General features: G+C 42.1%; 1 protein-coding gene and 2 long non-coding RNA genes across 5 annotated transcripts in view; 2 read left to right on the top strand and 1 right to left on the bottom strand.

Moving 5' to 3' along the window:
- The window catches only part of OLA1 (Obg like ATPase 1), a 173707-nt gene extending 162357 nt beyond the window's left edge, over positions 1–11350 (top strand). Inside the window, exons 8-11 of the mRNA XM_040475418.1 lie at positions 4430–4570; positions 5257–5353; positions 7408–7530; positions 10842–11350. Coding sequence (XP_040331352.1) covers positions 4430–4570; positions 5257–5353; positions 7408–7530; positions 10842–10943 — 463 coding nt within the window. The 3' untranslated portion in view covers positions 10944–11350. The remainder of the gene's footprint in view (positions 1–4429; positions 4571–5256; positions 5354–7407; positions 7531–10841) is intronic.
- A 22039-nt stretch (positions 11351–33389) lies between these two features.
- LOC121030717 (uncharacterized) lies at positions 33390–68925 on the top strand. 2 transcript variants are annotated; one of them, XR_005790377.1, is made up of 4 exons: positions 33390–34240; positions 48934–49034; positions 51513–51655; positions 68711–68925. It is a non-coding gene; the product is annotated as an uncharacterized LOC121030717 (long non-coding RNA). The 2 variants fall into 2 exon arrangements; XR_005790378.1 differs by lacking the exon at positions 51513–51655.
- LOC121030715 (uncharacterized) lies at positions 59755–68717 on the bottom strand. Of its 2 annotated transcripts, none has more exons than XR_005790375.1 (2): positions 68353–68717; positions 59755–61547 (listed from the first exon to the last, which is right to left on the bottom strand). It is a non-coding gene; the product is annotated as an uncharacterized LOC121030715 (long non-coding RNA). The 2 variants fall into 2 exon arrangements; XR_005790376.1 differs by having other exon boundaries at positions 59755–61501.
- Positions 68926–70470: the final 1545 nt, after the last annotated feature.

Raw genomic sequence — 70470 nt, 5'->3', positions numbered from 1 at the left:
ACCCAGCTAATATATGGCCTAGAAGCCTTGGTGGCCATAGGAATAAGAGTCCAGGCATGGGCCCTGGACTGCAGGTACCAGAATGAGGCTCATTCATAAAAGCTTAGAAAAAGCTATCCTTTCCATAATCAGGTGCTAGAAAAATGCCTTCCATTCCCACCCCTTCCAGACAAAGGAGGAAACTGTACTATCAGGAATTAGAGACTAGGACAGAACTATATGAGGTAGGAGGCCTTAATTTGCATGACCAATAGCCTAATGCAGAAATAACTAAGCCTTAAAATGATCCAGAGCCCATGACCCTACATAGCTCTTTCCTGGAAGAATAAGCGCAAAACTACTCCATAGATAGATCTCTAAACATGGGGAAGCAGACACCCTTGGAACTTGACTGCTGCTGCCAAATGACCACACACAAATGACCCAAACGGCACAGCACATACAAAGGAACCAACTGTTTGAGAGGCTGCTTGCAGGTGACAAACGATGGGGGGGCAGAGTTTTACCCAAGAAACCAGAAGTAATTAGAGCAGTCCAAAAAGAACTTTTAATCTGCTTAAAATAGGGAAAGGGACTAAGAACTCATTAAATAAGAGTAAAATATTCTTAAAAAGAGCAGGTAGATTTGAAAGAGAAACAAATAGAATTTTTAGAAATAAAATTAGTATCTGGGAAAAGAAATACAAGCAATGTAAATAAACCCTAGGAAAATCAAATTATGGAATCTGGAATTTTAAGACTTGCTGAGAAGGTCAGATTATAAGAGCAAAGATACATTTGAGACATGATCTTTTGGAAATCGAATACTAATTTAATATTAAAGATCTTGTTCTGCCAAACAGTCTCACCTCACAACCTGCCAGTGTATCTCCAAAGCATCATCCTTTTAGTCTTAAAACTCCTTGTCTTTGCTTTGTCCCCTTGCTATGGAATCATTACCAGAGAGAAAAATACAACTAATGGCAATTCCTTTTTCCATTTGTCACTCATAAGACTTTGGGGAAATCAGCGTGGCTCTGGCTCCTTATCAAGAGAAGGGTGGATCCCCTTGCAATAATCTGGTTGTATAAATTTGCAAAATGAACATTATCAAAGTCTTTACAGCTTAACTCTTTGGGAGTGTAGTGTCTTTACTGTTTTGTCTCTCCTTATATAATTTGATATTCTGTGACAGTTTCATCATCATTTTCATTATTTTGGTCTCTAACAATTGGATAGTGTTCTTTAGACATTTGTTAACGTTGTATATGGAGATTATTATTCAGTCACTTTGACAGAATGTACTTGAAACTGTTTTTCTGGTGGTGGTACTGAGCTCAACTTTGATTTTTCATATCCCTCTTGTGCTAGTAGCACACATTTTTTAGATGACTAACTATAGTTTGGGGTATGGTTTGTAGCAATAGAATAGACATTTTTTTCTGCAAAAGGTAACTGGTCCCAATGGGGTTCAAACTTGTGATCTTGGCCTCATTATCACACTTTTGTAACCATAAGACCTAATAGATATATTATATGTATTTCAGTCTATAATCTTAAAATTGAGGACTATGTTTTCATTACTGAAGGCTTACTTCAAATATGTAATTAAAAATCACTTTGGGACATTTCTCACTTTTGTTTGATAGTAAAAGTAACAAAAGTAAAGCAGACAGCCAAAGAACCTAACTCACTTTTCATCTTCCCTGTGTTTTCTATGACAGTGAAAGTCACAAAAGTGAAGCTTGCAGGCAAAGAGCCTAACTCACTTTACGGAGAGTGCTCCGGTACCTTTTTCTTTTAGTGAGGCTATAGCAGGTCTGATGTCAGTCACTTTAGAGACCTTTAGACCTCAGTGCTCATTTATTGCTAAAATGTACCAGCTCTGCTTCTGCATTATGAAGATCATCTGTCAACACTTTGAGATATTCTCCTTTGTTATTAAGCTTGTGATGCTCTACACTGTCAGGTTTTTTGCCAATTATAGTTAAGGTACAATGGTGTATTCACCAGATCAAAGTCTCACATTGGCGGTAGAGGAATGATTTGTAAGTCTTTATTCATCTGAATTGTACAATAGAACACCTGAGGAATGCAAATAATCCCTCTGAGGATTCTGCAGGAAAGGCTGTTAAAATGACAGGGTAGAACTATTGTTATTCTGAATTGATGTTTTAGCCAAAGTAATTATTTTTTATCTTGTTGTTTCATAACAGTTCTGGTTTTATTAGTTATGTTGACCATATTTATGAAACAAAATGTGTATTATATTTTTATATTATCCTCTTACCTGGGCTTGTTTTATTTCATTTTCAATGAATACACACACACACACACACACACACACACACACTTGATTCTGACTTGTATAATAAACGTATGTTATTAAACCATATCGTTTGTTTGAATAGTGTAAGTCTGTGAAGTAACTTAGAATCTTATAATGTTCTTATAGGCAGAAGTATATCAATTTAAATTTTCCCTTTTTGGGGGCACCTGTCTGGCTCAGTCTGTGGAGTATGAGTGTGCAATTCTTGGTCTCGGGCTTGTGAGTTTGAGCCCCCCATTGGGTGTAGAGATTACTTAAAAGTAAAATCTTTAAAAATAATAATAAAAATAAAAACAGATTTTCCCTTTTTTCTTTAACCTGTCCTTCATAATTTTGGATAATAAAATATCTGGTTTGGATTTCTTATTTTAAAGGACACATACTTTATTCCAAAATAATCTTAGGGATTGTTCCATTCTTTTAGGATGTGACCAAAGGAAAAAAAAATTAAGATCAGAAACCACTGATAACATATTAAATAAGTAAATTATAGGTTAGCCTTCTATAACAAACATGTACAAACTGCTGTATGTAAACATGTACATACTGTTGTGTGAATATTTCACTCCTTTATCCCATCCTAAATCCTACTCAGTAGGCTATATTCTTAATTTTATAATAACTCTGATCCCCTGTCATTTTCTTTGATAGGTGAGTTTTGATGAATTTGTGGTCCAGTTCTTGTGTTTCTAAGGTGGCATTTACATTGATTATTTAAAGGATACCTGCCACAATTTTTTTTTGCCATAATAGCTATTAAAACCTTGGTCTAAATTTGGGAGACTAGTAGGGTTATGTAAGACTTGTATGCATTAACATTTTTAACATAAGTTTCTATGACATCTATATTCACTTCTATACTAAACCCTGTTCCAGAATCATAGGCATATAATCTATGATAATCTGAGAATGAAAATAATAGTAACTACTGTTATTATTAACAGTTAAAATAATAGTAATACCATTTATTGGAGGCCAGGCATTACTTTTCTAGGTTCATTACAATATAATGTGTACTATAATTATCTCCATTTTTATAGATGAGGAAACTGAGGCTTCTTGGGGCACCTGGGTGGCTGACAGCTCAGAGCCTGGAGCCTGCTTCAGATTCTCTCTCTCTCTCTCTCTCTCTCTCTCTCTCTCTCTCTCTCTCTGTCTCTCTCTGCCCCTCCCCTGCTCGTGCTCTCTCTCTCTCTCTCTCTGTCTCTGTCTCTCTCTCAAGAATAAATAAACATTATTAAAAAGAAAGAAAGAAAGTTTCAGTAACCTGCCCAGGAATTAAAAGCTAGAATCAGAACCTGGTTAATATATTCACTATACTTCTTCATTTTCTAACTACTGCTTTGCCAGAATACTCCATGATTTGGAAGAAAAAGAAATCATTCAATAACATCCTTTCAGCAAACACTTGGTATCTATTCCCTAACTGATTTGGCTTTCTAAACCCTTTGTGATTAAAGGAATTTATTTCCTCTGCAGTTCCCTTATTTGTGGTCCTACAAAAGTGAGATTCGTTAAGAATGGTGTGCATATATAATCAACTAGGTTTGTAAATCTGTGTTTCTGGATGTGTTTGTCTTGATTAGCAGAAATCTCCCTCACAACCAGGTGTAACTGTAAGCTTTTGTTAGTCCCAGAGGGAACTGAACTAGGCATATAAATATCTGGGTGGAACCAATTATTTATTTGACAAAAACTTCACAATTATCTGGCACTTTTTAGGTTATGGTTCCTATATAAACAGAACTTGACATTTTTGCTTCTTAACATTTTACTTTGTAAAGTAAGGAAAATAATATAAATCATAAAATTGAGGTTTTCAAGGGCACAGGTGTTAATGCTGAAAAAATTTAGTGTAAGTTTAAAAAGTTTTATAATATTTGTGTAATAGTTTGTATTGAAAATGTGCTAAAGTAAAACTAGATTACAGTAAAATCTCATGGCGTATACCTGAAGCAATTGCTGCCTGTTAATGCCTTGACCTTGGAAAGCTATACACAAAAAGATGGCATCATAAAACCGTGCAATTCTTATGAATATGTATGTGCTACTTGATAATAATGAATGTGGTACAGTCATGCATGCACTACAAGATAATGTTGTGCCCTTTTTTGTCTACAGGTTGATAAAAATTAAAGAGTGGGTGGACAAGTATGACCCAGGTGCCTTGGTCATTCCTTTTAGTGGGGCCTTGGAACTCAAGTTGCAAGAATTGAGTGCTGAGGAGAGACAGAAGTATCTGGAAGCGAACATGACACAAAGGTTAATTAGCATTCATTTTCCCTACACTTTATTATCAACTATTTCCTTGCAGTAATTTAATTGCTTGCGCTGATAGAATAATAAATGACAGAGTAATTACCATTATAAAGAGGGAATCTTCTCCTTTCTTTACCATGAGACAGAGTGAAAAGATTTATTTTAAATTAAGTTTTTAACTGTCATCTGTCATCTCTGTACAGTGTTTTAATTATAACATAGGTATTAGTTATGTATATTTTTGAGAAGGAATGATCGCCAAAACTCTTTCGTCATGTTCAGTGGGGGAGGGGAAAGGGTGAATCAGTTGCCTTAATTTTTTCTGAGTAACACTAATATATTGTTTAAACATTGGATTTCAGTCAAATAATGTTGCTTGCATGACCCATGTCCTGGAAATAATTAATATTGGAGGAAAATAGTTTTAGGATGGGTAGATCAAATTTTTTTTTTTTTACGGTAAACAGTTCGAAATGATACATTCAGACTAATATAATTAAAACCTATTTTAGAAGGGGTTTTTAGAAACAGTTACATGCTTTCAGTCCTCTTCAAGTGTATTATGAAAGATGAATGGTCATTTACTAATATCTTTAACATTTCTGTTTGAAATGAATAATTTTAGCTCTATACTGATCTCTGGCACAATCAACTTATATGTTGAGTGAATTTGTTTCATTTTATTTCAGTGCTTTGCCAAAGATCATTAAGGCTGGGTTTGCAGCACTCCAACTAGAATACTTTTTCACTGCAGGCCCAGATGAAGTACGTGCATGGACCATCAGGGTAAGATTCATACTTATTCATCAGCTATATCCAGTTCCACACTATTGAATTCAGATTGATATCACTGACTTTGAAGTTTGTCATGGTGGCGGTTAGCTAGTCATTACAGATGAGGTTTTTGTCCAGGATAACTTTAATTATTTGTGAGCTGCTGAACAGTGAAAGTGGAGCGGCATTGATTGAGGCAGGTAACAATTGATTCTGCCTATTACATAGTCTGAATTTCTTCATCCTGTAGAATCTGTCTACCCTCCTCCTGTGGTCAGAGATAAGACGCACCAGTATTGTGCTTGCTTAATCTGTGTGACTGGGTTTGTCTGCAGTGAAATTGATGTTGCTTTTCATTTTGTATTCGCTAAGTTTGTTTGGGTTGCGGGTGGTTCTTTCCTCCTTTGCTTTGCTCGGATTACATTTTCAGCAATAAAAGCAATATGACATCATTATGCTCTTCATAGATACACAGTTGGGCTCAAAGAGCTAAACTCAATGTGTAATAATTCATGCTTTTTTATTTGAATTCATAGAAGTGGTATTTATTTTTGCAATGTTATATATTCAGTCTTTCTTCTTTAAAAATGTGATATGTATTTTAAATATTGATGTATACTGATTACGACCAGAAAGAATGACTAATTTATTCCCAGAGGACAATAGAAACTGTGAACTGTAATGGCTTGCTTTTAAATGTAAATATATTGTAATATGGTAGTTACTACTTAAAAATATTTTGAAATATATGTAGTCCCAAATAGCATTACAGGATATAAAAATAATGTCATAACTTTTAGAAATACTCCTTGTCTTATGGATTCTTCCATTATGCTTTTTTTAGTATATGCTCCATGATAAATTTTAATGCTATTTTGATTTCTGTTTTCACTGACTATCATAATTTATCGTTAGATTTATTTTGATTTAATATGGGTAGAATCACGGAGGCAGTTCAATGTAATGTTCAATGTGTTGTGTGAATGAGATTCACTTTTTATTCCTTCTCCTCTTTGTAAAGAAATGTTTGATTGACTTCTAACCAAGGTCCTTTTATATAGACTAAGAAAATAATGTCAAAGCAAATCCAAGTTGGTAAACAAATTGCCACGGTTTATTTTCACTATATATTTTAAAGCCTTTAAACTTCCAAACTTAAGTATATGTAGCAGGAAAGATAACATGTTCTGGGCTTGAAAATGTGAAAGCTGGTTTATCTTAAGACTGATTGTAAGTATCCATGATTTAATGTGCTAAGATATTTAGTCAGGTAAGCATCAGTGAGTAGCCATATTAACCCAATACATCTTTTATTGTAAAAACTGTGCTTTATAGTGTCAGACTCCTTATCACTTTAACATGCTTTATTAAGCAGCCTTTAGGTCACCATTATTTCTCAAATTTCTTTCCATGGTTGTGTGTGTCTGGAATGTATGTCCTTGTAATTTAACATATGGAGTAATTATAAGACATTTTTCTTCCCATATCAACTTGAATTTTCCTTCCTGATGGTTAGAGGCAGCCTGTATTATGTTAAATGTTTGGAAATTTTATTACTGAAATTTTATGAGAATTTCAAAATTATTTGCTGAACATAGATTTTTATGATTTGTTGGAAATGTCTTTAAAATGTCCCTTTGTATATTGATTTTTATATGTTCTTTAAATGAGCTGAAATTTTAAGGCTTTTTATCTTTTTTAAACCTTTGATAATTCAGCTTGAAAGTTACTTTAAAATCCTTATTTTTTTTTCCACTGTGAAGAATAGAAAATCGAAATGAAACCTACACCCAAACTAGACCACTGCATCTAAATCAATAAAACTGGATGACAGTCAGGAAAAACAAAGCCATGCTTCTTTAATATCTACTGATCTGTCTGTGCTAAAATCTGCTGCACAGACAGTGCCCAGTGTTCACATTGGACTAATTGTATATCTGACATCTTAACTGTGATATTAAACTAAGTTTAAGTTGAACCCAACTGCAGATCAGAGAAAAGAAACTCTACGCTTACAATCAATCATCTTAAATGCAATTAGTTTTCTCTGGTCTTTCTTCTCAAAGAAAGGGACGAAGGCTCCTCAGGCTGCAGGAAAGATTCACACAGATTTTGAAAAAGGATTCATTATGGCTGAAGTAATGAAATACGAAGATTTTAAAGAAGAAGGTTCTGAAAATGCAGTCAAGGTAAGGAATTATCTTCTGGTTTCATATTGTATAATTTTTACTAATATAAAAATACTCATTCAAATGAATGATAGCTGTCTTTTAAAATGTGTGTCAGGGTTTAGTATTCCTGTCAACTGATTGAAGAGCTGTTGCTGTTTACATGCTTTTAGATAATTTTTAAAATGTGTGAATTATCAGTATATATTTGTGGCATTTTTCTAAAACTGAAAATAAAAATAATTTTAAGTAATTATAAATAATTTCAAAGAATTTGTTCACTAATGGCCAAAGGAAAATTATACTTTTTACATTTGAATATCTAAAGTAAAAGTAGTATATATATGCTCATGATCAATTCAAGGAAAGAGACAGAAATGTAGTTAACCAAAATCTGTTCTTGCTAAAACTTCATAGTTGTACTTTTTTTTTTTTTTTTTTTTTTTAAGATCTTTGGGAATTTGATTTGCTTTCTCAACACTAGAGGGCAGGTCCAAAATCATGCTTTATTTTAGCTAATAAGTATAATTTGATTTGCAACCACTAACAATGAAGCAGTGCTTATACATGAATAATGATTTTTTTTTTAACGTAAATTCTGCAAGCTTAGTTTGGCTTTATTAGGTTTTACTTAGCAAAATCTAATACTGTGTCATCTGTAATTGATAAATAGGTCAAGTGATTAAACTGACATTGTAGGAAGGCTTCTTTATCTTTCATTGAATTCGGTATTTGAAGAATACCATAGAAAATATTAAGAAGTCTAAAAGGTCTCTCTTGTGTTTACTGTTTGGTAATTTGAAAGGAATGCAAAAAAAGTTTGTTTCAAGTTTAGTTTATTCTCATTGGTAATCATTGGAAAGATCATACTGGACAGCAGGACTTTAATAGAACTGTTGGGACCCCAGGAAGAAGAGGGAAAAATCTTGGTATAATTGGTTCAGTGTAGAGTGAGAGCCCCATTTTGATTTTTAAGTGGAGTGAAAGAAGTTACATTTTATAACTAAACAAAGTCACTAACTTTTTAATGGTGTCATTTGTATTGATAGGTACACAAATACTGAGATTGAACTTTGTCAGGAATGCTAATCAGACTTGAAAAATCTCAGATTATTTTTCAACATGCTACATCATGTTGGCATGTGTATTTTTTCATGAAGTAAATATGATTAAGGATGTCTTTCTAGTACTAGAATTCAAGAACCGATGCTTCTTTTTTATATTCTGTAAACATGTTTTACCCATCCTTAATCAGTGTCTATGTTGTAATAAAGTTGAAGGATACATAAATTGGGAACGCTTCCTTGCACTATACAGAGAAACTTTATCATATATAATACAATAATATTTCTTGCTTGTAGAAATGCTTAACACTCACTGGAAGCTTTTATATTATAAATTAGAAAAGAATGACCTCTGGCTTTTCAGCTTAGAATACCATTAAAAGTATTTTATGTGGTTTTTCATCACCAAAACTAATATTTCAGAATTTGAACTCCAAGTAAAGCATTTATGAATTGCATTATGCTCTCTTTTCAACAAATATTTACTTGTATATTATCAAGTAGGTTTTACGTTTGAGAGCAAGATTGTGTACGTGTGTATGTGTGTATGTATATATATATGTATTTCTAACACCAGTGCAGCATAACTAATTTAATGCCAGTGCTGTGAACTATATACTGAATAGCTCTGTGTGGGCTTTGTAGTCTACAGGGATATCACATTATTAGCAATCATATCTGCTTAGGCAAAGCTGGCTTCTACAGATGGCTGCTTTCAAGTGCAAATGAACTGGTTAGACGTGTCTTGTTTAATACATACTCAAGATTCACAAATGGGTATTGATTTTTTTTTTCAACCAGTGTTTCTGATAGCAGTGGAAATGGATTAAATGGTCTCTAGAGAATTTAAAGGAACACTGTCACCTTTAATTAGTAGTAAAGTTGAGTGGTAACAAAGTATATAAACTTACATTAATATGTCATGTCAATACGTATTTGATTTAAATTGTCTATACTGTTTTATAATAGGGGGCTTTAGATTCTCAAAATAAGTAGCATATGGCCTTCAATATATCACATGTCTTTACAGAAATCATGTGAATGTGGGTATGTGTGTGTTTATGTGTATATCTATCTGTATCTTTTTAGAATGTTAGGGTATCTTGGTTTTTTAAAAAATGGTTCCATTTTAATAGCACATTGTTAGTAGGTGATTTTTAATAAGTAGTCTAGACATTTGAAAATATGCTTACTAGGGTTCTGTGATCTGGTTTGTTGATTTTAACCTCAGATATATGATCTCTGTTAGTGTTGTGTCTGATTAGTATAATTGTACTTGACTTTGAACATTCTTATCAACATCCTCAAAGAGAAGTACTAATCTTGTTGGGCAAAGGTTTCATGTTCTCAGTAAATTCTAGCAGAGAGAAAATACTTTGGAGAATTTTTCCCAAAAGATCCTTGAGTTCTCATTGTTGAGTGGTCGATGGTGGGGTCCTGTGGGACTGTGTCAGTTGTGTGCAGTGTTAAGTGTAGATGCTGAAGAGCCTGTTGTGCTTAGGGTGGAGAGTGTGTGCTGCACCTGGGGTGAACCTGGGTCCCTGGAACTGCTGCTTGTTTGTATTAGAATTACTGGCGGATTGCACTTGGGGATCTGCATGCCAGCAGGTGGAATCAGTTGCTTTGCCGACTAATTTACAAGTGGGAAAAATATCTGTCTTTGCAGTTCCAACCTGTTAGAGTCTGCTTGTAACTAGGGCCGTTAGTCAGTAAACTTCTTCGTGATGAATTTTAGTACACACTACTCTGGCTGTTGTCAAGACTAAATAAAAAAAATTCAAGGAAATAATTTAAAATCTGTACATTAAAATTGGTAATAGTCTCTCTTGTAGCAGACTCTTTGGCATCACCAGTATCACCAAATATTTTCCTTAAGCAAATAAAGTAGCTTCGAACTAGTTGTCTAGTCTTCCTGCCTGGTTTGATCTGTTTTGTTACAGTGACTTGCCGGATGTTTGCAGACACATCAGAAATGTACCATAAACAGCATGTAATGAAACTTAATGATATTGGTATAATTACATTTATGTACCAACAATTTAGTAGAGAATACATTATGATTATGTACATATGGAAAATCTAGTTCTGCCCAAATCAGGAAGACTTTGCTTCTCTCCTAGTCTAGTTTTGAACTTACATGTTTTCCCGTATTTCTTGTTGTGTTTAATATGACCCAAGAAGTAGAATACTTTTTGCATCTGCTGCTACCATTTACCTCATGTATTTAGTTTTAAAATAACCCATTTCCTCTCTATCTCCTCTTTACAGGCTGCTGGAAAGTACAGACAACAAGGCAGAAATTACATTGTCGAAGATGGAGATATTATCTTCTTCAAATTTAATACACCTCAGCAACCGAAGAAGAAATAAATTGTAGTTATTGTTCAGATAAATGTACAACTTCCAAAAAGGGATATGATTTTTTTAAATTAAAATTTCTGAAAACTGAGGGACAGATACAGTTGGGGGATGGGAATCTTCTAAAAACAGAATTATTTTTGTTTTAAAATTAAAATACTGTGTACCTCCAATGAAATGCAAGTTCACTAAATGTGAACAGCTTTGCTTTTCACGTGATTAAGACCCTAGTCCAAATTGTAGAGGCTTTTCAGGAACCATATTACTCTCATGATACTTCATTAATCTCCATCATGGATGCCAAGCCTGACACATTTGACAGTGAGGACAATGTGGCTTGCTCCTTTTTGAATCTACAGATAATGCATGTTTTACAGTACTCCAGATGTCTACACTCAATAAAACATTTGACAAAACCAGCCTTGGTGTGTTTGGGGATGTCTGTATTGACTGACTGTGGTGTGCTGAATGCGATACGGCACCTGGTGGTTGCTGATTACAGAATTTTAAGGCGTGTGTATGACACAGTAACTGGCAGTGTGGGGCAGCTGCAATTGTATCTTAAAAGTGAGTCTTTCACGGGAATCAGAAGAATAGTATACCAGGGATTTGTCTCAAGAAAGTTAATTAATTTGTAGATGGACATTTTTTTGAAAGATGATAGCAATGACGTTACAAAGGATAGACCATAGATAGACTGTGACCAAAAAGAAAATAATGCTGGAAACAAATTCTGCTTCAAAAATTAAGGGCTTTTTGGTGGTGGTTCTGATTATATTGAGGAGAGTATTCATTTTTAAATTTTTTTTTTCAATGTTTATTTATTTTTGGGACAGAGAGAGACAGAGCATGAACGGGGGGAGGGACAGAGAGAGAGGGAGACACAGAATCGGAAACAGGCTCCAGGCTCCGAGCCATCAGCCCAGAGCCCGACGCGGGGCTCGAACTCACGGACCGCGAGATCGTGACCTGGCTGAAGTCAGACGCTTAACTGACTGCGCCACCCAGGCGCCCCAAGAGTATTCATTTTTAATGTTTCCTTTGAAATTATGGAATTACTGTGAAAACTAACCATTTGTGTCTGGTGGGTTACATTCTTGTTTCATTTCCATAGTGAGTGTAAAAGTTCACTGCTAAAAAGATTAGACCTTGAAAACTGTAAATGTTCTTATATTTTCTATTAGAATATCTTAGGCTACTTGAAATTTTAGTATGTGTAAGTTAAGAACTTTCGGAAATTGTAGCAGAAAATTCTGAAAGAAAATAGTTTCAAACTTAGTTATTTGGAGACGTTTTGCCACTTAGCCTTCTCTTACGATGATAGTCTCAGAGTGTCCTCATCCCTGAGCCTCGCTTTCTTTCCCATGTTCACAGTCCTGCCAGACCTCCCTTTTCCCCGTCCATGGCCTTTTGTGATTTTCTATGATCCTAGCACCATTTCAGTGGAATGCAGGTTCACACTCAGGCCAGCCTTTGCCTCTACTATATTACTTTGTCACATTAAAGATAAGGAAGTACTAAAAACACACACACAAACTTAACACTGAAAGTTACTTAGTGTAGCACAAAAGGCAAGAAAAGAAGTGATTTTAAAGGAGATTTGGCTGGGCACCTAGGTGGCTGGCTCAGTCTCGGGTAAGCGTCCAACTCTTGACTTCGGCTCAGGTCATGATCTCATGGTTCATGAGATTGCCTCATGTCAGGCTCCCCGCTTGTGTTCTCTTAAAATAAATAAGTATTTTTTTAAGCATTTGGGGATTTAGCTATACAGAGGAAAGGATATTTAAAGAGTATTTGGGCATTTGGGCAAGTAATGAATATAATTGAGAAGCTCTTTAGTGAATATGCTCTTTTCAGGAATCAAATGCTGGTCTTCTGCAAACATAAAAATTAGTAAACAGGAGAAAAATAAGAATAAGTGGAACTAGATAAAACATAAATGAAACTCGGGTACGGGTGCAGTGAACCAAGTTTGTTGTGTAAATTCTTGTTATTTTTCTGTATTGGAGGAATGTATAGATTAGTGGATTGGTAAGGATTTCAGCAATATAAAAGGAAATCAAATCTCTTGCTTTTGAATCTTCTCCAAAGTGAATTGCATAGGCTATTTTTTTTAAGAGAACGCTTTAAAAAAAAAAATTATTTATGAAAGAGAGAGTGGGGGAGGGGCAGAGAGAAAGGGAGACAGAGAATCCCAAGCAGGCTCCGTGCTGCCAGCACAGAGCCCATCATGGGGCTCGAACCCGTGAACTGTGAGACCATGACCTGAGCTGAAATCAAGAGTCAGAGGGTTAACTGACTGAGCCACCCACGTGCCCCAAACTGCATAGACTTCCTAAAGAAGTTTGAAATCTCATTAAAAAGGCTTTAAGAGTATGTAATTGTACTTTCTCTATAACTTCTAATGTGATAATTGTGCATTGCAGAACAGAACCATTAATAAAAGAAAGAAGTTTTGAGGTAACTTCACTACGGGCTGAAATTAAATGCTAAAAATGTTGAATTTGGTTAGAAGTTCTGCAGCATTCTCTATACACATGAAAAATTGTATTTTCTACAAAAGTTGAGAATTCTAAGAACTTTTACATACAGATAACTGGGTATATGCCTATATCTTCATGTTTTCCCTTGTTTGATATTGGTAATAATGTATTTTTAGGATTGTAAGTGGATGTTTTCTTCACCTATCTGTAGATCCATCTGAGTCAAATTTGTGTTAGATGAGGTTAGATTTGTGCTGAGAGCTTGAAAAAAAGTGTGATAGCACTTAGTTTACTTTTATCATATTACCTTCATAACTCGCTTTGTAGGCATGGCTCAAATTAGAGCCAGGACCCCGCCCAAAAAAGCACAAATACTTATCATTATTTACGTAGTTATGAGTGAAGCTTCTGTTCACTTATAAATTGCCAGCTCCATTTGGAGAACAAGTCTTCTTACTCATGATTAAGTTAACTTTCTTGCATTAAAATCCATATTGATATTTATCTCCAGTTGTCTCTTTGTATTATATTCTCAAAGATTCTTTGTAACAGTTCTGTCCGCTCTCCTTCAAAGAGTCAGAGACCAGGGCACCTGAGTGGCTCCATCAGTAGAGAGCATGCAACTCCTGATCTCGGGGTTGTGAGTATGAGCCCATGTTGGGTGCAGAGATTACTTTAAAATAAAATCTTAAAAAAACCCCAAAAAGTCAGAGACAGAAAACCCCTTCTTTTCCTGTCTCATATTTTTCTGATTAGTCTACTTACATGCACTAAATGCTCTTCTTTTATTTTGCCAGAGACTTCAGAAATGATTATTCCTAATGGCAAGCTGCTTAGTCACGAAAATTGGTCTCCTTTTAAGCTTGTAAAAATACACTATAGTGATAGAATAAAAGAGCCAGGTTTGACCTTAAAAAAGAAAAAAAAAAAAGTGCCTGGATGGCTCAGTCGGTTGAGTCCAACTTCGGCTCAGGTCATGATCTTGTGGTTCGTGGGTTCAAGCCCTGCATTGGGCTCTCAGCTGACAGCCCAGAGCCTGGACCCTGCCTGAGATTCTGTGTCTCCCTCTCTCCCACCCCTCCCCCCCCTTCTCTCAAAAATTAAAAAAGAGGTTTGACTTTTGAGTGACTTTGTCTCCTAATTAATTTGGGGCCCCTATAAAAACTGACAGCTTTTGAATTGCCTTCCTGGTCTAGGAATATCCTGAGCCACTTGCAAATTAGTATCTTAATGAAAAGCCCCATGTTGCAACTAGGAAATATTTTTTAAAAACAGGGGACTCATTGGACCAGCAGCACTTCGAAGAGTTCTTAAGCCAGTATCTGATACGGGCCTTGGCTTTACAGGTTTCGGGACTTGCTTTTCTCAGCTCAGCCTATGCTGTGTGTAACATTTTCCAAACTTCTGAGACTAATTTATAAACTAGAATGACAAGTTCTTCAGTTTATAGTAAAATGTTCCCGATACGTAAGTAAGAAAATGATGATAAGGGTGTATACTCAGGAGTCACGAGGCCGGGGTTTGAATCCTGGCCACACTGCTTCCTGGTTGTGTGTCCCTGTTTAGGCAAGTTACTTTACTCTGAGCCAGTTTTCTCAGCTATCAAAGGCAGGTTATAGGACCTCTCTCATGGTTGTGAGGATTGAATGAATTTGTACATGTACAATGCTGAAACTGCTTAGTACCGAGCAAGTGCTTAGTAAATGATAGCAATTCTTTTAACTTACATTTGGGAGTACTTTCTCGTAGCATCTGTACCCACTCAAGACTAAATCATAGAACAGAAAGTTGCTTGGCAAATGTAAAATTAGAAGAGAGAAATGTAAATGTTGTTTAGGAAATCACTCCTGGGTCTTCTAATGGGTTTCTTCGATTGAGGATACTTCTGTCTACTTGACCAGTGAAGTCATTTTATTAGCCCTGCCTCTGTGTGGTCACAGTGAAAACACGGTCACAGATAGTTACAGTATTTCTCCTAAGGACACATAAGAATGGGAGGTAATAGGGAGATGTGCCTGTTTCGCATCACAGACGTACAAGCTGTAGGATGTGCAACAGAGTTCTTAGTGAAACATGAGATCTCAATCACTGGAGTTGAGATTCTCAGATCCAACTCTTCGTTTCACTCTGTAGTTGTGCTTCTCAAACCACAGCTCATTTTGATGCTGTTCCAGGGAAGCATTTCTAGATCTGCTTTCTCATCATGTATGATAGAGTTGCTTTCATGCTTGGCAAGCTGCTAAGGAGGAAAGAAACCGTCCTCAAGTGCCTGTGTCTGGCCTGCATTTGAAGGCACAGAACCCATCCAGCAAGATCAGTGCATTCTGTTGCCATAGGAATGTGGGAAAGACTGATAAATAGTGATGCGTCTGATTCTTTGACTCTCCTTCTGGTCTTTGTGCAAATTGCTATTTTTTTTTGTTTTTTCTGGTGAAATAAACCATCTTGGTTGTCTTAAGAGTACAAGGAATAGATCTCATCTTCAGTTAATTGCATCGCAAGTCCGTTTTCCTAGTCCTCTGGATATAGTTTTATAAAACACTCTACTCTTCATAACTATGAACTGTTTGAAGGAGGCACTTGCCGATTACTTTATCAACTCTGTTGATCTTACTCTGAGAAGTGACATAATACGAGGGTATGCTAGTTGGCTACCAGAATGCATTCCCTTTTCGTAATTTTAATAGAGTATATCTAGGCACCTGGCTGTCTTGCTACAAACTTTTTCAGCTTCTTTGCAGCCAGGTGTAGATCGCATGACTAAAATCTTGTCAGTGGAATGTGAGTGAAGGCTGATTCCAGATCTAGGCCTTCAAATTGTTGGATGTGTGTTTCCCTCAGGAGCGATTTTCCTTCCCAACAGGTCCCAGAGAGCCCATCATTAAAAATCCATGCGAGGACGCACCCCAGAGGACGGTAGAGCCACGATATGGCAGGAAGGACACTGAGGAGCAGAGCACCCGACTGCCCGACTGCTAACCGTGAGGCTGGTAAATGAAAAAGAAATAAACTTCACTGTTCTTTGAGCTACTGTATTTCTCTTGTAGCAGCTTAGGTTTTTACCCCAACAAACATATACATTTCCCATACTTGTCTCCATTACACCTTCTTGGGAATTCACACCTTCTGTACCATGTTACAAGCACAGCTTTACAGGGTGGAGAGAGCTTGTGATCAGATCTAGGTTCAGATAACACATCCACTACTTGGATGTCGCCCTGTGCAAGCTGGTCCTTCTTCATATACATAATGAAGATCATACTGACACATAGATTAAATGCCCTGGCACAAAAGGACTAAAGAGAGTTCCAGATGTATAAGAGGTACACAATAGATGTAAATTACTATATAATTCCCTTTAACATCACCTAACAGGCCCAGTCCTTATGTATTCTACACAAGAAAACTATGCAGCATGTTTTTCTGTGGTTCTTTAAATACCTGTTCTGCAGAAGAAATATTAATATTTTACTTTTGCTAAAGAACGTTTTCAAAGAGGAAATTGTTGGATTGAGTGATACGTGTTGACTTTTTTTTTTTTTTTTTTGCTAATAACATGCCCGGACTTCATGTAAATCTTGGAATTTTTAGGCTGAAAATGTCATTTTAGAATATCTTGCTTAACTCACCTATTCTGTAAGTCAGAAGTTACTGAGGAGCAGAAAGGTTAAGTAATGCTAACAAAATGACCAGTCACAAACTGTTGCAAAGAGTAGGTCGTAAATTAGTTATTTGGAAATTGGAATTTTCTCACAGAAAGTTGTTATTACATTTACAGAGTAGCCACAAAATTCTATTCAATACAGTGTAACTAAAATACCGTAGGGGACTTTGGACAGTCAAGAAAAAAAAGCAGTAAAAAGAAAGGCTAAGGAAATCCAAATATATCAAGTCAGCAATTGAGGCCATTGATAATCTGACCATAACCTACTTTTCTCTCATTATTTTATGTATCTCCATTATTCTTCTTACATCTCCAGGTTTTTTTTTTTTTTTTTTTTTTTTTTCTCATTATCCCTTTTCTGGTAAAGACACAAAGAAATTAAATTGCATAGGGGCGCCTGGGTGGCGCAGTCGGTTAAGCGTCCGACTTCAGCCAGGTCACGATCTCGCGGTCCGCGGGTTCAAGCCCCGCGTCAGGCTCTGGGCTAATGGCTCAGAGCCTGGAGCCTGTTTCTGATTCTGTGTCTCCCTCTCTCTCTGCCCCTCCCCCGTTCACGCTCTGTCTCTCTCTGTCCCAAAAATAAATAAACGTTGAAAAAAAAATTTTTTTTAATAAAAAAAATAAAAAAATAAAAAAAAAAGAAATTAAATTGCATAACCAAAATTGCACAGCTCATTACTTCCCATTCAAAAAAAAAAAAAAAGAGAGAGAGCCTGGCTGGCTCAGTCGGTAGAGCACGCAACTCTTGATCTCAGGGTTTTGAGTTTGAGCCCCATGCTGGGTGTGGAGATTGCTTAAAAATAATTTTATTTTTTATTTATTTTTTTTTTTAGTGTTTTTACATTTTTGAGAGACAGAGAGAGACAGAGCACGAGCTGGGGAGGAACACAGAGAGAGGGAGACACAGAATCCCAAGCAGGCTTCAGGCTCTGGGCTGTCAGCATAGAGCCCAGCGCAAGGCTGGAACTCAGGGACCAGACTACAAGATCATGACCTGAGCTGAAGTTGGAGGTTTAACCAAATGAAGCCACCCAGGTGCCCCAAAAATTAAAAAAAAAGCTTTAAAAAATGTTCATAACTTTACAAATAGTATAGTATACATAGGATTATCTTCATTGAATGACCCTTATTGGCCTTAATGAATAGAAACAATTTGGGGACAATAGAATGAAAATCCTGTCAGTCTGGATCATATAAACCTGCAAATTTTGGCAATCCATGATTTTCTCCTTAACTCAGCCTAGGACATCCATGAGCAGTTTCTAAAAATAGATAAATGATTAGAGATGAGTACAGATGAGAAAACACCCAACAGACACTTGTGATTCCCCTATTTCTTCACCCTACTGTCCCTTCTCCAAATTATTAGCATAAGAATCGTAAGTAATCATCCTAAAGAAATGAGGAATGTGGGAATTTGAAAGAAAGCAGCTTAAAAAGTATCCTACTCAATGAAAATGTGCTGTCACTCAGTCTGCTAAGGTGTGAGAAATGTTCTATATTTTTATCTTGGGAGCAGTTACTCAGATGTATACATATGTAAAATTTCATCAAGCTGTATGATCAAGATTTATGTACTGTACTGTATATGTTACCTCAATTTAGAAAAGTGTATCCCTCAATTATAAATGTAATTATATAATTACAGCCCTTGTGCACAAAGCATTACTAGCAATATTGAATCATCACAAAGTGCTTATATAAAGTTTTTTTTTAATTTTTTTTAATGTTTTTTTAACATTTTATTTATTTTTGAGACAGAGAGAGACAGAGCATGAATGGGGGAGGGGCAGAGAGAGAGGGAGACACAGAATCAGAAGCAGGCTCCAGGCTCTGAGCCATCAGCCCAGAGCCCGACGCGGGGCTCGAACTCACGGACCGCGAGATCGTGACCTGAGCTGAAGTCGGCTGCTTAACCGACTGACCCACCCAGGCGCCCCTTTAATGTTTATTTTTGAGAGTGCACATGAATAGGGTAGGGACATAGAGAGAGAGGGAGACAGAGAATCACAAGCAGGCTCTGTGCTGCCAGAGCAGAGCCTGAGGCAGGGCTTGATCTCATGAACTGTGAGATCATGACCTGAGCTGAAATCAAGAATCAGATGCTCAACCGACTGAGCTACCAGGTGCCCCACCCCTACTTTGAACTTTTAAAGATGTTGGTTAGAAAGATCAATATATAAACCATATACAAAGAATTTGTTAATGCTTAAGATGGCCACATTTTGCTATTGAACAGGATGAATTATTTCAGAAAATATGATAAAAACTGACTCCCATACATAAGAAGGTAAATTGTTTTCTATGATCCAAAGAATTGAAATCCATATCAGCTGTAATAAGATTCAACTGTAATAGCAAAAACAATTGGAAACAATTTAAGTATCCATCAATATAGGGAAATGGTGAAGCAAGTTATAATACACTCATGCAAAAGAATACCTTCAGCCATTAAAAAGAATAAAGTGCATCTATATGAGCTGGCATAGAAAAATTTCTTATTCATACTGCTTTATGGAAAAGTCAGTTGTGGGGCAGTATGTACAGTATGATTACAGAAGTAATCTCAGTTACCTGGTGTGTATCCTTCCAAATAGTTATTGTATGTACATATATGTGCATACATATTTGTTTTTACATAAATGGGATTAAAATAGTTATGCAATTTTTCATTTAAATAACTGAAAGATGTGAAGGCAATGTAAAGATGCATCTAGAATGACATCATATCTGAGAACTTCCGTGTATTCATTTGAGCCAAAACTCAAGGAGTGAAGAGGGTGTGAGCATTGCAGGCAGTAGGAACAGCCAATGCAGAGGCTACAAGGGAAGACAGAGCCCCGTGTTTTGGAAGAACAGATAGGCTGGGGTGGCTAATGTGTAATGAGTAAGAGGTTCTCAGTTACACAGGGCCTTGTATATATGACGTAGTGTTGAGCTTTCATTGTAACTTAAATGGATAGCCATTAGAGTTTTTCAACCACAACAACAACAAAGCCATACAGTCTGATGTGTGTTTTTATTTTATTTTCCTAAGTTTATTATTTATGTTAGTAATCTCTACACCCAATGTGGGGCTCAGATTCACAACCCCAAGATGAAGAGCCGCATGCTTTTCCAACTGAGCCAGCCAGGCGCCCTTGATGCATGTCTTCAAAGATCACTTGGAATCTTGATCTATCAGCCATCTCACCCAGTCCTCCCAGTCATGAGAGGATCCTGTGACAAAGAAGCAAATGTGCTGGCTGACATGCCCGGGAGAGATGGAGCAGGAAAGGGGACGTCAGGCCTGAGAACCACACCAGGCCTGCATTATATACCTTCCAGGGCAGCACTGCCTAGCAGAAATAGAATGTGAGGCATGGATATAATTTAAATTTTTCTAGCAGCCACATTTTAAAGAAACAATCTTAATAACATTTCATTTAACCCAGTGTTTCAAATTTTTATCACTTTAGCACATAATCAATCAAAAAATTATTAAGACTGTTTAGGGTTGTGTTTTTTTTTTTTTAATTTGATACTAAGTCTTCAAAATCTGGAGTGTATTTTATACTTAAAACACATGTCAGTTCAAACTAGCCACATTTCCAGAGCTCAGTAGCCATGTGGTCGAGTGGCTACTGCAGTGGCTATTACAAGTCTAGGGCTTTACCTTTCTTCTTGAGGAATTTAGCCTGAACTCATATCCCCATCTGATTTCAACACATCTCATAAAAGATCCCACTTTGCTCAGGCTGGCTGTGTTTTCATTTAAGGGTAAATATAAAATGCGTATAATAAATCCTAATTTCCTCTCCTTTTTTTTGAAGATAAAAAGGTGTGGGGCTCGCTGACTATGGAGGAGGGCAAGAGGGAGACCAGTTATGGTAGAACCAATGAGAGTGGCTCTTCATCTGAACTAGGCAGAAATGGAGAGATGCAACTTGACTTGATCTGCTTGCTGGAGGAAGACACAATGATGGACTGAATGAGAGAAGGGAAGGGAGGAAGGGAGAGAAGGGAAGGGAGAGTGACTTCTAGGTTTTTAGCCAGAGCAAATGGATGGTGCCATTTATTGAAATGGAAAAGACTCGAGGGAGGAGCAGTTATGGAAAGTGTGTGGAGGTAGGAATTGAGAATGTATTTTGAGTGTAGGCGACACAACTGGACTTCAAGACTTACTGTAAAGCTATAGTAAAGAGGACTGTGTGGTACTGGTGAAAGAATAGACCGATCAATGAAACAGAATAGAAAGCCCAGAAATAGACCCACCTACATACAGTCCACTGATCTTTGACAAAGGAACAAAGACAATACAATGGAGCAAAGGTAATCTCTTTAACAAATGGTGCTGGAACAAGTGGACATCCACATGCAAAAAAAAAAAAAAAAAAGAAGAAGAAGAAGTAGACCTAGACCTTACACCTTTCACAAAAAAGTAACTTGAAATGGATCACAAACCTGAATGTAAAATACAAAACTAAAAACTAAACCTCCTAGGAAATAACATAGGAGGAAATCTAGATGACCTTGGGTATGGTGATAACTTTTTTAATTCCAAAGACACAATCCATGAAAGAAAGGATTGATGAGCTGTACTGCATTAAAATTAAAAATGTCTGCAAGACACTGTAAAGAGAATGAGAAGACAAGCAACAGACTGGGAGAAAATATTTGCAAAAGACCTATCTGATAAAGAATTTAACCAAAATAGGGATGCCTGGCTGGCTCAATTGGCTGCAGCATGCAATTTGTAATCTCAGGGTTGTGAGTTCAAGTCCCATGTTGGGTGTGGAGCCTACTTAAAAAAATTTTTTTAACCAAAATATACAAAGTATTCTTAAGACTCAATAAGAAAACAAACCAATTTAAAAATGTTTTAAATGTAGGCTCAAGATGACCTTTAATTAAACACGTGGTAGATATCCTGTTGGCCACTAGCTACATGTGTCTGAAGTTCAGAAGAAAGTTTCAGGCAGCAGATACATAAATTTAGAATCATTACTCTGTGGGTGGTATTCAAAACCTGAGAAGTGAAGTAGATCACTTGACCTGGAACAAAGGTCAAGGAAAGGAGTGGAGATCAGCCAAACAGACTGAAAGAAGCAGCTAACGATGTCAGAACAAACCAAGGAGAGTATGGTCAGAGGAGCCAGGGGAAGGCAGAGTTTCAAAAAGAAAGCAAATGCTGCTGAGCGGTTGAAACAAGATATGTGTAAAGGTGTGCTGGTTGATGAGTTCTGTTTCACCTGAAAGTAAGTTTGGATGACTCTTGTGAAAAGTTTTGCCATAATTGGGACAAGAGAAATGGGACCGAAGGTAGAGGGAGATGTTCAGGCAAAAGGGGTGGTTGGGGGTTGGCGGATTGGTTGGTTGGTTGGTGGGTTCGTTGGTTGGTTCGTTGGATTTTTTTAGCAGTGGGAAGGAGGAGGGTTTGAGGCTGGAGGCAAAGAAGGAAAGGAAGGGACAGAAGTGTGGTCCTTGAGAGGTGGTGGGGTGATGGGGTTCGATCTGGCGCATGGGTGGAGGACCCGGCCTTTGGTAGGTGCAGGAATGCTTCTGGGATAGAAGAAAAGACAGGGAAGACATGAGGCCTCTGTACCTTATTTCTCAGTGAAAAGCCACAGCAGAGGGGCTGTGGAGGGGGCAGTTTGAAGGGAAAGTGGAAGCTTTCACACAGCTCTCTTCAACTTGCCCTTTGCTTTTGTGGGGTTTTTTTTCCTTTTTTTTTTTTAAACCAGGTTTCGCGGGCTAGCACAGAATCCTAGAAGCGCCACTGATTAAACCTTTACTTAGGCTGTGGGGACGTGGTTTGTGGGGAGGTCGAGGAGCACTTGGGGTGCAGGCCAGCAGCCATCAGGTACTTCAGAAGCGTCCTAGTATGTTGTCAGTGTGGACACTGCACGGCCTGCCCGCTGAGTGTCAGTCCCTGGGGAACCTGCGCCTTCTGGCCCCTTGGCTCCTGCTTCTTGCCTTGTTCCAGCGCTTCAGGTAATCTCTCATGAGGCTTGGCATTTTGTCTATTTTTGTGGTAAGATTCCTTGGTTCTTGCCCTCGTGAGGCCTGCCAAACCTCCTGTTTAGGGCAACCACCCTTCTTGAGAAAAGTTTCAGTCTCAGTGGAGAATAGCAGGTGTGGCTGCTGCTATCAGTGCTATAAACGGGGGGAGGACAGGTATAGCCCATAGCCTTTCATTTCAATCCTTTGAAATCCCATGAAAGTGCAGATGAGAAAGCACATCTTGAACTTTTGAGGTTCTTGCCTGAATGGATTAACTAACCCTGTTTACTAATATCTCTCTGCTGGCTTAGAGGACAATGGTCTGTAGAATTCAGTGCTCTCTTTGCTTTGAACAAAGCCTCCAGCTTGCCACTCTTCTGATCCCAGCGTGAGAGCAAGCTTGTTTGGTCAAATTTGGTGTGTAAGTGATTTCAGCCATTTGGCTTATCTTATTTGTGTCATTTGGGGTGAAATTCCAGCAACCTTGGGCATCATTTCTTTTTTTTTTTTTTTTAAGTTTATTTATTTTGAGAGAGAGAGAGAAAGAGACAGAGAGAGAGAGAGAGAGAGCGCACATGAGTAGGGGAGGGGCAGAGAGAGGGGGAGAGAGAGAATCCCCATCAGGCTCTGCACTGTTAGCGTGGAGCCTGATGCAGGGCTCAGAGCCCGATGTGGGGCTCCATTCCACAAACCGGGAGATGATGACCTGAACCAAAATCAGGAGTCAGACGCTTAATTAACTGAGCCACCCAGGCACCCCATATCATTTCTTTTTTACTTGAAAATAGATTTAATGAAGGGCCATATTAGGTTTGGTCAAGTTTTCTAAGTAAGGAGCTTATCCCATGGCTTAACTGAAATGATGCCACATATGATACCTGGTTTTACTGAGGTCCTTACCCAACTTAAACCATATAATAAATGAAAGATATATTTCCTTTAAAAATTTTTTTTTCTTAATGTTTTTTATTTTTGAGAGATCACAAGCAGGGGAGGGGCAGAGAGAGAGGGGGACAGAGGATCTGAAGCATGCTCTGTGCTGATAGCAATGAGCCCGATGTCGGGCCTGAACTCGTGAACCGAGGTCATGACCTGAGCCGAAGTTGGACGCTCAATGGACTAAGCCAGCCAGGTGCCCCTAAATTTCGTTTTTTTATGCATCCTTTGAATAGGAATGACCAGCTCAGCTATAGGGGACTGATGCCCCACCTTCCACCTGCTAAAGCCTCCAAATATCACAAACACTGCTGATTGCTTTTTGCTTGCTAACAAAATCTCAATTTTGCTCCATAGTAAGTGTGCCCATCTCTAGGAGATGAATCATTATTAGCCCAAATTCATCCTGTAATCTCTCTTCTACTGTGCAGGTGACCCAGCTCTGGCCTCCGAAATGTAAAGAAGTCTGAGGACAGGGCTTGACACAGCTGGAAGAAGAGTGGATTTTTCCTCCCCTAAAAGAGGGAGAACAGAAGAGATTACCCCACTCTTTTCCCTCCTGTTATGAGGACTGGAGATGAATTCCAGGGCTCTCTGGATAGCATTCCTTTTAGATTTGAAAATAATAGATTTAGTAAAGAACTGTATTCGGAGTAGTGGAAAAGGAAGGTCAAAAAGATGGGCATGGGCGCCTCGGTGGCTCAGTCAGTTAACATCCTACTTCGGCTCAGGACATGATCTCACTGTTCGTGGGCTGGAGCCCTGCATTGGGCTCTGGGCTGAGAATGCAAAGCCTGCCTAAGGTTCTTTCTCTCTCTTCCTGTCTCTCTGTGCCCCCCCCCCCACCAACACTCATCCTTTCTCTCTCTCTCTCAAAATAAATAAACCTAAAAAAAAATAAAAGTGGACCAAGAAACATCACTAACCGGTGCTGGTCCAAACCTGGATCAGCCTGCCTACAGACTTCGTGTTTTGTGCAAGAATGAAATGCTCTCATTGTTTAAGACACTTTGGTTTGAGTATTCTGTTACTTGCAGCTAAAAGCCTCCAGATACACATGACTTCACAAAATTTGCCATGCTCAAGAGCATTTATAACTAACACTCTTTACCCTGACTCAACAAAAGCAATTCCCCACCTTACACTTGGCTGGTAAACCATGGTTCCTTTATAGCTTGTTAACTTTAGCTAAAGCTCCAAGGGTATTATAAAACCAAAGTGTTTTTAATTTTTCTGGTTTTCCAGCATAATTTGGCTAAGTGTAATAGTATAACTAAAATGATTTTTCATTAACTAATCTCTCGAAAAATGTCAGTATTCCCAAAGAGCCATTTTAGAGTTGTCTTCAAAATGTTTTTCAACCTTTCTGGTTCAGAATTTGAGTTCTTAATTGGGGTCCGCCTTTGGGAATTATTAGAAACTGACTATAAACAGGCTCTACTATTGCCTGAGGCAATCACATTATTTTTTTACAATTGCTATAAAAGCTCACCTACATTATTAAAACTCCAAATATTCTTCATTCTTTATGGCTTGGCATTTCATAATCTTATTTGTCCAGAACTTCAGTGCTTTATCCATTTTTATTGCTCAAGGCTTAAATTTGTTCTTTATTTAATATTATTGAGGTTTTTCTCCTTTCTAACCCACTCCCATCTTTACACCTTATGTCCCTAAAAATGCATGAATATGACCAAACCTCATTTCAGGGACCACTGGGTCAAACACTGTCACGTATAGAATTAACTATCAAATGTACACCTTCAGTTTACCAGAATTTCTGTTTTTCATATCTTTGTCTGAGAGTTCATACACAGGTGTTTTGGTTAAAGCCAGCTCCAAGAAATCCCTGACATTTTATAACAAGCAAAAACACTCATAAGCTAAATTTGCTCAGAGCCTAAGTTAAGTCATGCAACCAGCCTAAATGGAATAAGTACAATTTTCTCTTCATTCTGAGTTTCAGTTTTTAAGTTGACCAAGGACGTTTTAGTTCTTAGCAATAGATAGATATAAGTGTATTTGCTAACTAAATGAATTGGGGTTAGCGGAGTAGAAAGAGTAACAAAACAACACTGACCAAGTAGGACATCAGTATTCCAGTAAATTCACTCAGTGCAGAATTTGAAAGCTGATACGTATTTCTGCAAGTGGTTTATGGAACTTCTCAAATTCCATGTATGGCCCTGGTCACATCAAGCAAGATGAATAGTTTATCGGCTGTATCACTGTAGGAAAAACTAGTAGTATAAACTTACTCGTTAAATTCAACAAGCATGTGGGGCGCCTGGGTGACTCACTCATTTGAGCATCTGACTCTTGGTTTTGGCTCAGGTTGTGCTCTCTCGGTCGTGGGATCAATCCCCATGTCAGGTTCTGTGCTGGGTGTGGAGCCTGCTTGAGATTCTCTTTCTTTCTCCTGCCGCCTCCCCCAACCCCCCCCTCCTCATTTTCTCTAAAATAAAATAAAATAAAATAAAATAAAAGAGAAAATAAAATAAAATAAATTAAAAAAAATTCAACAAGCGTATATGAGCCCAGGCCTGTGCCAATCAGTAAGGATTATTACCCTCTTAAAACCTAGGCCTTTTGGAGGAAGGTCTCAGAGTTGCCTCGGTTGTACCCACAGGCTTTTAATTTTGGAGATGACACAACGAGGCTAATGCCACTGAAGGAAGAGTGTTATTACTTACATTTCCCGAGAGAAGGGAGCACATTGTGCCACAAAGGCCACGTGGGGTAGCACCAGTTTTGGTCAGGAGGCAGAAGCAGTGAGGGGAAAGCATGGGCCAGAGCCTTTATTGTTTCCCACAGGAAGGCAAGGCAAGGCAGAGAAAACGGGTTAATATTGGCTAGTTTGAGTCAGCAGGCTCTGGGCTATAGAGGCGGTCTCTTGTTATATGCTACCTGGCCCTGGGTTATTAGGGCAGAGGAATATTGGCTTGGTATGTGAGTGCAATAAAAGAGGTGGCTGGGAGTACGGACTCATGACCGATTGGAGGATTTGTAATATTATCAGGTGCCCACAAAAGCTGGCTCACAGAGGTAGATGTAAACAGCTCTGGCCATTAGTGTGACCCTGTCTGTAACCAATGGATGCCAAGTAGACAAATATAGAATCTAAGAAAACGCAGAACAAGAATCCACGTGACCAGGGAGTCTCAGCGCAAACCAGTCCTCTTACATAAAAACACAGCTTGGAAATTATACTGTGTACCAATAAGCATTTGGAACACCAACCGTATAGCTATTCCAGGTTTTTATTACAAAAATCTGTAATAAAGAATTTGGCCTTGCCCAAAAACACGTCTGGCCTTCACCCTCAGCTTCTTGAATTAATCTGTGTCATCCCCGATACGACTGTCTTTGTTTACGGATAGGATGGCCACCCTGGATCTTAGAGTAAGGACCGGCCCCTCCAGAAAGATCAGTTATAATTTAGTGTGTGGCTTTGGATCCTGTAGTATCAATCTGTAAACTTCAACCATGGGGGCAATTAACGAAACCCCGTTAAGATCTCTGGATACTGATGCTCGTGTGAGCTTCCACGGTTGGCAGTTCTCCGTGTGCATTGTCACACATCAGTGCCAGGAGGGTAATGCATCTTTAAGCCACAGGAGAGGACAACGAAAGTCTCATGTCTGGAACCCTCCCAGATTCTGTCCTATGTGTCTCTTCCTTTGGCTGGCTTTCATCTGCCTCCTTTCCCGTATAAGAAACCAAAACCATGAATAGAATAGCCGCAATGGGTTCTGTGAGCCCTTACAGTGGATTATCGAAACTGAGTGCTCCATAGCAGTTGGTGTCAGAAGTGAAGGCAGTCTTGAAAACTGTGACCTCCACCTACGCAGTTTGTCTAACTCCAGGCGAAATCTCTACACATGTGTACTAGGCAAGTAAGTAAGTAAATAAGTAAATAAATACATACATACATACACAAAGTTGAAAAATAAAGAAGATATTAAATAAAAAATGGACACTTCTCCTGAGGATCCCACAGTAAACTCTTTCTGGATTATCTTTCTAGATATTTCCTGCATAAATGTAAGCGTATATACACACTTTATTATTTCTTTATCGTAAATGAGATTGTGCTCGACAACCTCTTCTAAAATTGCCTGTTATCCCTTCTATTGCATAAGTGGCCTTTGTGTCAGCACAGGTGGACCTCCCCCTGAGATCTGGATGGCAGGATGGTGTTCGTATGGCATGGTTGTACCATGATAGGAAGAGAATGGAGTCTCAGGGGTCTTATGAGATCACGTGACTGCACATAGTAGCACTCTTAGAACAGTGCTGATCCCAAAACAAGCAAGCACTCCCTGCCTTTGTTATCACTTGTGATTTAGCCACTCTCGATTGTGCACATTGCTATTTCCATTTTTTTAATGATTTCCAACAAGGCTGCAATGGATATCCTCCAATTGTACTTATACCCAGGGATGGAATTACTGTGTCAAAGGGTATGCGCATTTAACATCTTGCTAGATGTTGTCAAATTGCCCTCTGAAATTGTGCCAATTTGCATTCCCATCCCTATCCTGTGATTTGACTTACTCCCCTTTCCTCTCATTTACTGAGTATTATCAAACTTTTTCATCTTTGCCAACCTGATAGGGTTTTAGAAATTGCATCTCCTTGTAGCTTGTCTTTCTTTAATTATTGTGAGGCTGAGTACTTTTTTTTACATATTTGTTTATTTACTTTATAGTACTTTTTCTTCCAGCTCGTTAACTCGTGTGCTTTAATTTTCTATTTGATTTAAGCAAACTCCCTATGTCATTTGAAGCTAGTATCTTGAAGGAGAATTAGGCAAAAGAAAAAGATACCAGGATGCTTTTCCAGCCAGTGTTTCCGTATCATCATGACTTCCACGATGGCTCTCAACGTCCTTTTAAGAAAGAAAACAAGAACAAAAAGCAAAGCAAAATGGAAAACAATAGACTGGAAAGAGGTACTAATTTTCTCTGGTTGATTGAAGGGCTTTTGTTTGTTTGTTTATTCCTTTCGACTAAATAGAAATCATTCCCTTTATTTCAGCTTATATCCATTTTTCCAGGATGGAAACCAACCCACCAAGAACTGGATCTTTTTATTCTGCAATTTAAACCAACTAATAAATAAATGTTCTGTTATGTCTCACACAATGTAAGTGGTAGGAGACAACAAACTGGTAACAACTTGTGTGTGTCTTGGTAAGTTTTTTTTTTGTACTTTTTATAAGGTGCAAAACACAATTTTATGAGTTACTTTACTAAAAACAGGTTGACTCATATTGTCCTAAAGTCTTGATTTTCAGGGGCACCTGGGTAGCTCAGTCAGTTAAGTGTCTGACTTCGGCTCAGGTTATGATCTCACAGTTCGTGAGTTCGAGCCCCGTGTCGGGCTCTGTGCTGACCGCTCAGAGCCTGGAGCCTGCTTTGGATTCTGTGTCTCCTTCTCTCTCTGCCCCTCCCCCACTTGCGCACGCTCTCTCTCTCAAAACTGAATAAATGTTAAAAAAAAAATAAGAAAAAAAGAGATAGTCTTGATTTTCAAGTGACATTCACATTTTGCAAAGAATGCTTGTGTAAACTTTTCAGAAACTGATTTCTCCAAAAAGGAGAGATGCCTCCCCCACCGACCTGGCCACCAAAATGTGGCCCTGCCTTTCTTCAAATCTCCTTTTCTTCCAAAACCGACCTCTTGAAAGCTTCCCAGATGGGCTCCTTGTTTTTCAACTGCATAACCTCTTCCCTCCCCTCTCCCGTTTCTCATACCAGGTAATAGTCAGTATCTGATTATACATATACTGGCTGACTCCACGAATTTGTGTATGTCCACATGCATCTTTCCTCCCCTGGTAAAAGTTGTAGAGCTCCTCTTGATTAGGTGTTCTACTAGTTATAAATATCTGCATCACACAATACATCCAAGCTCAGCAGCATAAAAGCAACAATAAGCACTCATTATCTCGCACAGCTTCTGTGGGTCAGAGACCCAGGAGCTGCTCAGCTGGGCTGCAGGCATCCAGATAAAGGCTTACTGGACCCAGAGGATCTGCTTCCAGGATAGAGCACTCCCACGGCTGGCAAACTGTGGCCAGATAGTGTCTAATCACGTGGACTCGTTTGCAGAGCTGCTAGAAAGTCTTCATGCTGCTCGCTCTCCCCCAGAGCCAGCAACCCAAGGGGCAAGGCAAAAACCACAGTGTCTTTTGTGATCTAGCCTCTGAAGAAGTCCCACACTCATTTCCCAGATTTCCTATTTGTTACTGTAGGGGTGGAAAATGTTTCCCTTCTTCCCTTCTAGGTTCTTGGGCTGGTCTGATAATTGATATAAGATGGATTAACAGAAGAAAAACAAATTTCAAACAAACGGGAGTCCCATAAAAATATGAGACCCAAAAGGTCAGCCAGGTGTTTGGAGCTTATAGAACATCCAGAGCTAAGTAAGGGAAGGGGTCGGAGTCTGGAGATACCAAGCGGAGGACGGCCATTCACAGGAAGGCACAGGAGAAGTTTGGAAAACAAAGCTGTCCTTTTATGTAGATAAGTTTCTTGGGTAAGAAGGTGTCTCTCGTAACAGCTGTCTCCCTGAAACAGGCCCCCTTTCCAGTATAAATTTAGGCAGTTGAAGCGGGGGGGGAGGTAAAGAGGTTTTCCTGAATCTGCTGAGTTTTGGTTGCCTTTAGCTCAAAATAATCCTTTTGCCAAAGACACATATTTTAGGATGGCAAAATTTGCTCCCCTTCATTACATAGATCAACCCTCCCCAAGGGCATGAATACGAGGGCGCAGGAATCATTTGTGGCCATCCTGGAGGCTGGCTACCATTGGGATCCAGCCTTTTATTCATTCTTTATGTTATGCCTGCTACATCACAGATCTTGGCAGAGATATAATCACTTAAAAGAACTCAATGCTGTAGGAATACCATAATGAACAGGAAACTGGTTCCTTTAATTAAAACTGATGACACATGCGTAAAAGGACAAGTCTTAGATCAGCCAACCTGGGAAACATCTCCAAGGCAGAGATGTGCCCGTAGGAGGTTGACTGTGGACAGCCCTCTGGACCAAGATCTGTGGAGAGTGGAGGCTGACTGGGGTCAGGGAGCATCAAGGACCTCAGCAAAATATCCCAGGCAGCTCTACGGCTGGGATGGCCCCTCAGAGTATTTACACCACGGAAATTGGCATATGCTATGAGTCAGGGCTTTTAATCCCTGATTTGATCCTTCAGCTGGTCATTGATCATTTACCAGCACACAAGTGACCTATTGCATCCCATTCTCTGAGATCCAGAATGTATTATTTTTAGCATTTTAAGATCTCTAAGAAGTCCAACAATAAGGAAATGTGTTTAATTTTGTGAATAAGCATCCCCCAAAGATATGATGTGGATATAAATCTTAGTCCACAGACTCAAGTGTATCAGAAGCTATGTAATTTCCGGAAATTGCCTCACCAGCCTCCCACCCCCCGGGGTTGTGCCCCAGCTCCAGGGGCCAGGAGGGTGCTGACTCACTGATCCATCCAGGCACCACTCAGATGCCCCAAATCCCAGCCCGGGTCCAAGGTCTGGGCTGGCCCTCCTGTGATACTCAGGGTATGGGAAGCCTTGTCCTTGGGAGGGACACACTCTCTCACAGCTCCCCTGTCCACAGAACTTCCTGTTGCCTCTCAGTCCTGTTGCACCCATTGTGCCCGGTTCTGGAAAGCTTCTGAGTGCAAACTCTGGTCTAGGTGACTTTGCTGACCTTTGCTACCTCCCTGGGCTCTGCCCAGCCACCTCCCTGAACTCTGCTGAACACACACGGACACGAGCCCCCTCCTTTCCCTCCCCTACTCTTCCAGATTCCCCCTTCCCGTGATGCCTCCTCCTCCTTTCCCCTCCTACTCCTCACCCCTCCTCACCGTCCTCTTTTCCTTCCCCCTCCTCTCTCTCCTGCTCTCCTCCCTCCGGCTCAAGAACTTTCCAGGCTGGGGTAAATCCCACTCTATTCATCCAGACTTTGCCGGAGAATCAGCTGAATTCTCCTCAGGATTTAGGTTTTGAATAACAAAAGCCAGAAAGCCCCGGTTGTTTTGTTTTCGATTCTAACAGAAGCCTCCCCTAGGGCAGCGAGCACCGGACCCCCTTTCAGCTTAGATGGGGAAGGAGAGTATGTAACTGGAAGAGACGGAGTAGAGGAGCTCGTATCTAAAACTACCTTTCCCTCCGTCACACCTGTTGTCACTTCGGAAGAGTTTTGTGGGGCACAGTGCAGGGAAACTCTGCAGGTGCCATCCCACGTGGCCTACAGAGAACACGCCGGGGGCTGAGGAGGTGCCGCAGCAAGGCTCGGGGCCCCCAGTGCGCGACTGACAGCGGGGGAGCGCTTTCCTCCGCACAGCGGCCGCCCTTCTGGAGTGGGCGCAGAAGGGGAGGGCGGAACGGACGGAATCCCGGTTGACCCCAAGTTACCGGAGTCCCAGGGACAGCTGAGGGCGAGCGGGGTGGGGGTGGGGGTGGGGGCCGGGGTGGGGAGGCTGCTGTTCTTTGCGGCTTCTTGAAAACCTCGGAAGAGTGTATCTTCACGGTTGCCCTTGTGTTTCCACAGGCACTGATTTCTGGCACGTTTGAAAAGGATCCTGACTCCCACTGTGATAGTATAGGGTTCTGAAAGCATCTTAAAATCCTTGGGAAAATTAATATATTGATCGAGAAATGACAAAATGTGAAAACTCCACCAGACTAAAAGAAATTCAAACCCGGTTAAATGGGCATGATTTAATAGCAGGCTATTTCTAAATTGTTTATTTCACACAGCGTTTATATTGGTGGCAACTATGATAACAAATCCCAGGGCCTTGATAAGATCAACAAATTACCAAGTGCTAATTGTTTCTGGCAGGTGTAAGTGAGGAGATAAATAGCATATAAATTAAACTGCTGTGTGTGAGGGTGCCATTCCGGGACTCACGACTTTTCTGCACTCTGCAGCTAAGTAATTCCTCTTATCCCATAATTAGACACTTGTACCTTTAAAAACTGCACTCATTAATGCATATATTACCCTTCCACTGCCAGAGTTAGAAGAAAACAGATAAGGGGCAGTAGTCTAAGAAATTGAATATCAATGACTTTGCATCCCTTTGTCACCTTTGAAATGCAGGCCATCTGTCTTGGGTCACGTTTGGTCATCTACATAGTTGTTCCATGTGCTCAAGGGTGGCTGTCATCACAGCTGGGCCTGCGTGGCCTGGCCCCTTTCAAGATCTTGCCTCAGATATGCTTTTTTTTTTTTTTTTTAAGTTTATTTGTTTATTTTGAGAGAGAGAGAGAGACAGCACGAGTGGGGGCGGGGCAGAGAGCCAGGGAGAGAGGAAGAATCCCAAGCAGGCTCCGTGCTGTCAGCACAGAGCCTAAGTGGGGCTCAAACCCATGAACCACGAGATCATGACCTGAGCCGAAACCAAGAGTTGGACACTCAACCGACCGAGCCACGCAGGCGCCCCTCTCAGATTCACTTCTCAGTGTTGTTATGCCACCACATTTATTCAATGACAGCCGAAGTGTCTTAACTTTATCATAAATGCCAGTTGTCCCCTTCCCGGCTTCCTATCTCAAGTGAGAATCATAAGGGTCGAATGTTACTACCACACTATTTTACTAGAAATGCAGACATACAGCGCAATGCAATGTGACAGGTTGTTTTCTTTCCTTTTTTCTTCAGCCTCTGTACATCTGCTTAAGAGTGTTATCTGGATAATGTTATTTTTCATTCTGCTTTAGTCATGGTATGTCAAATGCGTTTGAAATTCTAAGGACAAAAATGCAGCCATTCGTTGTTAATTTCATCCATGTATCCGTCCATCTGCTCATCCATTTATCCATCCATACGTTTACTTCATCATTTTTTCTTTGCATTTCTTTACAAAACTCTTTTGGTTCAGATCCTGTGCAGGGTGCTAAATAAAAGACACATTTTTTTCTGCTGAGCTCAGAGGGAGAGGCCAGAGTTGTAAATACTGATTACAGCATAAAGCTGTGGGGAGGCCCCACCCAGCGTGGGCTTGGGCAGGAAGATTCCAGTGAGGAGATGAGAAAGCCAAGAGGAACAGCAAAGAGCAACAGCTTGTAGGCCCTTGGGTTGGGCTATCCTCAGAAGGACATAAGTGCCCTGTGTCTGGGGTACCCAGTGTCCAGAAGTAGCCTGTGAAATGAGGCACAGCACCTGGCCAAGCTTATCCCATTTTTCCCTCCCGGCAGCCCTGAGATGTAAGTACATTTCTAGCTGCTCTATGGTGGGGATCAAGAGGGATGGAGGAAGAAATCCCTGCCGCCCCTGCCTACCGTGACCTTGGGAAAGGAACTTAACTTCTCTGGGTCTCAGTTCTTCGTATGGTAAATGGAGATCAGAACAGTTTCTCTGTCTCAGGCTTGTGAGGATGAAATGAATTTGTAGGTAGCAAATAGCAGCTATCATGACTGATCCCACTGATTAATGTTGGTGAGTGTAATTAAGTGACCAAACCACCCAGCCGAGAGGGGCCGAGTCAGACTGGAGTCAAACTAAGACTGCTTCCTTCCCCGGGGTACTATGTCCCCTGGGACCACACACGATGGCACCAAATCAAGACCGGGTGCAACCAGGAAAGGCTTCCTGCACAAGGTGGCATCTGGGCTGAGTTTGGTAGAAGGGCAGGGAGTTTGCCAGGGAAAGAGGTGGGGAGAGGGGATGGAACAGACCGTGTGAGGACTGGAGGCCTGAGTAAGTCTGGCATGTTGAGGGCACTGAGATAAGGCTGGGGGGTGGTGGGGAGAGTGGGGCCAGAGCACAGATGAAGACCACCTGGGGTGTTTGGACCAGATCTTGAAGGCCTTGCAGATTCTTTGTTTTCTGTTTAGCGCCAGTCGTATGCTTCTGTGAGGAGGTAGGAAAAAGTGAAAGAGGAACTTAAAAGTACAGGTCACCTGTACTTACAACTTACTTACTGTTTCTCTTGAAATGACTTGCTCTTTTTACATAAATTTGTTTTCAAAAGAAACTTTATATCGTAACCGTAAATGGTAAGCCCACGATAAGCCCCCGGTGCCAGATGTGTTCCAGAATTCACATTTTTTTTTTTTTCTGATTTCAAAAGGTGATACAGTGCATATATGCAACATCACTTAACATCCCCAGAGGGCCAAAGAATGAATGAATATTTCTGCAGAGAAATGTATGAATATTTACACCAAGCAGCATAAAGACTATTTATAGATTGCCTCAAATCAGCTTTGGCTCCAAACTTGCAAAAAAAACCTTTCATTTTCTTCAGAGCTTTTTGGAATTCAGAATGTGGGTGAGTAGTATCACTTGCTGGACATAAAAGGTAACAGAAAATATATTCATTGCAAACGAAGCAATGTGATTAGCGTCCAGCTCACCCTCCCTGCTGTGGCTGCAGAAGGGCTCTTGTTGAAAGGGAGAGTCACAGGGAGGTGTTGACAGCCTCCCCTGGCAACGTTAACCGTGGGAGAACTGGGAGCAGGGAGTCCAGGAGCTCCGTGTGATATTCTTGCAGCTTCTCTGGAAATCGAAAACGATTCTAAGTTAAAAGTTTATAAAATGAGCGAACAAACAAGGTGACTAACACCAAACCGGACTTTTTCCTTGACACTGAGAAATGAGGGTAAAAAGCAAACTCACTGTTCTCACGTAGGCACCCCATCTTCGAATGCCTCCCTGTCATCCTGCCTGAAGTCATCCCAGGGCCGCTCTGGGCCTTGGGAAATCTTGGCTGGGTCTGGGCTGGGTCAGGCCAAGGGCCTTGGGCTTTTTCTGTAGACGATGAGGTTTGATTAGAGGTGTGTAAGTGGGTTTGGGGGTGCCTTCATCCTGGTGTAGAGGTGAGCAGTTTGGCAGGAGTAGAAGAAGTCGGGCAGGGGGGAGGAAATGTTGGTGGTCATGAAGGGACAGATGTAGGACAGATATGGGAGGGTGGGAGGGCTCAAAGTCCCCACTGGAGATGCTGGGGCAGGGCCGGGGTATGTAGGAGGTGTGTTAGAGGTCTGGATGGGGCAGGATGCTGACTTTGAGGGGGCCTAAGTCACCTTACGGGAAATGTCCTTCATGGGGCCGGAAGCCAGAGCTCAGAGCCAGAGACACAGATCATAAAGGGGCTGGAAGATCTCTCCAGGAGAGAGAAAAGAACCCTCTGTTGCCCCAGCCCCTCAGGTCCCCACCCCCACCGGCTCGGTGATTTAAACTGTGGAGGAGAGGGAGGAGACCAGGCTTCCTACAAATCGGGAAACAGGCAGGGAGCCCCTCATTCTGGGTGGAAAAGGAAGCTTCGTTCCTGGTTGTTAACCGTGAGGCCAACGGCGGCGTTGAAATCTAATTCACAAAGGACGGAGACCCTCCCCTACAGGGCCTGATTCCCGATTCCCAGGGCTGCCTAAAGGGGAGCTGTTGTATCAAAGGCAAAGGAACCAGTACCAAAAAAGAAAAAAGAAAAAGAAAGATGCACATGGAGACGTCCCAGAGAAAGCAAAGAAACGGCGTGGGCTTCTCCAGAGTCTGCAGGCCTGTTTGCACGCAGACGACAATCATCCTGCCCACGTGCCTGATTTTGCCCCCCAAACCCTCTCCTGTCTACCAGCCTCTTGCCTGATTCAACACTGGAGACCAAGCCAGGGCTATTCTGGCACTTAACCCGGCTGCTGGAAGCAGGAGAGAAACTGGCTACCTGGGGCAGGTTGCCGACCCTGGATACTGGCCCGCAGAGGCCATTTTGGCCCTGGACTGCCGGTGGGCCCTGGCCGCCTGGTGCGGTCCCCTGCCCACCCCCCCCACCCCCCCCCCGCGGCTGGGAGGAGTGGCAGCCGGCTGCGGGCCTGCCCGGGGAAGCCGGTCAGCCTGACATCCCCAGCAGATGTCAGTCTGGGAACAGGAAGCAGCTTGTTTGGGGCTTCTAAAAATAAATAAATAAATAATAACTCTAACCACAAGAATCGTCTTTTATTCCAAAGTAAAAAAATGCTTTAATGACTAGAGCATTTAGCACATCGGGGGTTTTCATTGTTTTCAATTATGTGCAATTCTGAAAGGAGAGCACAAATTCGGAGCCTGAATGGAGAATTGTGGGGCTGCGGATTTGTGCTGTTTTAAACATTTGCTTTACTACTTTAAGAAGAGAACTGTAAAATGGAAATAATGATATATTATTACAAGTAAATTACACTGTGGAGTAGCATTAATATTGCAGTTGAAACCTAGAATTTGAAATAAAGATGGAAATATTCATTTGTACATAGTTTTTGTTCTTAGAAAAATGATTTGGAATTAGGCGAGAAGCTTCCTTCTGCGTCTGCGTACCCAGCCAGGCTCAGCGCTCCCGCCCAGCCGCCTCGGCCACCCCTTCAGCCCAGCAGCGGGGCCCTGGGGGGCCCGCTGGGGCAGGGACCCCGGAGTTCTCAGTGCCTGGTGTGCTGGCACAGGGTGGGGGGCCTCCGTGCCTCCCCAGCAAGGGGAAAAAAATTAATGCATTCCAGAAATACGTGATTTGGAAAGCAGAGATGGGGTGGTGGGTGGACCTCATAGTTTTATGTGCGTGGGGACAGAAACTGGATGAGGAGATGGTGACAGCAGGTGATAGATGAGCCTTACTTACTCTTTGGTAGTCCCTCTCTCCCTTCACAGAAGCAGGCCCTATTGCCAGACCTCGTCCCCCATCCGTGCCTCCCTCCTCCCCTTCAGGGAGGAGGGCAACAGGGGAAAGCTTAGGGTCTGTTACTTCCTTCTATTTGTTTATTAATTCGAGTGTTTTTTTATTAAATTTTTTTTTCCTTTTTATTGGAGAGCTCTCCTCCCTCCAGTGTTTTAAAACCAACCTCAGATAGCTGAGCCCTGGCATGTTTTCTGAACCAAACATCGCGGCCTACTGCGCCCCATTACTTCTGAGACCAGGGCCCACACTGCTCCCGTGGCCTCCCCAACCAGTGTCCTGACCTGGCCCTGTCCACTCTGCCAGACTCTCTTCCAGTCTTCTCTGCCTTTGTCCCTGGGGCCTCTCAGTGCGGCTCCCTCTCCTCCCTCATCCCCCACTCAGGCCACCAGGCCCACCTCCGGGGCAGCCCCTCCCCCTCCAGACGCCAGTGTTTCTGTCACAGCCTTAGCACTTTTAGAATTTACCAGTGTATTCCACCCCCCCCCCCCGTTTGATCACGAGTTCCCTGGAGTAACTGAATTCACATGTATACCCCTTGCCCTTGCAGGGAGTAACAATGCATGGTTGTTGAATGAATGATTTGGCAGTTTGGGAGGTGGGATTGGGAAGTATTATTTATTGAGCACATCACAAAAGATGGGAGGCACCCGGCTGGCTCAGTCAGAAGAGCATACGGCTCTTGATCTCGGGGCCCTGATCTCTCTTTTTACAAATGAGGTCAGAGGCATTTAGTAACTTGCCTCAAGACACACAGCCAGGAAGAGACAGAGCAAGGATTACATTTCAGGGTTGACTCCCCCCCCCCCCCCCACCATCATCTTTGGACCCTGCACGATGGAGTGAGGGCTGACTCACAGAATCCCCAGCATGTACACTGAGCACCACAAAGAGACCTTTATGGCCCTGATGGGTTCCTTGGAATCTCCAGGATGGCCTGGCAAATACCAAGGGTCCTGGTAACCAACCCGTGCCTCCCACCTTTGTAAACTTTTATGTGCAAGACTTCAAACCTGGAGGAAAGTTGAAAGAGTAGGAGAAGGAACATGAGTGTATCTTTCATATGGCAAATACTCATGTGCCCTTATACAGGTATTTCTGTTAGGGGGTTGGGGTTTTTCGGTTTTTGGCTTTTTTGCTAAACTGCTTACCTTGCAGATATTTATGGCACTTGACTTCTAAATATGTCAGCATGTTTCTGTTAGATTTGCCTCCATAACTACAGCACCAGGATCACACCTACGAATTTCACATATACTTGATCATTAAAGTATAGTCTTTATCCAAATCCCCTAATTAGTTCAGAAACAGCATTTTATAGCTGTTTTTGATTTCATCAGGATCTGTTGAAGGATCACAGATTTCATTGAGTTATCTTTTCTCCTTAGTCTCCTGTAACCTCAGTTTGACGTTTTCTTCTTTTTCATGATCCTGATATTTTTGAATTTAGACTAATTTTCTTAAAATTAAAAAAAAATTGGGGCGCCTGGGTGGCTCAGTCAGTTAAGCATCCGACTCAGGTCGCGATCTCATGGTTTGTGAGTTCAGGCCCCACATCGGACTCTGTGCTGACAGCTCAGAGCCTGGAACCTGCTTCAGATTCTGTGTCTCCCTCTCTCTCTGCCCCTCCCCTGCTCATGCTCTGTCTCTGTCTCCCAATAATAAACGTTAAAGAAAAAAAAAGATAAAATTGTTTTTTCATGTAAGCTCTACATGCAATATGGGGCTTGAACTCTTGACCCTCAGATCAAGAGTGGTATGCCTTGCCAATTGAACCAGCCAGGTGCCCCCGGACTAATTTTCTTATAGAGTGTCCCACGTTCTGGATTTCTCTGTTCCCTTACTTTTCTTCCCAGGAATGCTACATAGGTGACCTTGTGTATTTACCACTCCGTTATTTCGGGAGGCATGTAATGTCAGTCTGTCCCATTATAGGTGATGTCATTATGTTTGATTACTTGGTAGGCAGCCTCCAGGATGGCCCCAATTGTCCCCAGCTCCGGGAATTCATATCCTGTTTGTCTCCCTCCCCTTGAGTGCAGGCTAGACTTAGTGACTCACTTCTAAAGACTGGAACATGGCGGGAGATATAGAATGTCACCCCCGAAATTAGGTTATAAAAAGATGGTGGTTTTCATTTCGGGAGCTCTCTGTTTGCCTCACTTGTCCTGAGGGAAGCCGGCTGCTGTGCTGTGAGGCAGCTGCGTGGAGAGGCCCACAGGAGTGATCTTGGATGTGAATCTGCTGAGGCTGCCAACAGCCACCTGAGTGAAATAATCGACTATAATAGCTTCTTTCTGATAGACTAATTATCCCAAATTTGGTCAGTAGAAGTTCCTTCAAGCTGAGCTCCTTCCCATACATTCGCATCAGTCTTTGTGCACTTTCTTACTTTCTGGCTCACTCTGTACTTTCCCTGCCCCAGACCTGGAATCAGCCGTCTCTCCAAGGTTTCTTTTAGTGGAGAATGGCATTCAGAAACAAGTTTTGGCCACTAGAATAGTGCAACTGGAATATCATTGCTAATAGACCCCTTTAGTGGACAAAGCTAAAAACTGTATTTAAAGATTTTTTAATTAAAAAATTTTTTTAATGTTTGCTTATTTTTGAGAGAGACAGAGACAGAACACGAGTGGGGGAGGGGCAGAGAGAGAGGGAGACACAGAATCAGAAGGAGGCTCCAGGCTCTGAGCTGTCAGCACAGAGCCCGACTCGGGGCACTAACTCACAAACCATGAGATCATGACCTGAACAGAAGTCGGAGACTTAACCAACTGAGCCATCCAGGCACCCCTAAAAAAAGTTTTTAAAGAAATTTATTTCAATTCAAATCCAGCTCCATAGAGTTCTTCCTTCCATTCCCATTCCATGTCTGTATCTCTCTTCCTCCACAGTGAGAACCTGATTCCCAATCGCATCAATGTATTTCATTTGCTCTATCCTACAATGTACTCAAAATAGTTTCAGAATTACTACTCCAATACCATTTCAAAGAAGCCTTCTAAGAAAAAAATTCAAGACTTCTTTGCAGTTCTGTCTGTTCTTAGAATGATCCCACTAAAGGTATACACGGACAGTATTTACAAAGCATTGAAATGAACTCTGTGTGTGTGTGTGTGTGTGTGTGTGGTTCCATTATCAATTTGATATACAGTCAGATTTCTTTGTTTCTATTTGCATTTAGTTTTAGGGTTTGCTTTCTTCAAATCTTCGAAAACAATTTATTTTTTAAAGATTTTATTTTTTTAAGTAATCTCTACACTCAACATGGGGCTCGAACCCCCACCCCAAGATCAAGAGTCCCATGCTCCACCAGCTAAGCCGGCCAGGTGCCCCTGAATGTACAGGGTTAACTTACAGGGTTAAAGTTACAAAAGTTTCATAAGGTTTAAAAGTCAAAACTATATATAAAAATGTACATTCAGAAGTCTTATCCCCATCCTTAAGTTCCTTCCACTCCATTCCCACCCATCCACGATAGGCAATGTTTTTATTAGTTTCTGGTTTATTCTTCCTGTGTTTTTTTTCTTATGCAAAATGTAACATGATAGGGGTGCCTGGCTGGCTCCGTTGGTAGAGCATGCCAGTCTTGATCTCAGGATCATGAGTTTGAGCCCCACAATTGGTGTAGGGATTACTTAAAAAAAAAAAAAAAAGGAAGATGCCATATCACAGTATTGAACACCTTTATCTTTTCTCTTAATATATCTTAGAAATCACCACATATTAATTCATAGAAATATTCCTCAATCCTTTTTTGGCTTTATATTTACTCCATTGTGTGAATTCCTCATAGTTTATTCAGTTAGTATCCTGATGGGTCAGCATTTATGTTGTTTCTAATATTTTGTTATTATAAATAATGTCTCGCAGTGAAGAACCTTATAAAAATACTGTTTTAGGTTTGTGGCACTGCACTTTCAGGGTGAATCCCTGGAATTCGAATTGCTGGATCAAAGGGTAAATGCATAGGTAGTCTTGCTAGGCCTTCCAGATTCTCTCCCTAGAGGTCGTACCATTCTGCTCTCCCACCAATGATTATGAGGATCCCCCTACTTTTAAGCAGGCTCCATGCCTGATGCGGGGCTTGAACTCACAAGAGATCAAGAGTCACATGCCCTACTGCCTGAGTCAGCCAGGCACGCGGAGAATGTCCTTTTCCTTACAGCCTTGCCAACAGAGTATATTACCAAACTTCTGAATTTTTGATAATTTGATAAACACTAATATGTCAATGTAGCTCTAATATGCTTTATATCATTATGAGTGAAGCTGAATATCTTTTTTTAATGTTTATTTATTTACTTTTGAGAGAGAGAGAGAGTGAGAGAGGGGCAGAGAGAGAAGGATACAGAACATGCAAAGCAGGCTCTGTCAGCACAGAGCCCAACGTAGGGCTCGAACTCACAAACCATGAGATCGTGATTTGAGCTGAAGTTGGATGTTTAACTAACTGAGCTACCCAGGTGCCCCAGAAGCTGAATATATTTTCATATTTTTATTAAAAATTTTTTTAAGTATACATCTCTTTTTTTTAATTTTTTTATTTTTTAAGTCATCTCTACACCAAATGTGGAGCTCAAACTCATGACCCCAAGATCAAGAGTCACATGCTCACTGGGCTGATGGCTCAGAGCCTGGAGCCTGCTTCTGATTCTGTGTCTCCCTCTCTCTCTGCCCCTCCCCCGTTCATGCTCTGTCTCTCTCTGTCTCAAAAATAAATAAACGTTAAAAAAAATTAAAAAAAAAAAAGAGTCACATGCTCTTCTGACTGAGCCAGTCAGGTGCCTCCCATCTTTTCATATTTTTAAGACTCATCTACATCCCCCCCACCTTCCCTCTAGTAACCATCAGTTCGTTCTCTATAGTTATGAGTCTGTTTTTTGGTTTGTCTCTTTTTTTCTCTGTTTCTTAGGTTCCACAGATAAGTGAAATCATGTGGTATTTGTCTTTCTCTGACTTATTTCACTTAGAATTATGCCCTCTAGATCCATCCATGTTGTTGCAAATGGCAAGATTTCATCCTTTTTTATGGCTGACTAATATTCCATTGTGAATATATGTACCACATTTTCTTCATTCATCTATTGATGGACACTGGGCTGCTTTTGTAATTTGACTATTGCAAATAATGCTGTAATAGTAACAATGTAAACATAGGGCTGCATGTATCCCTTCAAATTAGTGTTTTTTAAATATTCTTTGTTTAAATACCTAGAATTAGTGGATCATATGGTAATTCTATTTTTAATTTATTGAGAAACCTCCGTACTGTTTTCCTTAGAAACTGCGCCTGTTTGCATTCCCACCAACAGTGGTTCCTTTTTCTCCACATCCTTACCAAGACTTGCTGTTTCTTGTGTGTGTGTGTTTTTTAAATTTTTTTAAGTTTATTCATTTTTCAGAGACAGTGAGACAAAGCGTGAGTGGAGGGAGAGGGAGACACAGAATCCGAGACAGGCTTCAGGCTCCAAGCTGTCAGCACAGAGCCTGACGCAGGGCTTGAACTCAAAACCGTGAGATCACGACCTGAGCCGAAGTCGGCCGCTCAACCAACTAAGCCACCCAGGTGCCCCTGTTTCTTGTGTTTTTGATGTTAGCTATTCTGACAGGTGTGAGGTGGCATCTCATGGTGGTTTTGATTTTCATTTCCCTGATGAAGAGTGATGTTGAGCACCTTTTCCTGTGTCTGTTGGCTATTTCTCTTTGGAGAAATGTCTGTTCATGTCTTCTATTTTTTTATTGGATTATTTGTTTTCTTGGTGTTGAGTTGTGTAAGTTCTTTATATATTTTTGATATAACTCTTTTTCAGATATGTCATTTGGAAATATCTTCTTCCATTCAGCAGGTTCTTTTTTTTTTTTTAAGAGAGATTTTATTTCTAAGTAATCTCTATACCCAATGGGACAGGGTGGCTCAAACCTACAACCCTCAAATCAAGAGTTGTATGCTCCACTAACTGAGCCAGCCAGGTATTGTCCCTGTCTTTTTGTTTTCTTGATTGTTTTCTTTGCTGTGCAGAAGCTTTTTATTTTGATGTAGTCCCAATAGTTTATTTTTGCTTTTGTTTCCCTTACCTCAGGAGACATATCTAGAAAAATATTGCTATGGCTGATGTCAGAGAAGTTCTTCTGCTCCCGAGGATATTTATGGTTTCATGTTTCATATTTCATATTTAACTCCATAATCCATTTTGAGGTTTTGTTGTGTGTGTGTGTGTCTGTGTGTGTGTGTGTAGGGTGTGAGAAAATGGTTAGTTTCATTCTTTTGCATGTGGCTGTCCAGTTGTCCCAGAACCACTTGTTTAAGAGACTGTCTTTTTCCCATTGCATATTTTTGCCTCCTTTGTCGAAGACTAATTAACCATATAATTGTGGGTTTATTTCTGGGCTCTCTGCTCTGTTCCATTGATCTATGTGTCTATTTTTTTAAGTTTATTTGAGAGAGAGAAAGAGAGAGCACATGCGCACAGGGGACGGATTGGGAGACAGGGTGAGAGAGGATCCCAAGCAGGCACTGTGCTATCAGTGTGGAGCCCGATGCGGGGCTCAATCCCACTAATTGTGAGATCATGACCTGAGCTGAAACCAAGAGCTGGACACTTAACTGAACCATCCACGTGCCTCTATGTGTCTATTTTTGTGCCAGTACCATACTGTTTTGATTACTATAGCTTTGTAGTATATCTTGATATCTGGGCTTGATTCTTCAAGATTGCTTTGTCTATTCAATGGTCTTTTGTGGTTCCATACAAATTTTAGGATTATTTGTTCTAGTTCTGTGAAAAATTCTGTTAGTATTAGGTAGGGATTGCATTAAGTCTGTAAATTGCTTTGGGTAGTATGGACATTTTAACAATATTTGTTCTTCCAATCCATGAGTGTGGGATATCTTTCCATTTGTTTGTGTCCTCTTCAGTTTCTTTCATCAGTGTTTTATAGTTTTCAGAATATAGGCCTTTCACCTCCTTGGTTAAGTTAATTCCTAAGTGTTTTATTATTTTTGGTGCAATTATAAATGGGATTGTTTTCTGAATTTCTCTTTCTGCAATTTCACTGTAAGTGTACGGAAATGCAACAGATTTCTGTATATTGATTTTGTATCTTGCAACAGTACTGAATTTATTTATCAGTTCTTGTAGTCTTTTGGTGGAGTCTATAGGGTTGTCTATATACAGTATCATGTCATTTGCAAATAGTGAAAGTTTTACTTCTTCCATAACCATTTTGGGTGCATTTTATTTCTTTTTCTTACCTGATTGCTGTGGCTAGGACTTCTAGTACTACATTGAATAAAAGTGGTAAGAGTGGATATCCTTGTCTTGTTCTTGCTCTTAGGGGAAAAGCTCTATTTTTTAGCATTGAGTATAATGTTAGCTGCAGGTTTTTCATAGATGGCCTTTATTTTGGCCTCTTTTTCTTAATATTTTAATGCTCTTTATATTCCTAATATTACAGATTAGCCTGTATCTGTGATAAATGCTGCAAAGTTTTTCTTTCACCATGCTATTTTTTTTTTTTTTTTTGCCATAGAGCAGGAGTTTGTTTCTTTGTTTGTTTGTTTGTTTGTTTTCCAAATTTTAGTTTAAATTCTAGTTAGTTAACATATAGTGTAATATTGGTTTCAGGAGTAGAATTTGGTGATTCATCACTTACATATAATACCCAGTGCTCATCATAATAAGTGCCCTCCTTAATTCCCATCACCCATTTAGCCCATCCCCCACCGACCTCCCTGCATCAACCCTCAGCTTGTTCTCTATCATTAAGAGCCTCTTATGGTTTGCTTCCCTTTCTCTTTTTCCCCCTTCCTCTATGTTCATCTACTTCGTTTCCTAAATTCCACTTATGAGTGAAATCATATGGTATTTGTTTTACTCTGACTTATTTCACTTAGCATAATACACTCTATCTCCATCCGTGTCATTGCAATGGCAAGATTTCATTCTTTCTGATGGCTGAGTAATATTCCATTGTATATATACACCATACCTTCTTTATCCATTCATAAGTCAATGGACACTTGGGCTCTTACCATAGTTTGGCTATTGTCGATAATGCTGCTATAAACATCAGGGTGCATGTCCTCCTTCAAATTTGTGTTTTTGTATCCTTTGGCTAAATAAATCCTAGTGCAATTGCTGGATCCTAGGGTAGTTCTATTTTTAACTTTTTGGGGATCCTCCATATTGTTTTCCATGGTGGCTATACCAGTTTGCATTCCCACCAACAGTGTAAGAGGATTCCCCTTTCTCTGCATCCTCGCTAACATCTGTTATTGCCTGAGTTATTAATTTTAGCCATTCTGACAAGTGTGAGGTGATATCTCATTGTGGTTTTGACTTGCTGGGTTTGGGGTTCTTTTTATTAAAATAATTTTTTTAAAGATTGATTTTCAAGTAATCACACCCAACATGAGGCTCATCTCACAACCCCAAGATCAAGAGTCACACACCCTACCAATTGAACCAGCCAGGTGCCCCAAGGAGGGTTTTAAAAACTGCTGCTGAATTTACTAATATTTTCTTTTACTGCATCTGGATATTTTATTTTTCATTAGAAAGCATTATTTGGGAGGTGGGCTGCATTTGGACTGGGTTTCCATTTATCCTGATATCCTAATTCTCTCTGTTCTGTGAGGCACAGTAGTGAGACTTCTTTTCCCTTCTGCCAAGGAGGTGATGAAGGCCGGAGCTGAACCAGGCTGATGGGTTTTCACCTGTTTCTCTTTCAGGAGGTCCACATTGCCTCCTTTTGACCCAAGGAATCCTGGTTGGAGAGAGTTACAGATACTTAGACACTGTTCTAAACACCAGGTGGTTAACCTGGTGGATAGTAAGAGGCATGGGTCCAATTTTCTGATCAGCAAGGTGGCCCCATGGAGTGGGGGTGGGATGGTGAGGGGAAAATAATCGGTGATCCTTAGAGTCCGGGCCACTAGGTGGCACTCCTTTAGATTCATTTCTGTGGGACTGTAGGAGGAAATGCTGTAAGTCTTCAGAAGAAAAAGGAAATGACTCGCTAAGTTTAACTGGCCAAAAGGAAGCCCCAGTGGGAAGTTCCCCTCCATCCACACAATTTTGACTTCTATAATCAGACTCGGTGCCTCTTTGCCTGTGTTAGAAAATATCACTTCTTCCATATCACTATGGAAGAATCATATCCATATGATTCCTCACCAGGAGGGCAATGTGGGCCGAGTTGTATGTGTAAAGATTGTCTTTGCTGTGAGTGTCTCCAGGCCCTGGGGTAAGGGCATGGGGAGAGAAGTCAAAGAGAAGTCAAGATGGTCACTGCATGACCTGTTCTTGGAGAGCCTGGACCTTGGAGTGACAAGACCTTGGTTCTTGTCCCAAAGCTACAGCCAACTGGCCCTATTATTGCACACATGCTGCTTAGCCTTCTATTACTGTGTCCTCATCTGCAAAATGGGACAACAAATGCCTTTCCTACCTATGTGTCAAGGATGTCAATGGGACAAAAGGATGTTAAGTGGAAATTTGCACAGTAAAAAACACTGTGCAAATGTATTTTTATTATCATTATGGTTACATTTTGTCATATATGGATATATCTCTATGGAAGATACAATGGTCATAAGACTTGTATTCATAGGCTAATCTGCTGTTTATAAGGTAATTTTTTCATATACTTGTATTTTTTCACAGCTTGTATCAGGTGACTAAAGGGGTTCATAGTTCAAAAGTGGTTAAGAATTATGGACCTGAAAAAAGGAGCCAGGCTGGCCCCAGGACTTCCTCCCCATTTGGTTTCTACAAAGACTCAACTGGTTCTAGTCCCTCCGCAACTCCCAGATGGGATTGATAGCTACTGGTCTCACTTCTTACTGCAGCTGGTCTGGAGGGAGACAGAAAAGAGATGAGAGAAGGGTCTAGAAGGGGTGTGGAGTGTCTAGAAACCAAAGATGAAACTCTAAGGCAGTGGCCTTGCAGCAAATAGAAAACAAGTTTGTGTTGTAAAACTCTTCGTCATGCCACAGTGGTCTTCTTTCTGTTCCTCAAATGTGCCATGTGTTCCTATTTAGGGCCTTTTGCAGAGGCAATTTTGATTATCTAGAATGTTCTTGACCTGGCTCTTCTCCCTGACTGGCTCCTTCATATCAATTCCAATATCACTTCCTCAGAAAAGTCCTCTCTGATCACACAACCCCCCCCCCCCCACCGCCCCCAAGCACAAATTATCTTTCAAGACCACTTATCACCACAGGAAATCATCCTTTTCTCCCCCTGCTTATTTGTTTGTTGTCTACACAGCCCACCCACCGTCTAGCAGAGTGAAAGCACCTTTGGGGCAGGAATTCCATGTCATTCCCAGAGTCTACAACTATCTGACACAAGGCAAGAACTCAACACGTGCTCATTGGGTGGATGTGTGTCTTAGAAAAGGAACTGCGTTCTTGTTAGAAAATGCTGCATCTGCATCTGGGACTTTTCTTTTTCCCTTGGTGCCAATGTCAAAGTCCTCAGGTCCTGCCCGTGTGTTCTACTTCTGAGAAATGTCTCACACCCCTGTCCCCTCCTGCTCGCCACCTCCCACCCCTCACAGCTGCTGCTCCCTTGCCTGGGCACTATCAGCCCTGTCCCTCGCCCCCCGCTGCCAAGACTTTCCTGAAACACAGGTGTCTGTCCCCTCCTCCCTTGCTCTCATTCACCCCCACTCCTGGGACAACCAACCCCCTTCTGTGTCTTCCTTGCCTTCTTTGCCTTCCTTGGGGCTGAATCAAAGTGTGCTCCCCGTAGTAACCCCAAGCTTTGCTTTTCCGGCCAACATCTTGCCTGTCTCATTAGTGGAGCCCAAGCATGGCACTGTCAGCAGCTCCTCGGGAATCCCTGGAGAAGACAGAAGTGTCTGTCCCCTAAGTGCATGGAGCTTCTGAACCCGGCAGGTTGGGTGTGCCAGAGAGAGCTTACTGAGGATGTCTCAGGAGAGGGCCAAAAAGGGCCCCCCAAGGGCAGACCAGGGCCCTTACACAGCTCTTGGGGAGCCTGTGGGCAAAGATGTGGGGCTGGCCTGCCACAAATTGGTCAAGCCATTGGAAGGGCTGGAATGGAGCTGCACTCAGGCAGCTGTCGCTGTCCCCGCTTGTTTTGTAGCACAGATAGTGGTACACGGGTAGCAGGGGGTTGTCTCATAACTTAAGCGGAGAGAATGCAAACCCACTGAGACAGGACGTCTTGGCTTTGGTGGGGGAACAAATGCTGACTGCAGTTGACGGTGTGGCCCTTCTCTTTCCATCAACAGCTGTTGCCAGGTGGGGCCGACCCGGGGGCGAGCAAGCTGCTGCTTAGAACCGGTTAGAACCGGTTAGAACCGAAGGGGAAAACTTTCCGTAGGCTGTTCAGGTAATGATGTTTAGTGACCTTTCTTACGAAAGACATTATATATCTTGTGAGTTATTACCATTAAAGATATTTATTTTTTATACCAAATGTCTAAATTCATCTACTCCGTAGAGATCATTTCATCTCCTACTGTATGCGATCTCAGCAGAAACAATGCTTTCCCCAAATGTGTCAGTTCTATTTTTAAAAAGGTCCAGTGACCTATTTCTGTAACTCTCACACACACTGAAAGAACAGCGGAGTCTATTTAGGCTCAGCTCTGTCACTGAAAAGTTACCCCTGCCAGGTGTTCCCTACAGAGGTGCCACCTTGCCTCGCAGGAAAGAAGCATGATGAAGTAAGAGTATGGTCAGAGTGAGCTCCTGGGAGCATACACACACACACACACACACACACACACACGCACACACACTTCCCCAGTTTTGAACAGTGTCCAGATGACTACAGTCCAACTTTAGCCAAACTTGACATTAGGAGATTGCTTAATAATCAACTATTTCCTGGACAAAGAACTTGAAAAGATAATTTATAAAAGAGGAACTCAATTCATCAACTAATACGTGGAAAAAGGGTTAGCTCCTCTAGTAACCACAAAAATGAAAATTGTTAACAGTGCCACTGTCCAAAACTAACCTAGGGTATGAGAAGTCAGGGTAGTGATTACCCTTGGGTGGGGGGCAAGGGGTCAAAGGGGGCATGACAGGTGCTTCTGGGGTTCTGGTAACGTTTAGTTTCTTGATCTGGGTGCTGGTTACTTAGAAGTCTTCACTTTGTAAAAATTCACTTATGATTTGTGTACTTCTCTGAATGTATGATAAGCCTCGCCAAAAATTTTACATAAGAAGACAATTCCACTTTCTACCTCTTAGGTTATATTATAATAATATATCATATTATATTTTACTTTACATATTACATATACATATATTAGTGATAATAGCCAGTGCAGTGGAAAGCCATCTCAAAGCTGGAATTTTCACATATTGCTAGTGACAGTGCACATTAATACAGCCCTCTTTGGGGAGCGATCTGGCAATATGAATTTAAAAATCTTAGAAGCATTTGTATTTGCTAGCTGCATAATTCCACTTCTGAGACTCTATCTTTAGAAATAATCCTAAATGTCAAAAAAGAGTTACGTGGGTGTGCCTGGGTGGCTCAATAGGTTAAGCGACCAACTCTTGGTTTCGGCTCAGGTCATGATCTCAGGGTTCGTGAGATCAAGCCCCGCGTTGGGCTCTGTGCTGACAGCATAGAGCCTGCTTGGGATTCTCTCTTTCTCTCTCCTTCTCTCTCTGCCCTTCCCCTGCTTGTGTGTGCATGTACTCCCTCTCTCTCGAAATAAATAAATAAACATTAAACAAAGGGTTACGTGCACACATGCATTGCAATGTCATTTAGAATAACAAAAAATTTATAATAGTAAGGCATTGAAAGCAATATAAATGTTCAACTATAGGGCAATAGGTCAGTAAACTCTGATAAATACATGTGATGACATTTTGTGCACTTATTATATAGTACACTAAAGTGAGCAATGACAGAAGGAAACACAATGTAGTAAGAAAAGCAGGATATGAAATTATAGGCACAACTATAACTATGTTTAAAAAAAAAAAAAAGAACACACCTATGCAGAAAAAATCACGAGAAGATAAAAAAGTGATCAGTGTTCATGTCTGGGTAACAGGCCTATGGGCAGTATATTTACTTTCCTGTGTTTTCCAAATTTTATTCAATGAGTCTGTATTACTTTGGTCAAGGAAGTCATGTTTGAAGAGTAAGCCATGTGCCTTTTACTCAGTCTCAGGGGGTGCTGCCCTTTGCTTCTCCCAAATCCCCTACACTCCTGCCAGTCTGGGTTTTGGTGCCTCATGTACCATTGCAGGCTGTGGGGGGATGGAAGCATTGAAAACGGTCACCTCTGGGCGGGGAGCATATTGAAGCCCACTACACTCTCCGTTCTGGCTGATGTAGGTTTGGTTCTGATGACCCAGGAAGAACCCCTAAGCTTATCACTAGGGCTACAAGTGTGCCAAGGTCCTACCAAAACACTTGAAATCTGAGGGGGTGTGGGGGGGGGGGACTGTTGGCTCAAAAATAAGTGAAGTGCAAAATTAAAATTTACAATTTTTTATTGCAATGACTACAAAATGTAAATTAGATCAGCTCCTTTAATTGTTAACATTTGATTTCATAAAAATTTCATTAAATTGGAGAGCAATTTATAGGTTTAATTTTTTATTATATTCAAGATTTTCTGACCCTTTATGGCCTTTGAGAGAAATAATGGTTGATATATATTAAATTCTTTTCTGGTAACCATATAATTTAAAAAAAACCTACAAAATTATGAGAGATCTCTCAAAAAGGGCAATATAATTGTGTCTCCTGTGGTATTATGCCTGACTCCAAGTAAGGTGGGGTCTCCACAAGTGAGAGTCCCCTGGGCCAAGCAATCTTTATTTCTCCCCTCAGGTAATAGCGAATCTTAAGAGGCCTCCCATCCCACCTTTGCCCTGCTCCAAAATGAAAATGTATTTAGGTCTGTTCCTGGGAAACATCTTACACTGGCTCCCCAAGCTCTCCTAAGGGAAGTCGGAGCTGACCCCCCAGGCCAGGTAGGCTTCTCTCCTGCCCTCTTACCTAAGTACCGTGCTTCCTTTAGTCAAACCACTTTCCTCTTGAGATTGTCCTTATCTGCCTCCGTTTATTGCCCTGAGAGTTTTCGGAAAGCAGGGGCCACTTTGTAAAGAACTTTCTTAACAGCGGGAATACTCCTGGAGGTGAGGAGGCAAAGCAGGAAGGGGGAGGGGTGGGAAGACAGACCCACCTCTGGAGATGGAGGGATGGGGGTAGAGCCTAGGGCTGGTGGGGCAGATTTGAACCTCTGGGTAGGCAGAGGCACCCAGTTCGAGGATACACCAGTCTGGAGTGCAGGAGAGGAGCTCGGATAGAGAAAGCGAGTGGTGGCGACCAATATAAATGGGGTGGGGTGGGGTCGAAGTCACTGCTGTGGCTGTGGCTGTGCCTGTGGCTGTGGCTGTGAGGAGCCCACTTCGGAAGTGTGGGCAGAGAGAGAGCGCTGTGAGAAACCTCACCACTTGTGGGCTGGGCAGAAGACAGCGTGGATGAAAGATAGCAGGGCCTATGAAGTTCTCGGGGTTCCCGCAGAAAGAGGAAGAAAGCTCTAACAGGAGGCAGGAGGCAGGAGGCATAGCCACCCCTCCCTCACCCGAGGCCAGAGGTGCAACGGTGAGCAGTCATCTGCGGATCAGCTCTAGGCCAGGCCCTATACCCAATGCTTTGCAAGAATTATCTCAAGTGAGCTGCAGAACCCTGTGAAGATAGACCCCATTTTACAGACGAACACAGGTTGGCTGAGGAACTCGCGCAAAGACTCATGGGAAGGAAGTGCAAGCGTGTAGACCCGGCTCCAGATTCCATCCCAGAGCTAGGTTGTCTCCAAGTATGACTGCGGCTGGAAGAGCGTCCCCCGGGGGCCGGTTATTAGAAAGCCTCCAGGGAAGTGTCTGTGATGAGGGTCAAAGCCAAGCAGCAGGAGAATCGCTGAGTCAGGGAAAGGGGAAGAAAGGCAGGGAGGGACTTTTTCATGAAGCAAAGGGGTATTTGCAATTTATTGTGTATTTATTATTTTTTCCATATCAAGAAGCAATCGCCAGTTAATGCTTTTATAATTTTAATGTCTAAAAAATTACCTTAGCTGCTTCCAGGTGGCATGTGGGGCCTGAGGCTGAGAGCTGCCCCTGCCACCACCAACACGGACACTTTGTACTAATAAGTCTTGTTCTTGTGCTGGATGGTCCCAACCTGAAGCTGAAGAAGTCGCCCTGGGTGCAGGACCACGATGGTGTAAGCCCTGCTGGTGGCCTCTGACATCCTCGTCGTGGGAGGAACAATTGATGGTGTTGTTGCAGAACCTCCTAGCGTTGGCTCTGTCTCTGATGTACATGGGTGTCAGAGGCCAGCAGCTTTCTTGGCCTACGGAGTAAATGGCCAATATACTGTGGAAGGACCTGCATCCAGCTTCCTGTTCACAATGGATAGTGGGGAAGTTTCTGTTTCATAATGCTGGACCAATCCAATGCATCCAACATCCCACAACTCAGGAGATTTCTTCTACTCATTGGGCTCTTCTGTGTCCTGTTGGTTTGTTTGGTGGCTGGAACAGTCACGGGTTGGAAAGCCTTTTGGGAAGAAATCAGAGGCTATGAATTTGCTCTTGTTCAGGAAGTTTTAAAGGTTGTACTGATCCCCTAATATGAAACGTGGAAAAGGATGGAAAGCACCAGAAAAAGCAGCATCTCTGAAAAGGAAGAAAGCATACCATCGCTTGGACTAGATGTCTTGCTATTGAAGAGCCAGGCTTGTTAATGTTTCTTCCTGCTGACCTATACTGACAAACCAATAACAGTTGAGAAAAAAGTTTCTCGTTCCTTAAAGAAAATATATTCCATTTCTAAAACTGTAATACTGAATAAAGTGATTTTTCTTTTACAATGCCCTGTTTTCTCCTTTTTGGAGAAAACACTTCTAAGTTTCAGGATTTCATGTAAAATCAGGAAGCAAGATCCCATAAGCTGAGAAGTCTGGACCGCTGATGGTGTTTCCCTATGCTGCTTTGCCTTTAAACAGATTGGGAACAGTACATTATTGCAGATACGTCTGTAAGATGGTTTCCTGAACAGTAAGATGTAGGGAAGGAGTAAAAGTAAATCATTTTTCTAATTAAAAAAAAATTACTTTTGAACATAGCAATAAAAACCTAAGCATTTCTCCATTCCTTGCCTAACTTCTTCCTTAATGTCACCTGAACTGGTTGTACCAAACATTGGAGGCCTTTCTTTCTTTTTTAAAAAATGTTTATCTTTGAGAGAGAGAGCACGAGCTCAGGGGCACAAGTGGGGGAGGGGTAGAGAGAGAGGGGGGACAGAGGATCCAAAGCAGGCTCTGTGCTGACAGCAGAGAGCCCCATGCAGGGCTTGAACTCACAGGAGATCATGACCTGAGCCGAAGTCAGTCACTCAACCAGCTGAGCCACCCAGGTGCCCCTGGAGGCCTTTCCGTTTGTTATTCGACATTATGGATTTTCTTCTAGTTTCTTGGTCCACACATCCCTCTATGAGACCTACCCTGGTCATCCTGTAATACTGTAGCCAGCCCCTGGCCTCAAACAGTGGGAGCTCCTGATCTCCTTTACCCTGCTCCGTTTTCTTCTTCTTCTTCTCTCCATAGTAACTGTTACCATTAAGTAATATTTTTGAGTTGTCTTTTAAGTTTACCGCACGATCCTCCTGATGACTACGGCGCATGCTCCTTGAAGGCAGGTGTCTTCGTCTTGTTCTGTGACCTAATCCAGGTGTCTAGAGCAGTTCTGGGCACTTAGTAGAAGCTCCATTCAGATTTTTGGAATAAAAAGAGGTATTGTCTCAAGTGGGCTGTGACTCCCTCATAAAAAGGAAAGGGCTGTAGCCAATGTTTGGAAGATGGGCGCCATCTTGCCATAGGTGAGAGAAACAGAAAAGGCACTCCACACAGGGGAGTGACAAGCAAATGCTGCAAGATAAAAGCTAAGTCATTTGAGAGGCAGTAAGTAGGCCAATTTGCCAGTGCCAGGATGTGTGGCATTGAATGCTGGAACAAAAGGTATGGATTTCCTTTATTCTTGTGGCATAAAGGCAATGGGAGGGAAGGGAAGGGTATTTATGGAAGGGTTCTGACTTGACGAGAGTCTTTTTTTTTTTTCTAAGTTTATTTGTTTAAATAGTATTTATACCCAATGTGTGGCTCGAACTCACAGCTGCAGGATCGAGAGTTGCATGCTCCCCTGAGCCAGCCAGGAGCTCCACAAGTGATATTTTAGAAAAATTGATCTGGAGGCGGGGTGAGGTGCCTTTTGGATGGGAATGGTTCCTTCTGGGATGTCTCCTTCAATCCCCACCCCCTGCCTTCATGAGCACTCTGGGGATTTACTGTGCCCCCGTTTTCACTGTGCTCTCACTACTCCAGTTTAAGCCAGAATCTGAGTCTTAAGGTGTGGAGCACATCTTCGATTTGAAGGGAGGAGGATTTGGCTCTGCTCTCCTTTCTCTAGGTGAAGTCAGGGGAGGCAATGGCCATGGCCTCTGGCTAGAAATGGCATGTGGCACTTGGAATGCTTCCTCCCGCTTCTCCCTCCTCAAATTTGTGTTACTGTCCCCCAAAGGGATGAATGAATGCTTGAGATTTCCCTAAGCAACAGTGAAATTCCAAAGAAGTAAAAGGCAGGGAGAACTTTGCCCCATATCAAGAACATGGACAAATTTAGAGCTGGAGGCTTATGTTACAATTGCAAGTCAAACTCCAAGTGGGGTAACCAGCCCATTAGCGCAGGCACGTGAAAACTGACTTTTCTGCCATCCCTACGCACACACACGCGCACACACACACACACACATACATGTGTGCACACTCTCACATACACACATTCATTGGGCCCTGGAAAGATCAAGGCCAACTGCAAAGTACCCATTCCCCAAGACTCCTAATTTATATTGGGAACTAGCTATAAAGCTCCCCCTGGTCCCCCAATCTTCCCTTGCAATGATAAAGAGCATGTCACATCACACTAAATGTGACACTTAATCAAAACCCATCTTCTTTAACAAACCCTTAACCTCCAGCACATGAGAGTCACCAAGGCCAAGGGACGAGACAGGGAGCCGACTCAGGTGGCACATGCTTTGATTAAGATGATACAGATTTCCTTTTATTTCACTTTCATCAGAGTTGTAAAATTCGAATCTATCCCCTTTTTGATTTGACAACAGCACATTTCAGTAGAGGTTGACACCAAAAAAAGATCAGGACTTGTTCTCTCTTCAACCGGGAGTAGACGATAATTTCTCTGAATCCTCTTCAGTAATGATCGTCAGAGCTTCTGATCTTCCCATAAGCAAGTTTTGCAGAGAACACGGTTAAACCGAAGCACAAACCTGGCTGGCATCTGGTTCCTTTCTTAAGTGGTATCTAAATAGCCTTAATCTCTAGGCCCTGGAAAAGACCTCCCCTTCTCTGCCTCCTTTCTTGGGTCTTTTTTTTTCTCAGACTTAAATCCTCAAGTGAATTCTTTTGCCAGATTTCTGGGGCAGGAAATCTACTTCCCTGCCACACAGTACTTGAGAAACTTCTGGGGGCTTCAGCAATTGTCCATTTCTGTAGCATGAGCTATGGTTTTTCTCATGACCAGTGAGGGATTTTGTTTTTAAACTGTTTAATCACTAGCTAGCTCCCAACAATACAAAGGTACTTCTACCTGGTCAATGTGCATTTATTGAATCTCAGTTATGGACGATGTAGATGTCGCAAGAGAAAAAAGGCTTCCTTCTGCTTCCAAGACACTGTCAATCTTGAAGTTAAATGTGATACCGGTATATACAGTACAATGTGACAAGTGGCTGCAAGAATTCCAAAGCACGGGCAGTTCATGAATCCAGAAAGCATGAAGCATCTACTGTGTGCAGGACCCTGTTCTAGGCACGGGATACCGCTGTGTACAAAATGGACAACATTCCTGTCTGCAAGACACTTACGTTCTAGTTGGAGCTGGGCAACATTTTCAACTTTTGTACATTCGGCTTTTGAACCACCCACACTTTCGAACGGTATCCACTGATCTTCTCCATTCGCCCTTTGCAGACTGAGTTTGGACTTCCACGGACCCGCTGACGAGTGAAATGTCATAGCTACCACCTGACGTCACAACCATTGGGGCTCCAGTTCAGTCTTTGCAGGGTCAGTGCCCTTATTAGTCACTAAAAATGAAGAGACATTTAAAAAATAAAAGTGTATGTTATTGGTAAGACTTGTAATTCTCATTAACTTATGATTGAGACAAAGATGGAAACCATTAGGAAGGAAAAAAGCAAAATTAGAGAACCTTTTTAAAATGTAGAAATATCAAATATTGAGTCTAACAAAGTATAAATAGGATTTTTAAAATTTATTTTTTGTTTCTGTGAGAGCAGTCTTATGAAATATGTTGGCAATAACTTGGGCAGGTCTTTAGCAAGAGCACTTGCCCTATATGTGAGACCTTTCTTTCCACTCCAAAGGACTGGGTGCTCTGGTCAGGACTAAGAAAGGACAGGTATGACCACCAACAAAAACTAAGAGACAACCTCCTGAATGGGGGAAGATATTTGAAAATGACATATCCGATAAAAGGTTAGCATCCAAAATATATAAAGAACTTACACAACTTAACGCCCCAAAGAAACCAAATAACCCAGTTAAAAATGGGCAGAGGATGTGAACAGACATTTCCCCAAAGACATACAGATGGCCAACAGACACATGAAAAGATGCTCAACATCACCCATCGTCAGGGAAATGCAAATCAAAACCACAATGAGATATCACTTCACACCTGTCAGGATGGCTAAAATCAACACCACAAGGAACAACAGGTATTGGTGAGGATACGGAGTAAAAGGAATCTTTGTGCACTGTTGAGAATGCAAACTGGTGCAGCCATTCTGGAAGACAGTATGGAGGTTCCTCAACAAATTAAAAATAGAATTACCATGTGATCCAGTAACCAAACTACTGTATTTCCCCCCCCCCCAATATATAAAAACACTAATTTGAAGGGATACATGCACCTGATGTTTATTGCATCATTATTTGCAATAGCCAAATTATGCAAGTGTCCATCGACAGATAAATGGATAAAAAAGATGCAGTATATACATACACTGGAACATTATTCAGCCACAAAAAAATGAAATCTTGCCATTTGCAATAGCATGGATGGATCTAGAGACCAAATTAAGCTAGTTAGAGAAAGACAAATACCAGATGATTTTACGCATATGTGGAATTAAAGAAAGAAAACGCATGAACAAATTAACAAAGGGGGGAGAAAAGAGACAAACCAAAAAACAGACTGTCAACTCCGGAGAACAAATTGATGGTTACCAGAATGAAATAGGTGATGGGGATTAAGAGCACACTTATTGAGCACTAATATAGGGAATCACTGAATCACTCTATTGTACTCCTGAAGCAAATAAACGCTGTATATTAACTATGGTGGAATAAAAATGAAAAGAAAAGAAAAAAAAGGAATGAAAGAACAGGCATGGCCCAGCACCAGTAAAGGGCACTTACTTTTTACTCAAGGACATAAGGAAAAACAGAATGCCCAGCATATTTCAAAGCAGAAGGGGGAAAATTGGTTTTCTTGTTTTTCCAGAAAGAGGAGATAAGTAATATGGCAAAGAATCTTCTCCTTCCCAAGACCAGGTTAAGGCTAAAGAGTATGGACTAACCTAGAATGAGAACACAGAAGTTGATGCCTAGGGCCAGAGCAGGGAAAGAGTAAGTGTCAGGCCTGCGTTGACTTTTCGAACTGGAGGCCTTTTCCATTGCCCTTCAAAGACCGTCATTATCCCACCCATGCCCCGCAAGGGGACTGGCATAGGATTACCCTGACGCGTGTCTGTGAATGAGTCAGTGCAGGATGGGACAGTGTAGAATGCGGGGGGTAGTGGGGGCGAAGGCAGCGGGAATGATCTCGAGCTGTAATACCAAGAACTTTACCCTAATCCTTAGTGGCCTGTGTCCTCCTCCACCACCCACACACAGGCCCCTGAACTGCTCATGAAGCAATGCAGCACACACAGGAGGAAACCACAGCCCCCAAAGCCAGCACCAGCAGGAGCAAAGGCGGCTGCATTTGCTCTGGGAGAGGAGCTCCTTCCCGCTTCTTGCCAGGCGGAGGGGCTGAGGGTGTTGCTGCACCCCCAGTCAAAGCTCGTATGGATCATCTTGGACTGGGCCCTGTCACTTCCCCATTGTATGCAAGAGCTAACCCCTCCTGACCATGAGGAGGATGAAGAGCCTCATTACAGGATTCAGTCACCACTGAGTGGGTAAACATGTGTGTTTGTTGTCCTCTGTGAGCTTTTGTGATAAAATTGTCTATACTTAAAAATTTTTATTAGAATTGTTTTTCAACATATATAGAAGTAGAGAGGGTAGTATATAGAATCCCATACACCCATCATCTAGATCTAACCATTAACATCTTACCATATCCTATAGGCTGAATGTTAATGTCCCCATGAAAATTGGTATGTTGAAACCTAACCCTGAATGTGATATTGGGAGGTGGGGCCTTTGGGAGGTGATTAAACCACGAGGGTGGGGCCCTCATAAATGAATTAGTGCCCTTATGAAAGAGACCCTAGAGAGCTCACTCACCCCTTCTGCCACATTAGGTTACAATGAGAAGGCACCATCTATGAACCAGGACGTGGGCTCTCATTAGACAGAATTTGCTGGCACCTCCATCTTGGATTTCCAGCCTCCAGAACTGTGAAAAATAATTTTTGTTGTTTATACCCAGTTTATAGAATTCTGTTACAGGAGCCCAAATGGACTAAGATGCTATCTTTGTTTCATCATGTGTTTTTCTGTTCAGTAGGCTCCATGCCCAACCTGGGGCTTGAAATCACGAACCTGAGCTCAAGACCTGAGATCAAGAGTCAGACACTCAACCAACTGAGGCACCTAGCTGTACCCATCATGATGTTTTTTTCTTAAGTATTTTAAAATAAATCCCAGATGTCATATTTCACTTCCAAATACTTAGGGGTATACTTTTTAAAAGATAAGGGCATTGTCTTATATAACCACAACACCATTATCACACATATAAAAATTTGTTTACATATTTATTTTTTATGTTTTTTTCCACACTTACTTATCAAAATTAACAATAAGTTCTTAAATGTTTTCTGATACCCAGTCCAAATTCAAATTTTCTTGAAATATCCCAAGATGTCTCCTTACGGTTGGTACATTTGAATCAGGATCCAAACAAGGTGCACACATTGCATATGGTTGTTAGAGCTCTAGTTGCTTTAATCTAGGGATCACTTTGAAGTATTAACCAGGGGGGTGCTCTCACCCACCCACCCCCCTGGGCTTCAGTGAATCTCACCGAGTGGACTCCGAGGGCCCTCCCAGCAGTGCAGGCGATCAGACCAGAGTGACCAGGGTCTGGAGGAAGCAGCCTTGGCCTGCAACTAGAAACACGGAGTTTCGACTTTTCAGATATGAGGCATGAGATTTGGAAAACTGTACAATGAAATTTCTGTTCCTTGACTCCAGACAAGATACAGCCTCTTCCTGGAGGACAGAGAGAGAAGATGGACCCCAGGAAAGAAGCAGACCCGAGAAAGAGTGCACTCCACCCACCATGGGCCTAGGCAAAGGGGCTCCGTTTGCAGCTTGTGCTGAGGAGCTGGGCAGTCAGCCTCCTCAGGGTCCTCTGGTGAGCCCTGCTCCTGATCGGCTCCTTTTGTTTGTTCAATGGGCGGGGTGCTCATCTCTTCCAGGAGGACTTTGCAGCCAAGGGTCCACAGCACAGGGAAGCTCCCTCACAGGAAGTGGGGCCCTGGCTACCCAGAGGGTTGGTGGTGCTTGGAAGGAAGCCCCTCCTACCCCCCACTCTCTCCCCATCTGGCCGGCACCGTGTTGAGGTCATCCCCGCCGCTGGGCCGAGTGACACATACCCTCTTCTGCATCTCTGTAGGGCTGCCTGGTCAACGGCATACTCTCGTGCTCCCTCTGAGAGTTGAGCCATATGCTAGGTTGATTTCTTCCAAATTTGAAACTTTGATCAAAGAATAGCATTTCTTATGTGGGAGGAGAGTGCCTGAGGCCTCAGCTTTGCCCCCCGGCACTGTATTCCAGCTTAAACTGTGCCCTGAACCTCCTGGACCAGAACTAACCATGTTGGTGAACCCCTAGAGAAGCGGCCCCCGAGACCCTGGAGACAGAGTGGAGAGGGTGTGAGCCAACACCCAGATGACAGCTGTGCTCTTGGCCTTCCGGAGTACTGGCTGCCTTCTGTTTGTGCCTGTGTGAAAACTTGTTCCTCGGGAGCACATGGGGGGGTGGGGTGGGGGGGACATTCATTTTCTTTGATGACCTAGTCGGTGCTCTTTGGGCTCTCGTCCTGTATTGGCTTTGGTGGCAGTGGCTCTGGGAAGGCTGTGCCCTGCGGGAGGCTTCCTGCAGGACCCCAGAGGTCCTGACTGTACCAGGATGGTGAGGTCTTGGAGAAGGTGCTGCTTTGCTGGCCTCCACGTGTAGCTCCGAGATCTTGGCGGCTGGCAATCTGGTCTGCATCTGATCGATTTTATCTGCAAAGTATTCAGAAAATTTCTCCCCCAAAGAACATGCTGACCCCCTGAAGGAGGGAATGCAGTGTGGGTCGCTTGTTTGAAGACGTTCTCAGTTTTGATGAGGCTTGTGCAGAGACCCAAGATAAGCCTCAGAACACGAGCCAAGCGGGTGGGGGAAAGGCTCCTCTGGTGACACTCCGCATCTTCCCCTGCCTTCCATTTTACGTGTTTACCAATTGTGAAAGCAAATCCAGCTGTTGGGAGGAATTGCTTCCAGATGACATTATGGGAAAGGAAAACACACTTTATAAAAAAGCTGCAGAATAAAAAGCAGAACATGTATGCTTTGTGGGCCAGGATTTCATATGGACTATTTCCTGATATTGTGCAATAAGCCAGCTCCTGGGGTAATAATAAGAACAGTGCAAATGTTCCCTGCACCAGAGTCAGGAGACCAGAGCTGGGACTGGACTTGGCAGAACGTGGGGAAAATCACTTGACCTCCCTAGGCCACCATATTTTTCTCCCTCGCAGGAACCGCTCCCCACCTCACTGGAGATCCCTGTGAAAGCCTCAGAAAACATCTTCTGCATGTCGAGTGATGTGCAAGAACCAGAAGAAAGCAAGGACATTTTGCTTTTGGAAATGGGATGCGTTTCTCAGCCCCCCAGCACAGAAATTTGCTGTGTTGGCTTTCTCAAAGATTTTAGAAGCTCTCTAATGAGCTGGAATTAAAGTGTCCCTTTACTAATTTGGTTTTACAGGTCACTGGATAAAACCTACTTAGAGTGGTTTGGAAGAGGATTAGGACATTTGCGTCTCTTCCAAGTTGACTTTCCAGGCAGGGTCAGTCAGCAGCTGGAGACTCCCTTGGCTAGGGGCCAGAGCTCTTTTGTAAGCTGCAAGTTTGTAAGGGCCTGGTGAGCACACTGTAACTCTATTATCCAAGAAATGGACAGTTTGCAGGGAAATGAAAATGTAAATGTATAAAAACAAGGCACATATTCCTGAGTCGGGCTGCCTACAAGAAGGCCAGCACTGCAGTTCGCCAGGGCGAAGCAAACATTTGAGACCGCCGAGCCACCCTCCAGACTCCTCCTGGGGCAGTGCGGACATCAGTAGCTCCAGAATTGCCTTATGCTCGGGAAATTTCCATAGACTAGGACTGTGGCTATGGAAATTAAAGTTAAATACGATTTAAAATGGTTTCTCAGTCCTACCAGCCACATTTCGAGTGCTCAATAGCCACATGCGATGAGTGATTACCGTGTGAGACAGTACGGATAAAATGAACATCCACTCATTTATCCAACAGATATTTATTTACAGAGTGTCATGGCAGCGAAGGGAGTACTTAACATTTCTGCCCTCATAGAGTTTATGTTCTAAAGGGGAAGATAAACAATGGACAATAAATATAGTAACTTTTTCCATCAGTTGTGATCCCAGCAGGAAACAGATGACTTAGTCAATTGAGTAATCGAGACAAGTTTCATGAGAGGAATTACCAAGACGTGGGCGGACTTCAGGGTTTGAGACTTTGAGAGTTTCTCTTTGAGAAAGAGAAAACGGAGTTGCACCTGAGAACTACCCACTGTGGGGGAATCAGTGCCCACGCATGAGTCTAACAGGGCAAGAGAAGGGGCAGTCACCAGAACCCAGTGAGAACTCTGGGTGGGGGCTGTGGCCTCTGCTAGAGGGACCTGGCCAGGCCAGGCACCCCAGGTGGGGTGGGAGCCTCAGGACTGGACCCCATTCTCCTTTATTCTCGGGGCTCCTGCCTGTGCCCCCCCACTGGCTGGCCCCCAGGGAAGCCGCAGGCGGGGAGTCCCCTGGGGCACAGAGCAGAGTGGAAAAGAGTGGAGAGGAATCTGGACAAACAGCATTAGCACAATCATGCAGTATATTAAAAGGCGATAGGCACAGGAGGAAGAGAGGCAGCTAAGAGGCACCGGAACTGATGGGGCAGGGTAGCCAAGTAAAACAAACGGCCTGAAGTGCAGACTCCCCTTCCTTTGCTCTCCCACCACCCCTCTCTTTCCTGTCACCCTCCTCGGAGTCCTGCTATCGTCTCTGTGCTGCTTCCCTGCCACTTGTCACATCCCTTCCCTCTGGGCATCCTCACAAGGTCTCTGGAGCCAAAGCAGGGCAGTTCTGGCTAATTTTCAGTGAGTCTCTGTGCTCGGTTTACTTCGAAAGCACAGGTGGGGCAATTTTTTAATTTTTATTTTTTTCCTCACTCATATCTTTTTTCTGTTCTTGGAATTCAGTCCAGAATATCACGTTGTATTTACTTGTCATGTCTCCTTAGTGTTCTCCAGTCTGTGACAGTTTCTCAGGCTTCCCTTGTCTTTCATGACCTTGACACTTTTGAAGAGCATCGGTCAGGTACTTTGTAAAATGTGCCTCAATTTGGGTTTGTCTGCTGTTTTCTCATGACTGGACTGCGGTGTGAGTTGTTGGGAAGAAGACCGCACAGGGGAAGTGTCTTTCTCAAGACATTGAATCAGGGGTTCATGATATGAGTATAACGCTACAGCTGATGTTAACCTTGACCACTTGGTTAAGGTGGTACCTATCAGGTTTTGCAACAGTAAGGTTACTACTTTTCTTAAAGATTTTTTTAATGTTTATTTTTGAGAAAGAGAGAGAAAGAGCATGCAGCATGTGCAGGGGAAGGGCAGAGAGAGAGGGAGACAGAGGATCCTAAGCGGGCTCTGCACTGACAGCACAGAGACCGATGCAGGACTTGAACCCACGAACCGTGAGATCATGCCCGGAGCTGGAGCTGGACGCTTAACTGACTGAGCCACCAGATGCTCCATGTTACTAACTTTCTTTGTTACCAGTAAGTCACTAAATCCAGCCCACACTCCGGGGAAAAGGAATGAAACTCCTATTCTAGAGGAAGGAGTATCAACGAATTTGTGGATATATGTGAAAACCACCACAGTAATTAATTATTATTTTTGGGTAGATAATCTGGGGCGATACAAAGATCCCGTTTCTCCTTAAAGCCTCACCCACCAACTTTCACATTCCTCAGAGGATCTTGCCTGCCACCATTATTACCACAGGGCTCTACGGCGATTTTGTACTTTCCTCATTCCTTCTACATTTACAATTTGGAATCCTTCTTTAAGGACAGTTTTTCTCTTCTACTCATCTATTTATTCGGTCATTTATTTTTTATCAGTATGGACTCATGGGTGTTTGTTTTTTCTTTGACTTATAATCTAATACTACTGGTATGTATTCAGTGCTCAAAATGTTCCGGGTTTGGACACTGGGAACTTCTTCCGGTTTGCCCCTGTGTCCTCCTGACACGCCTTCATCCTTTTTGTGATTTGCTTTGTTCTGAGCACGACTTTACTTTCTGTCAGTGTAAAATGCCCCAAGCTCACCCCGTGTTTTCAGCCCCAGCCGTAGAATCTGCCATTTCTCCAGAGGGCCTCCCAGGGCATTTTTAATTTCTTTGCTGATATGCTGATGGCTTTATTAAGGGCATGATGTGCTGCCAGACTCAGAATCCTATCCTTACAGGCAACTGTCACAGTGGGAAAGAATCTGACAGATCCATTGTTCCCGACCTGGCACCGAATAGTTTTGTGACCTTGGGCACATAACTATGTAAGCCTCGGTATTCTCTTCTGTAAAATGGGGAATAATAATTGTACTTCCTTATGGGGTGAGAGCATTAAATGCGAGAATGCACGTGAGACAGTTCACATGCCTGTCCTAACTATCCAATGAATGTTTTTTGGTGATAATGAAGATGCTGCTGTTCCTGGTACAGGTGACCGGTTTTAAGGGAAGACTGCCTGGCTATGTAACTCTAATAAAACTCTCTGCCTCAGTTTCTCATCAGTAAAATGGGGATAATAACAATAACGATCTCATAGAGCTTTTGTTGGATTAAATGAGTCCAAACACACAAAGTCAATACACACTCAGAACAGAGCCTAGTAAGCCCGTGTTAACTATTAGCTGTTGTTTTTTTTTTTTATTTTTTTAATGTTTATTTATTTTTGAGAGAGACAGAGCATGAGCGGGGGAGGGGCAGAGAGAGAGGGAGACACAGAATCTGAAGCAGGCTCCAGGCTCCTGGCTTGTCAGCACAGAGCCTGACGTGGGGCTCAAACCCACAAACTGTGAGATCATGACCTGAGCCGAAGTTGGACGCTTAACTGTCTGAGCCACCCAGACGCCCCCTGTTTTTTTAATTATTACTATTGTAGACTAAATGTCTAGTTCCTTTGGTGTTATCCTCCCGATGGTTGGTAGGCCAAGAATTATGGCAGAAAAATTAAACGATATAGTTAAAAAAAACCCAACTATGAAATGTAAAGATAAAAGATGGTTAACATCATGCGGTTATCATCCTTAAAAGGAGAACAGCCAAATTCAAATTCATAACTAGTTTGATCACCGTCATGTGCTGCTGACATTTCTTCCTCTGAGGTGTTGACAAATGGCTGAGAAAGAATTACTCAATTCACATTTGCCTCACACTGATGCATGAGGCCCAAATGGCCCACGGCTTTGGGGAAACTCTTTGTAAATCCATCAAATTTGGCCATTAAAAAATGATAACTATGATCAGCCGATGCTGAGGGACCCATTTTGTGGAAAAAAGAAATGAAACCAACACAGTTAGTGACACAATAATTAGGACGCAGGGGAGACTGCTGACAATTTGGAGATGTTTTCTTGGAGAAAATATCAAATGACTTTCAGTTTGCAGGACATTAATAGATAATTAAATTGACAATTTATTGTCGCAGAGTGACAGTTGTTCCCTTCTCCTCTGTGCACATGAGTCGAGCATCTAAAGGCAATTCTTGCCCTATCTTAATTGTGGGATAGAGTGCCTTGAAAAGTCCTTCCCTCCCGCTGAAAACCCCAATACATTTCCTTGTTAAGAACGTTAGGATTTTCTCACTATTGGCCTCAAAGTGTGGCCAAAACTACACCAGGATGGGTTATTATTAATTCAATTTTTTTTTTGTTTTAATAAACTTATGTTTGAAAACCGTGAGTGCCCAAGTTAGCCTTATCCTCACCAACAGTATCATGGGGCCGTGGACTCTGATGATGATGATGATGAGAAATGTCAGCTGACCTCAGCCAACAGCTAGGTGGGGTCTCTCCTCCCTACAAAGAAAAACCCACTTGTGACCTGGCTGGGAACAGAAGCGGAATGGACAAGGGCCTGTAGGAGAAAACCAGGCTCTCCTCGTTGAGGCCATTTTCTCCAAAATAAGACAAGGACACTGGCAGCAACCTTAAGGGATACACGTGTGTTCATTGTTGACAGACATTAGCATTCCTGAGGTCCAAGGATGAGAGACAAGGTGGCTGAGAGAAGTGACAGTGAAGATGTTCAGTGGGTCCACAAGGTAGAGGCAGGCAGTGGGACCTGTAAAGCCATCTCAAGCACACTGTGGTGGGGGCTCACTGGATCAGGAGGGGTCCTCTAGAGCCTGTTCTGGTGATGTGGCAGGCTGCACTACTCTCTGCTTTGGTCACTGCCCAATGCAAGGAAAATGGGTCTGAGTAAAGCCTTAAGGCTGACAAAGATGCTGAGTTGCAAACATCTGGATTCCATCAACGTGAGCACAATACTAACAGTTTTTACTGGAGCATAGCATGCAAGGAGTAAAGCAGGGACAAGTGAGGCTAGAGAGGGGTCGGTTGTGGAGGGCCCTGTGGGCAAGGTGAGGTATTTCCAACTTTATCCTAATAAAGTCCAGATAAAAGATGAACTAAACTAAGGTCGTTTGGTGAGAGGGTGGAGAAGAGATAACAAGCTGCTAAGTTCAAACTTGATGGCTGACCTGATGTAGGGGCTGTAGGAAGAGGAGGAGCTTATGATAACCCCTGGGTATCTAGCATGGGTAACAGATATCATAGCCAACGACAGGAATAGAGGAGGAAGAGTGGGATTTGGGGTAAAGGTGATGTATTCTGTTATTTTTTTTTTAAAGATTTTATTTTTAAGTGATCTCTGCTCCCAACGTGGGGCTCGAACTCACAACCCCAAGATCAAGAGTCACATGTGCTACCGACTGAGCCAGCCAGGTGCCCCATATTCTGTTATCACATGATGAGTTGGAGGCATCTGTGGGATCCTTTTTGGAGACATCTGGTCTTTGGACACACTGACCTAGAGTTCAGGACACAGGGATGGGCCTGAGCAACAGATTTGAGAGTCCCAGTGTCCTTATGATAACATAAGCTGTGGGCACAAATAACCTCTTCAGGGAGAAGAGAAGGAAAGGAAAGGTTAACTTAGTAACACAAGGAAGGAGAGAGCGGATCCCATGAAGGAGAGTGAGAAATAGCAGTCAGAAAACTAGTGGAGACCAATGTAATCAATTGTTAATTTGTTTCTCCTTGGGGTAATCTCAGCCAAACTAGCCGGACAGTATTTGGGTCCCTCTGTGGTAACCCTTCAGCAACTTGGTTCAGAACTCCATCCCTTAAAAAGCCAACGAAAAAACTACAGTTGGGTGAGATGTTTGGCAAAAACAGATGCAAACTGTATTGGGTAGCAGTTTTGAAACAATTGGTAATTATATAAATATAATTACGTTTATAGGGGTGCCTGGGTGGCCTAGTTGGTTAAGCATCCGACTCTTGGTTTGGGCTCAGGTCATGATCTGACGGTGCAGGAGTTGGAACCCCACGTCGGGCTCTGTGCTGCCAGGCACATTGCCTGCCCTCTCTCCTCTCTGCCCCTCCCCCACTCACTCTGTCTCTCTCAGAATAAATAAAAAACATTAAAAAAATAAATATAGTATATGTGTACCAGAATTCCTCCCCAAACTCAAGTATTTTGAGAACCTAGAGGGAGTGGGATTATAAAACATTTCGAATTCAGCAAACGTGCATGTTCCCCTCATCATTTCTATTCTATTTGCTTTACTTCGGAAAATGTAGTGTTTTGCTACCAAGGTAAAGCCAAGATTCTGTTATTGTTTTTTTGATGGGTAAACCAAGGTACTGGATCCTGATGACTTATTCACATAGGTTATTAAAATCAAAACAGTAATAAGATCATCACATATCATGCCCATTATCAATATTTTTCTATGTTATGAAGACTGACTATCACTTACCTGGCACTCATACTTCCTTTATTGATAGTAGTTACAAAACAATGTCTCTCAAGCTTCTTGTGTTCTTACCACACTATGGAATAATTTTTGGTGACATGGCAGCCTAGAAGTTACGAACTGGCAGCCCGCGGGGTGAGTTTTGATGGTCCTGCAAGTGTGTTTTAAAAGCCTGCCCTAGCTGACAACATTCGGAAGTCAGGGGATTTCACATAACAGTTCAGATGTCTGGCTTCTCTTGAAGGACTGGGTCAACAATCAGCGTCTGCTTCACGGTGGCTCTGCCTGCAGACCACGCCTGTCTTCTCCCATTCTGCACTCCCAGACTCTCACCTTTCTATTCCCCATCTCTTCCCTGTAGGCATCTGCGTGGGAGACCAGATCCCTCCGCTCTAGGCCAACCGACAGCTGCTCAAGGTGAATGGCCAACACCGGTCGTCGCTTCATTATTTGTGTGCGTCTCCTCCTGCCATTGGAACTCCTTAAGGGCTGAAGTTTTTACTTCCTGTGCTTGTGTGCCGACCGTGCTGTGCTAGGCCTGGCACACAGGCCCTCAATAAAAGTTGGGTTAATGAATCTATGAGGTTTTAATTCTTTGCAAGCAGTTGGCTACAGATGAAGAAGGGGAAATTGCAATGAGTTGCCTGAGGTCCCAAAGCTTAGAAATCCCGGGTATGAGATTAGTCCAATCGGCCTGTGATGAAGCTGTGAATAAAGAACAGGCTTGGTGTTCGGGTGCATTTCTTGACAGATCCATCAGGCCTCACGTGCGGATTCCTGGGAATCTCTTCTGAGTCACAATGTGCATTCAAAGGCTCTGAGGGATTCTGTAGTAAAACACACAACTTGCTTTATTTGGTTCAGCTGAATGATTTCCTAGTCTTCATCTACTTTTTCACTATTTTTATACTCAGTCTTTGATTCATAACATCCCCTCTTCTCAGATGTACTAAATGGCAAGCAATTTTTTTTTTTTTTAATGAAGGTAAAATACAAGTATCCTGGTTAAGACGATTTTGCAAGAATTTTGTGACAGTCCCACAGCTCCCTGGGATCTTCTTCAAAGTATGGCTAAAACCATGTTGGGAAATGTGGCTTTCACTGTGGTGTTCTTAGAAGTCAAGGTTAAGCTGTCTTGTTTCTTTTTCTCCTTGGACTGGGCGGTAAATCTCTGAAGATACAATACCTTAAATTTGTATGGCAATTTATAGTTTACATTGTCACATGCATCAATCTGCTTTTCCTTACAATAACATTGAGGGTAGGGCTTATTATTATTCCATTTTATAGGCAAATGGTCTCAAAGAGCTTCCCTGACTTGTTCAAGGCCTAAAACTAGCTAGAGGTAATGCCGAGATAAGCCAATCTTTTTATTCTCCGTCTGACCATCTTTTTGTAGTTCCATTCGACTCTCTTCCTCGAGCACATCCTTTTGCTTTTTGGTCAAGTCAGAATGTTGGCTCTAAATTCCTAAGATTTGGGGTTGTGATCCCCTCACCTAAACCTAAAATACTGGCTCCGCTGTTCTCAGTGAAGTCTTGAGGGCCACCAAGGAAAGGCGCTAAAGATGCTAAAGAAGGTTCTAGCACCTCGAAGGCCTGGAGGGCACACGCAGGGAAGTCAAGCGGGCTCCCCTTGAAGAGGCCCAGGACGCAGGAGAGGCAGGTCTGGCCCCGGACTTTTGCTCTTTCACCCAAAATCTTGCCCACTCTCCACCGCGCCTCAGGGCCACAAGCCCCTTCTGCGTCCGAACATTTCCTCTCGGGAGCTGCAACCTTGCCTTACTTCCCCCGGCGCTAAGGAAGGAGCCACCGTGTGAAAAGCTTAATTTGCTGAAAGAGCCTCGTGGAAACCCCCTTGCGCGCCTTTAACCTGCTGGGCGGGAGTCGCAGGCTCAGCGCCGGGTGTTTGCCGAGTCTGGGTCCAGAAGTGCTGGGACGCAGGCGGGCTGGCGGCCGGGGCTTCAACTTCCACAGCTTCCAGCAACCGGGGGAGGGAAGGGGTCCGTTCCTCGGGGGGGGGGGGCCCTCCCGGCCGAGCGCGGGGGAGGAGGCAGGGGCAGCGCTCGGGTGAGAGAGGGGAAGGAGAACCGAGTAGGGAGAGGGTGGCAGGGGACGGGGT

Source organism: Herpailurus yagouaroundi, unplaced genomic scaffold (assembly GCF_014898765.1).
Source record: "Herpailurus yagouaroundi ecotype Mexico unplaced genomic scaffold, PumYag 140, whole genome shotgun sequence".
NCBI classification, from domain to species: Eukaryota; Metazoa; Chordata; class Mammalia; order Carnivora; family Felidae; genus Herpailurus; species Herpailurus yagouaroundi.
Note: the sequence above shows the minus strand (reverse complement) of the source record. Positions and strands in the feature narration are given on the sequence as shown.